The sequence below is a fragment of the Leguminivora glycinivorella genome, chromosome 26, assembly GCF_023078275.1.
Source record: "Leguminivora glycinivorella isolate SPB_JAAS2020 chromosome 26, LegGlyc_1.1, whole genome shotgun sequence".
Classification (NCBI taxonomy): domain Eukaryota; kingdom Metazoa; phylum Arthropoda; class Insecta; order Lepidoptera; family Tortricidae; genus Leguminivora; species Leguminivora glycinivorella.
The window spans coordinates 11,504,046-11,557,297 of record NC_062996.1 but is presented as its reverse complement, the minus strand read 5'-3'; the positions used below and the strand labels follow the sequence as shown (position 1 = coordinate 11,557,297).

Sequence of the window (53,252 nt, the reverse complement as noted above, 5' to 3'; positions counted from 1 at the left end):
ACTAAATAAAGGAAGACATGTAACTCAGTACATCGCTTTATATGTTTGACTCGTAAAACAATAGATGGCATTACTATACTCTCGCGACAAATGGTATTGTTCAATTCACGAAATAATTTCATTTAAATGACCCAAGTCGTAATATTTAAAAATTTGGAACTTGATCATACAACATTATCATTATATAACACCGAAATTTACAAAAACAATTAAGTATTTTTTTACCAATCGGGATTTTTCGTACAGTTCGCATCAGAGTAAAGGACCTCCCCTAGGAAATGATATGTGTAAGCGTTACATTTTTTCGTCAGCATCGGTAAGAGGATAGTTAGTGTAGCGGCTACTCCGTCTGATTCGCAAACGTGAGGTCCCCGGTTCCAATTCCAAGAATGACATATCTTTTTGTATTTTTTCTTGTTTTACTCTGATATTTTTTTGACGTGATAACGTCTAATAACTCGTTACTACGGGCAGCATGCACGAAAAAGATGACGTCATTGTCCCGTTTCGCAATATAGTTTTTGCGCCATCTATTGGCGCGCGTTGGAACTAAGCGGCTGATCGATGCGCTCGGTATGGTTATAGCGTATGGCCTGAGTAAAGCACCACAGCTGGGACAGATGGCGCGCCCGTGTGTTGTTCTCGTTAAGCTGAGTTTAGACCAGCAAGTTATTGCTGCAAGTTTTGAGACGCAACTATAGGTAAGAGTGAGTGGCAAATATCTGCATCTCTTTCTAGCATATACTTCTGTCTCAAAACTTGCAGCAGCGCCGCAGAGATGGGCAAATCGTAATCGATTCCGGATTACACGATTACTTGATTTTACTTTGTAATCCACTACTGGGTGTCAGATTACTTGTAATGTAATCAAGTGAAACGGTAAATTACCATTACATATAAAGGAATCACTAATCATCTATACAATAATTACTATTACCAATAATTCGGAATCATAGTCGATTCAAAATAACTGAAATTATTGACTTGATTACTTTCAGATTACAAATATGTAGTACCTCAGATTGCTGACTGTCACTTTGACACAAAAGTCATCATGGGTGTCGTAAAATAGGTTTTAGGGGGTGCTGATTCCAAAATTAATGACCAATTTGGAATCTGACATTGCTGACTGTCACTTTGACACAAAAGTCGTCATGGGTGTCGTAAAATAGGTTTTAGGGGGTGCTGATTCCAAAATGAATGACCAATGTGGAATCTGACATTGCTGACTGTCACTTTGACACAAAAGTCGTCATGGGTGTCGTAAAATAGGTTTTAGGGAGTGCTGATTCCAAAATTAATGAACAATGTGGAATCTGACATTGCTGACTGTCACTTTGACACAAAAGTCGTCATGGGTGTCGTAAAATAGGTTTTAGGGGGTGCTGATTCCAAAATTAATGACCAATTTGGAATCTGACATTGCTGACTGTCACCTTGACACAAAAGTCGTCATGGGTATCGTAAAATAGGTTTTAGGGGTAGCTGATTCCAAAATGAATGACCAATGTGGAATCTGACATTGCTGACTGTCACTTTGACACAAAAGTCGTCATGGGTGTCGTAAAATAGGTTTTAGGGAGTGCTGATTCCAAAATTAATGAACAATGTGGAATCTGACATTGCTGACTGTCACTTTGACACAAAAGTCGTCATGAGTGTCGTAAAATAGGTTTTAGGGGGTGCTGATTCCAAAATTAATGACCAATTTGGAATCTGACATTGCTGACTGTCACTTTGACACAAAAGTCGTCATGGGTATCGTAATATTAGGTTTTAGGGGGTGCTGATTCCAAAATGAATGACCAATGTGGAATCTGACATTGCTGACTGTCACTTTGACACAAAAGTCGTCATGGGTGTCGTAAAATAGGTTTTAGGGAGTGCTGATTCCAAAATTAATGAACAATGTGGAATCTGACATTGCTGACTGTCACTTTGACACAAAAGTCGTCATGGGTGTCGTAAAATAGGTTTTAGGGGGTGCTGATTACAAAATTAATGACCAATGTGGAATCTGACATTGCTGACTGTCACTTTGACACAAAAGTCGTCATGGGTGTCGTAAAATAGGTTTTAGGGAGTGCTGATTCCAAAATTAATGAACAATGTGGAATCTGACATTGTTGACTGTCACTTTGACACAAAAGTCGTCATGGGTGTCGTAAAATAGGTTTTAGGGGGTGCTGATTCCAAAATTAATAACCAATTTGGAATCTGACATTGCTGACTGTCACTTTGACACAAAAGTCGTCACGGGTGTCGTAAAATGGGTTTTAGAGGGTGCTGATTCCAAAATTAATGAACAATGCGGAATCTGACATTTCTGACTGTCACTTTGACGCAAAAGTCATCATGGGTTTGTTATATAAACTTTTTCTTCTCCATTAATATTTACTGAGATATTAGGGTTCTAAGATTAGTAAATGGCACTAGCACTTTAATAAAATTAACGCGTGTCTCGCAAACGGTATAGGATACAAAATGACGACTTTTATATAGGTATAAGTTAGGTTCGTTAGGTATTTTCAAACGGCCGAAGGCTCCTATTCTGTGCAGTTTCTGTAATAAGCGGGGCTCCGTCGATATCGCTTTCTGTCTCTGGCGCCTTAGTAATGCTACGGGAAAATTTTGCAACTTTGCACCACTCTAACTCCTAAATTAGTAGGTTTTAAAAAAACTTTAATTTATAAAAGATGCTTATTTTAATGCATTCTTTCTAATAAGAACAAAACACTATGCTAGAAAGAGTGCAGAGGAAGTTCTGTAGGCACATTTACAAACGACTGTACGGATATTACCCATATATGTATCCATCTCTATTCTTAACAGGAATGGTTGGTCTTCAAACTCTAGAAACCAGACGGAAACTGCTGCATATTATGCATTACCGCCAACTGTTTCATCATAGAGTAGATGACGCATCCGTGCTTGAGAGAATGGGGCTGCAAGTGCCAAGAGCGAATGTGGTGGTTGGCATGCCGGGCGCAGTGCCGGCGCGGCGGCGGCGGCGCCTGTTCGCGGCGGCCGGCGCACCGCTCGAGCCCGAGCTGCTCTTAACCGCATCATGTTGGAGACAGACGATATTGACATATTTGCTGATAGTGTTGGTGTGTTTTACAGAAAACTCTTAAGGTTCATAGACTCTACACTCCTTAGGTGATTAATGTAATAACCATAGTTTAACTTTTAAGTGTGTTTGCTTTTATTTATGTCAATTTAACATGTACATAATTATATTACCACATAAGTGCTTTGGTGAAATACTGTTAACTTTTGTGTATTTTTAATAAATAAATAAAAAAACGTGAAAAAAGTCCCAGAATCGGGCCCCTTTTGCTATACTCTGACCGCCCCTGTCTATACTACTGTAATGTTTGACGTTATCACGTTAAACTACCGTCCGTAAACCGACTTTACAGACAAACAATTTTTTTATTATAATATTTATAATTAAGAAAAGTAACAAATTTTTATTATAATATTTATAATAAAGAAATCTTTGCTTAAATGAACATGAGGTATACAGAAAAAGAAAGGCACTTTGCTAAAAATAAAATTATTTATTTACTTAAACATAAATTTTCGTAACGTTTATTAATAAACTTCAAAATAATAACACGAGCTTTTTTATAGTCATACTTGTTATGGAGAATTTCTGGCCAAAAGCTGCACTTTTGGATGGAAGCAAGCCGCTTTGCATGGTGATATTAGACATCATAGTAAACGATTTTTTCCGAAAATATTGAAATTTCATCCCTTAGGAAACCGAGCGTAGCGAGGTGTTTTATGAAAATGAAAAAAATTCTATCTTTTTATTGTATCGTCCGATTTTGACAAAACGTATCTCAAATGAAAGGTATTGCTTTATGTAATTAAAAAAAAAATATTATAAAAAAAAGTAAGAAAAAACTTTAAAAAAGTAAATTTACGTCTCACACAGCTCACACTGAATAGCTTCAAAGAATGACAGACAAAATGTACAATGTCGATATATGAGTTTTTTTATATCAAAGACAAATAAATTCATAGTTGAAAACTAAAGACCGCATCGAAATCGGATTAGCGTTTTTTAAGATACAAGTTGCCAAAGTTGGGAAAATTTGCTTTATATGGCCACTTTGAAATTCCTTTGCCAGAAAGTCAGAAATAGTATATTTTTCTTACACCGAAAAGTACATAGTGACAGTACAACTCAAAATTAAATAAAAAATTCCGAGGATATCATAATTTCATGCCTTAGGTTAGGACGACGAGCGTAGCGAAAAAAAATCTTATTTTTTTGTACGTCGTCCGATTTTGACAAAACATATTTCAATTGAAAGGTATTGTTTTATGTAACTGTATATGTGTGTAGTGTGTATGATGTCTATTACAAATGCATACTTATAACTGTAAGAAAAATATAATGTTTCTGACTTTCTAGCTAAGGAATTTATAAGCGACCATATAAACAAACTAAGCCAACTTTGACAACTCGCATCTTAAAAACTACTGATCCGATTTCGATTCGATTTTTAGTGCTGATTATAATCATGAATCTATTTTTCTTTAATTAAAAAAAAACATATATCGATATTATACATCGTGTCTACCGTTTTTTGTGATACGAAAATTTAAGTTTTTTTTAATCTTACATTTTTTCCAATTTTTTTCAATATTTTTTTTTTGAGTTACATAAAGCAATACCTTTCAATTGAAATATGTTTTGTCAAAATCGGACGACGTACAAATTTTGTTTTTCGGTTTTCTTAACAGACTTCGCTACGCTCGTCGTCCTAAGAGATGAAATTATGATAATTATCCTCGGAATTTTTAATTTTATTTTGAGTTGTACTGTCACTATGTACTTTTTTGTGTAAGAAAAATATATTATTTCTGACTTTCTGGCAAAGGGATTTCAAAGTGGCCATATAAAGCAAATTTTCCCAACTTTGGCAACTTGTATCTTAAAAAATGCTAATCCGATTTCGATGCGGTCTTTAGTTTTCAACTATGAATTTATCTGTCTTTGATATAAAAAAACTCATATATCGACATTGTACATTTTGTCTGTCATTCTTTGAAATTATTCAGTGCGAGACGTAAATTTACTTTTTTTATACATTTTTTTTTTCAATTTTTTTTTCAATTAAATAAAGCAATACCTTTTTATTTGAGATACGTTTTGTCAAAATCGGACGATACAATAAAAAGATAGAATTTTTTTCATTTTCATAAAACACCTCACTACTAGGGAATGCAGAACCGGTACCAGTCCCAGAACCGTGACTGAGATTTCCGGTACTGGGAAAGAACCGGTAAATCCCGGTTCTTCCGTACTTTTTGGTACTGAGGGTTTACTAGTACATTTGTTGAGGTTACATACCTACAATTTAATGTTCCTACTATACAACTCATGATTTAAATAATTCATATGACCTATTATTTTATTCCGTCCTCTTGACTTCGGCGGCAAGTGATTAGAGAGTCGAGTAGGTATAGGACCTATACCTATGGTTTTTATAAACAGACAACAAGTAGGCGCGAACAATACTTAATTTTCTATGATTCAACTTCAAATCATACTTATTTTTCTAATATTCAATTATATATAAAAAAAAGTAAAAAACAACAATATAACTGTTTTTCAAACATATTAAAAAAAATCCGGACCTGGGTCTCGAACTCGGGATCATAGACGTGCAAGTCAAATACACTAACCCCTAAGCCAAAAAACAAGGAGCCGCCCGGCTCAAAATATTGAATCATATTCAGATTGGTTACTCGGCAATATAATTAATTATTATCTCACTAGACGGCACTTTTAAACATTGAAAATAGCGCCATCCAAGGACGTATATAAGGGGGGGGTTCAGGGGGTTCAAACCCCCCCCTTAGGCAGGGCCGGATTAAGGGTAGAGCGAGTGGAGCGGCCGCTCTAGGCGCCACATGGTAAGGGGGCGCCAAAATCGAGAATGTGGAAAAATCCATACAAAAAATTATACGTTGCGTGGGCGCGCACATATCACAAAATGGCGAGAGGATTCGGAAATTAATCCACCTATTGAAAATCTAGATTTGTAGGTGATTCAGATTAAGTGGAAAGTTGCACCATAAGGGCGCTGTTGCTAGGGCGCCGTAAAAGGAGGATTCTAGCCCTTGACGAACCACATTGTGCGGCGAACGGCAAAGTTACGTCGCTATCCAAATGCAAAAATATGACTCTACCCGATAGTCCAAAGCGGAGTTCCTCATAAAGCCAAAGGCGCAAAACGTCTCAGAGAGGCGCAATTTTGTGAGTCGCAGCATATGGTGAGCGAATTTCAAAGCACTCAGATACTTAGTGGCAAAATACCGAAATGGGCGTCCCGACGGTGACGATCGAGTACGTAGTTAATCTCTTAAGTCTCTTAATTAACTCTAAAGCATTATTATAAAAATAATAGTGATGGCGAAATATGAGGCCTAAAAGTCAGGAAAATAGACGCCCTGTGAAGTCAAAAAATACCCCAAAATATGTCAAAGACCGCAGCTCTGCAGAGTGCAGACGATAAAAGCTTGAAAGTTCGCGGATTCCTTCCGGATTCGGTACATGATATTCACGTTCAGCCACACGTAACTATACTAGGGTGCGGCTACGAAAGTTCAACCATTTGTCCCTTTCGCACTCTGTCTGATGAAATCCATAAATTTTGTATTGCGTTAATCTTCAAATTACGGCATTACTATGAAAAAAATTTCGCGCTCGCTACGCTCGCGATTTATTTTCCTACGTAGTGAAACTTCTTCAAAAGGGCGCCGAAAATTTATGCCCTGACGGTGAACTAGTGGCACCTCGTACAACTGGTCGCCAAACCCATCGCAATAATGTTCTTGGGGAAACTGCGGAGATATACTACCGGCGAAACGTATATTATCCTTTCTTGGAACATTTGATATCCGAGTTAGACGCCCGATTCCAACCTCATGAATACACAGTTGGCACATTACAAAAGGTCTTGCCAACGAAGACTAATAATGTTGACAACGCCACAAAAACGGAACTACTGAAAGCTGCTAAACTTTTTCTTGGGTTAACAGAAGCAGAAGACCACAAATTCAAATCTGAATATGAACTCTGGCATAATCATTGGTCAACCCTGGAGCCTGAAAAAAAACCTAGAACTGCTATTGGGGCCATCGACCAGTGTGATCCAAATTTCTTTCTTTCTTTCGATCAGAAAGTTGTTATTGATACTGGCCACTTGGCCAGTATCAACAGCAACTGCTGAAAGAAGTTTTTCAACCTTAAAAAGGTTAAAAACATTTTTGCGTAATAGGACGGGACAAGAGCGCCTCACGGGGCTAGCCTTTATGTCTATCCATAGGGAAATAGCTGCCGTAATAGACGCTAATGATATTGTCAATCAAATCAACTAATTTTAAGAAGAAAACGATTAAATATAGTTTTATAAGGAAGTAGTGTCTTTTAATTTGCATCATTATTAATTAAATGTTCGAGACCGCTTTTTATCCGGTTGAGTTTATGACCCGGACCCCCCCCTTAGACTTTCTATATATACGTGCTTGGCGCCATCTGTAAATAACTCGAAAACTAAGAGGTACCAGCGACGATAACTCGCGTTAAGTAGGCCGTGTAGCGATGTACTGAGTTACATGTCTTCCTTTATTTAGTTTAGTCTATGTTAATAGTAACTTCTTATTGAGAACCAAATTTTAGTATTATCCTTTCGCGTTTTTGTCAGGGTTAGCTCAATCTTAAAGTAACAACTATAGTTTGTCAAATAAAGTTGAAATTAAAAAGTGGCAATATTCTAGACATTCTAGTGTTATCTTGTTTTCTTAATTTTTTTTTTAAGAGGGCTTTCGTGTTAAAAATAGTGTAATCGCAACCGAGCGCTTGATCATACTGTGTGTGGTATCAAATTAAAGGGCTTTGCGAGTAGTTTACAAATATATATCACATTATAGGACTTTTTCTACTTGGTCTAACAAAATATGAGAAAATGTCCAAAAGTGGTAATAATTGTACCGGTGAAGGCTCGTTTTCAAAACATTGGCAAAAATCAATAATAGCAATTTATAATGACTAAGGCATAACAGCAATTTAAGTAAACGTTGCAGATTAATTTAGTACAAAACTTACTTCGATGTGATGTAGATTTTCAAAGAAATTGTCACTTAATCTTAGGTAATTTCTGAAAAAAATTGAATTCGCCTTAGGCTAGTTTACTCTTTTTCAAAAACTTAAAATAAAAATCTAGTCTGAAATGATTGTGGTACAGGATATACGAATTATAAATTTACCCGTTTTAATTTTCAAAATTGTCCAAATTTTACAAATAAGATCGACTGATTCAGCTCTATACGTGCGTTTTTCTAAACGTGCATTAGGGAAAAATTCATAATTAATTTAGTGAGTTAGTTTTCAAAAATCCAGTCTTATAAAAATCAAGATAATAAGATGCTCTAACTGGAACTTGAATTAAATAAATCTATTGGATAACGGAAAGTGTAGTATTTCACCGACTAAAACTATCAATTTTACATTCTTTTGACGTTTTTTTTGAAAGCAGCCTTAATTATATTGGTTTGAAAAAGACTAACATGGTAGTGATGTTGACATTTTAAGACCGCATATGGATTCTTTAAATAATAAAGATTAATTAAACATGTAAAATCGGGTAACTCACGTAAAATAGTCGAAGATCCTCGTTACGGAGCGAAACATGTCGAGTGATCTTCGACAATTTTACGTGAGTTACCCGATTTTACATGTTCAATGTGTCAGTGTCTCACGGTCGTTTTATTATTCAAATAAAGATCAACCTCCGTTCACACAATATATTTCTCATATCAAAATTCAACATAATAAATGTACGAATAAATACAATTCCAACAGAATACAAACTGTTTACATTTCCATCCGTAGTCTAGTGTCTAACGACACACTGTGTTGTCACAAGAGGTACATTCTACACCGTGTTTTTTTTGTTTTCCGTTAAATTCGTCATCAAAAATCAGCCTTTATATCGCTTTTCACTAAATTCGTTTTTTTTCTTTGATAAATAAATTAGTATGAGAGGATTTGGACACAATTTGGACTTCTTTCAACCCCTTTTTGCCAAGAGTGGCACTGAAACTTAGTAGTTCATGTGCTCTGCCTACCCCATTATGGGATACAGGCGTGATTATATGTATGTATGTATGAGAGGACCTTAATCATAACATTAAAGCAAAGACATATGTAACTCCGTACAGTACAGACAGATAAAGTCTAAGAAAAAAACGCACCCTGGAACCATAGAGAAAAAGGTACGGCGGCCTAGATGGCGATACACCTTTGGGGGACTTTCGGCTAGATGGCTCTAATAATGATATTTGATATTTTAACACATATCAAGCTAACAATATGGGCCAAATTGTCAAAACTGAGGTTCAAAAGAACAAAAGTTTTAAGCTTGTGTCGAGAGATGGCAGTCTATGCACTGTGACTACACATTATTCTTTGGCAGTAACTCTCTAGAAATTCGATCCTCTTCGATTAAATTCAGTGTCAAGTTTCTGACAGCACATGTCAAAACAAATAATATAAGGAAGCGGTAAGGAGCTCCACACACGTATTCAGTAATTCAATTTATTTTTTTAATAATTCGATTACCGTGAGTTAGGACGCTATAGTTTCTTAGAGAAATTAATTGTATTGTACCTAAAGAACCTTCCCTTAAAGTTAACGGAATTAAAAAAAACACGGTGTAGTTCAATATATTTTGACACTATTACAAAACGTTTGATCCATCTACTGTAGCTGGATGGATGGACAGAGGCAGTTGTAGATAAATTGGGCGCGAATTTGATAGCATACCCCGTGCGAGTGTTAGAGCGTTTTCACATTATACTATCCGATGTGGGAAGAATATCAAAGGCAAATGTCAAAGATGGCGCTTACATCCGATATCAGATCGGATAATGACAAAACGCACTTACTCCAAACTGTTAACCCTTAAATGCATAGTGATGTATATACATTTTTGACTCTATTGACAGCATGTCAAAATTCAAATTTGAATAAATCTTTGTCAAGGTCATGCATTTACGGGTTAACCACTTAACGTTTGTTTCTACTCATTCGATTTTGAACTGTAATTCTTATTGTAGATGCGTTTTTGTTTCAAGTATGACGGAAAGTATGTTCAACCCCCGACGCAAAAACGGTGGGGTGTTATAAGTTTGACGTGTCTGTCTGTCTGTAGTGTTTGTCAGTGACATCGTAGCTCCCGAACGAATAAACAGATTTAGATTTAGTTTTTATTTGAAAGCTGAGTTATTCGGGAGTTACTTGACTTATTGACTATTCTGTAATTTTATCTTTTGCTACACCTCAAGGGGTTTCATTTGCTGTACTGTATATTATAATATAGACTGTATAGTGTGTGAATGCTAATAAAGAAATGAAAATGAAGAGTTCTTAGCCATGTTTCATGAAAATCGATCCACCATGTCGGGGGTTTTTCAAACTTTTCATTTTGTGGTTATGCCGCTACTGATTAAAGGGTTATCTTCATACCTCTATGAAATAATGACATTTTTAACTTTCATACTCTGTGTAATCAAAATCGCTACCGACGTAGCTTAAACTGACTCTTATACTTACATTTGTCAAGCAACCACCCTCTCTCTCACACTTAATGTGAAAAGCAGAGTGTGTGACAGGGTCGCAAAATTATTTCCTGGCGTGTACACTGGAACCCCTCACTATGCTCAGGATTCTATACAAACTTTCGCTGGAAAGCCTCATTTTGCTCCCGTGGGACACAACCTACTAATACATTCTCATACATTTTTTTTTTATCAGTTCAATGGTTTACTTACTTTTGTAGTTATAGTAATGTTAGTGTTAGTAAGGTATTTAAAATCAGTCTTGTGGTCATAGATCAAATTTTGCGCTTAAGTTTATAAACTAAGTTCTATAAGTTATGTAATAGTTAGTTATGTGAGTCAGTATGTTCAGGCCGTATCTACTGGTTTTGGCGAATTTTATAAAATCTATTATTGCGACTACATAATAATGCGCAGATTTTTTAACAGGTTTCATGATTTGATAAGTGATTAATTGTAGAATCTTTCGACGATTTTCTTCTGAGATCTAGAGACGTACAGGATCCTTACGGTAATGGTCGGGTCTCGGTTGCTCAGTTGGCAGAGCATGGGCTAGTGATTCACTGTCGCGAGTTCAAGTCTCGCCCATGACAGTGGTTTATTGCAGTGTGTCTGTTTGTGTGTGTGTATGTTACAAGGTGAGGAAATCGTCTTCTGGCCTCTTGTTCTTCAGATATTTGAACACTTTCCTGCAACAACAATAACAAAATGAATACTTGTTATAAAAAAACGTTATGTGAGCGACACTTCAGTCGATCGGATTGCTGGTCGGTGTACATTCAGTTCTTCAGGCCACAGAGTGGAAAGTAATAGGGGGCGCCACCGTCTATGCAAACCGTTTAGCATGTGGCGAGTATTGAGTCACTTTCGTATGAGAACAGTTCGTGTTGCTCACATAATTATAGTTAAGCCAGAATGAGTAGTTAGGTCAGAAGGTGTGTCCACATGAGAGGGCACTGTGTGGGCCGGTGTCCCTCTCGCACTTACTGACAATGTCAACATTATTCAGTGACGTCATCACTGTCACACATGGGTGATACCAGTCAATTTTCAAAGTTACTACCAAATCAACTAATACCTAATTGAAGGTATTTTTTCTATTATACAAATCTTTGATTTATTGGCATCAAAATAATTATAGGTACATTATATTTTTTTGCCAATTCTTTAAAATATATCGAAACCCTAGTTTGAATATAACACTAAAATAATATAAGAAGTTATAAAGTCCGCGCCGGGCCCGGCTCCGACAGCACACTACACACTCACCACACGGTGCGCGGCACGTGGCCCCAGTCGGCGGGCACGGCGGCGGCGAGGGCGTGCAGCTCGGAGTGCGCAGGCGCCCAGGCGGCCACGACGGGCGTGACGGTGAGGTCGCACGCGCGCGGGTGCGGCGCGCCGGGCCCGGCTCCGACAGCACACTACACACTCACCACACGGTGCGCGGCACGTGGCCCCAGTCGGCGGGCACGGCGGCGGCGAGGGCGTGCAGCTCGGAGTGCGCAGGCGCCCAGGCGGCCACGACGGGCGTGACGGTGAGGTCGCACGCGCGCGGGTGCGGCGCGCCGGGCCCGGCTCCGACAGCACACTACACACTCACCACACGGTGCGCGGCACGTGGCCCCAGTCGGCGGGCACGGCGGCGGCGAGGGCGTGCAGCTCGGAGTGCGCAGGCGCCCAGGCGGCCACGACGGGCGTGACGGTGAGGTCGCACGCGCGCGGGTGCGGCGCGCCGGGCCCGGCTCCGACAGCACACTACACACTCACCACACGGTGCGCGGCACGTGGCCCCAGTCGGCGGGCACGGCGGCGGCGAGGGCGTGCAGCTCGGAGTGCGCAGGCGCCCAGGCGGCCACGACGGGCGTGACGGTGAGGTCGCACGCGCGCGGGTGCGGCGCGCCGGGCCCGGCTCCGACAGCACACTACACACTCACCACACGGTGCGCGGCACGTGGCCCCAGTCGGCGGGCACGGCGGCGGCGAGGGCGTGCAGCTCGGAGTGCGCAGGCGCCCAGGCGGCCACGACGGGCGTGACGGTGAGGTCGCACGCGCGCGGGTGCGGCGCGCCGGGCCCGGCTCCGACAGCACACTACACACTCACCACACGGTGCGCGGCACGTGGCCCCAGTCGGCGGGCACGGCGGCGGCGAGGGCGTGCAGCTCGGAGTGCGCAGGCGCCCAGGCGGCCACGACGGGCGTGACGGTGAGGTCGCACGCGCGCGGGTGCGGCGCGCCGGGCCCGGCTCCGACAGCACACTACACACTCACCACACGGTGCGCGGCACGTGGCCCCAGTCGGCGGGCACGGCGGCGGCGAGGGCGTGCAGCTCGGAGTGCGCAGGCGCCCAGGCGGCCACGACGGGCGTGACGGTGAGGTCGCACGCGCGCGGGTGCGGCGCGCCGGGCCCGGCTCCGACAGCACACTACACACTCACCACACGGTGCGCGGCACGTGGCCCCAGTCGGCGGGCACGGCGGCGGCGAGGGCGTGCAGCTCGGAGTGCGCAGGCGCCCAGGCGGCCACGACGGGCGTGACGGTGAGGTCGCACGCGCGCGGGTGCGGCGCGCCGGGCCCGGCTCCGACAGCACACTACACACTCACCACACGGTGCGCGGCACGTGGCCCCAGTCGGCGGGCACGGCGGCGGCGAGGGCGTGCAGCTCGGAGTGCGCAGGCGCCCAGGCGGCCACGACGGGCGTGACGGTGAGGTCGCACGCGCGCGGGTGCGGCGCGCCGGGCCCGGCTCCGACAGCACACTACACACTCACCACACGGTGCGCGGCACGTGGCCCCAGTCGGCGGGCACGGCGGCGGCGAGGGCGTGCAGCTCGGAGTGCGCAGGCGCCCAGGCGGCCACGACGGGCGTGACGGTGAGGTCGCACGCGCGCGGGTGCGGCGCGCCGGGCCCGGCTCCGACAGCACACTACACACTCACCACACGGTGCGCGGCACGTGGCCCCAGTCGGCGGGCACGGCGGCGGCGAGGGCGTGCAGCTCGGAGTGCGCAGGCGCCCAGGCGGCCACGACGGGCGTGACGGTGAGGTCGCACGCGCGCGGGTGCGGCGCGCCGGGCCCGGCTCCGACAGCACACTACACACTCACCACACGGTGCGCGGCACGTGGCCCCAGTCGGCGGGCACGGCGGCGGCGAGGGCGTGCAGCTCGGAGTGCGCAGGCGCCCAGGCGGCCACGACGGGCGTGACGGTGAGGTCGCACGCGCGCGGGTGCGGCGCGCCGGGCCCGGCTCCGACAGCACACTACACACTCACCACACGGTGCGCGGCACGTGGCCCCAGTCGGCGGGCACGGCGGCGGCGAGGGCGTGCAGCTCGGAGTGCGCAGGCGCCCAGGCGGCCACGACGGGCGTGACGGTGAGGTCGCACGCGCGCGGGTGCGGCGCGCCGGGCCCGGCTCCGACAGCACACTACACACTCACCACACGGTGCGCGGCACGTGGCCCCAGTCGGCGGGCACGGCGGCGGCGAGGGCGTGCAGCTCGGAGTGCGCAGGCGCCCAGGCGGCCACGACGGGCGTGACGGTGAGGTCGCACGCGCGCGGGTGCGGCGCGCCGGGCCCGGCTCCGACAGCACACTACACACTCACCACACGGTGCGCGGCACGTGGCCCCAGTCGGCGGGCACGGCGGCGGCGAGGGCGTGCAGCTCGGAGTGCGCAGGCGCCCAGGCGGCCACGACGGGCGTGACGGTGAGGTCGCACGCGCGCGGGTGCGGCGCGCCGGGCCCGGCTCCGACAGCACACTACACACTCACCACACGGTGCGCGGCACGTGGCCCCAGTCGGCGGGCACGGCGGCGGCGAGGGCGTGCAGCTCGGAGTGCGCAGGCGCCCAGGCGGCCACGACGGGCGTGACGGTGAGGTCGCACGCGCGCGGGTGCGGCGCGCCGGGCCCGGCTCCGACAGCACACTACACACTCACCACACGGTGCGCGGCACGTGGCCCCAGTCGGCGGGCACGGCGGCGGCGAGGGCGTGCAGCTCGGAGTGCGCAGGCGCCCAGGCGGCCACGACGGGCGTGACGGTGAGGTCGCACGCGCGCGGGTGCGGCGCGCCGGGCCCGGCTCCGACAGCACACTACACACTCACCACACGGTGCGCGGCACGTGGCCCCAGTCGGCGGGCACGGCGGCGGCGAGGGCGTGCAGCTCGGAGTGCGCAGGCGCCCAGGCGGCCACGACGGGCGTGACGGTGAGGTCGCACGCGCGCGGGTGCGGCGCCCCCGCCCCACACTCCGCCAGCTCGATGCGCAGCGTCACCTCCCAGATCGAGCGCAGCGGGATGTTCGCCACCTGCGATATATCATTTCAATACGTAAGTTAAAAAATAAATTTGCCAAATAGAGCGCAGCGTTCTAGCCGTTAAAAAGATATGCGCCCGACCCGAACGCTACGCCCGCTCCGAAACTCGCATCGCTGACGGTGGCAAAACAACCGCCAGGCTTAAATGGGGCCCGCGATCACATATCGCATGCGTCCGGGCGGATGCGCTCGGCCACCGACAAGATTGGAAGGGCGAAGATGGCGGGATGAGACCTTTACCATCCTGTATAATTGGCCGGAGGAGCGGAGTCATGAAGAACCAGGGGAGAGGCCTTTGCCCGACAGTGAGACACGCACTAAGTCAAGTAAAATAAAATGGCCGCGTCCTTATGAACGAACGAATACAAATTATATTTGAATTTTGAGGCAAATTTAAGAAGTCGTCCGAATCATTCCGCTAGATAGCGTTCAGGTTGGCTCTATCCCATCTATGACACTTGGGGCCACTTGCACCACGCGCTTAACTCAAGGTTAGTGGGCTGTCAACTGTCAAATTCCATATAAAGTGGTGGGTTACACTCGGGTTAACCCTTCATTTTCGGTGGTGCAAGTGACCCTTAATGCGTTCTCAGAATACTCGACTCGATCCGATATTTGATGACCGGCATCCTATAAATTAATTTTTTCCACAACACAAAAAAAAAAACAAATTAAAAGAACAAACGTAAACATTGTGAGCGAAACAGTGGTGAATGGATAAGTGTACCTTGAGAGAGAGACGGCCGTCTTCTGAGAGCGAGAAGGCGAGCGTGGCGCTCGCCTGCCGCATGCAGCGGCCCCAGTGCAGCGCCACCTGCACCATTCAATACAATTTTAATTCGTCGTCTTTAATCTGTCAATTAGGACACCACAGACTAAACTGTACGTAGTGTACGTGCTGACTTTTCAGTGTTGGATAGCCTTTGGCACTTAGTCAACTATAAAATTTCATTACACTTCACTTTAGTTAACTAAAAAATTTTAAAAATAGAGCTTCATATAAGTTCTATACTAATTTGCGATACCTGGCAAATTTTTCCGCACCTGAAACACATTTTTTTTATCTATCGCGTTATCGACCAATCAGAGACGGTTATTACAAACAATTGGTTGCTAGGTAATTCTAAATTAAGAAAAAGTATTGTATACAATAGTGATATAATTAAGCTTTTCACTCTTATTATTCAGGACATGGTACTCGACTGAAATGCTTTGTATTATATCACGATTGTATAAAATACTATTTCTCCACACTCGCACACTACCTAAATGTTTCGAGTTATAGAAAAATCGTTCATCCAAAGGAATGATGAAAAATCTACTACCGTATCTAACTTTTTATAACGTGTTTTTTTTTATTTAATAAAAAGTCTGATGAAAAAACATAGTACCTATATAAGTAGGAGCGTAAAAACGAGAACTCCAGCAAATCGTGTGCGTGTGTGTGTGTACCAGTGGCGGAGCGTCGATACAACTCGATTCCCAACGGGTTCCCTAAAATTATCTAGTATCTGTAGAAGTCCATAAAAAACAGATTCCAAAAACCCCTCCGGCTTTACCAACGAAAATTTTCACGCCCCGCCACTGGTGTGTACTCACCCTGGCGACGGCGGCGGCGCCACGTGTGTGTGTGTGTGCGTGTGTGTACTCACCCTGGCGATGGCGGCGCAGCGGCGCAGCAGGGCGGGCACGGCGCCGGCGCGCGCGACGCCGCGCGAGCAGATGCGCTGGATGGCCTCCGCGGCGAGGCACAGGCACAGCGCCGCCACTGGCTCTGTGTGCTCTGCAACACATTACTACATCAACAACCAGGGACACATCGTCATCAACAATCAGGGATGCGGGAACGCACCCGCGAAGGAGGGTAGATCGCGCGCTGTCTGCGCAACTTTGACATATATCCGCCTTCTTCAGTTTCTAATGATCATGATGCATGCAACTGCGTCAAAATATCGGGAGCTCGACGAAATCAAAAAGGTAATCACGGTCTATATCCCGGTCAATATTAGTCTAATGAAAATATTACTTAGTTTACTCTCTAAATCTAAGTTACTTTAACAATCTAAAAACAAATTAAATTATTGAGTATAAACCTAAGTGTTGCCTTGCCAACGACAATTATGAAAAAATGCTAGACTAATGCTAGGAATATGCCAATTTTTGAAGTGAGAACTTGTCCGTTTTGCATGAGTTTGATTTTTTCAATAATTTGAGCAATTAGCAATGTAAAATATTTAAAACTGTAACAAGACAAATTATAACCGCGCGCGACCTTGAGCGCGTCACAGCAACGAGCCGCCGAGCGCGCCCGAAGATCTGCGCGAGCCGAACGAATCAAATAAAAGGCCGCGTCCGCGCCGCATCAAATGAGTTAGCGAGCGGCCGCCTTAGCGATAGGTTCACAGACTGTCCTTTGGCGAGTCACATTGGGCTGGGAGTTCGATAGCCCACATGCAGTCTTCTCCCAGGCTCGTTAGGTCCCTTGGCGACAGGTTCAAAGACTGTCCCTTGGTTTTCTACATCATGAGTTGACAAGCTCAATTTTGTCAACTACCCACTCTTGTAAAGAAGAAGTTGCATCTACCCTACATTATTTTTCTAAAGTACTCTACACATAAAATGGGACTACGCGAAATAAATAAGGAGGCAAACGACGTATCAACTACAAAGAGGGTAGTAACAAAATACTGTGAAGACGTCAGCAAAGGATTTCACAGTGACATCAATGCAGTTGTTCTCAATGTACTACTGAACCACCTTCACTCCAGGGGGAGGGTTGATGAACACCCTCTCATATCGACGAAATTGGTGAAGATCTCAGACATCGTGACACAGATCCTAATATCCTGGTATACTCACGGGACGTCATCGAGCACCAGAGGTAGAGAATGTAACACTATGGATCCTGGTACTCTCACGGGACGTCATCGAGCACCAGAGGGGGAGAATGTAACACTATGGATTCTGGTACTCTTACGGGACGTTACCGAGTACCAGAGGGGGAGAATGTAACAAGACAAATTATAACCGCGCGCGACCTTGAGCGCGTCACAGCAACGAGCCGCCGAGCGCGCCCGAAGATCTGCTACTGGGGACGCTATTGCTATGTCTTGTATGGGAACCCTGCATTTTATGATTAAGCACTGAGACTTGGCACAGTTGTTCATTGGGTGGCCCTGAGTAGATAAAGATCGGGAGGCATCGAGAGCCCCCCTTAATTTAGGAGGGAGGAGGGGGGGAAGGCTGGCGCCTCCGCGCTTCCTTTGAAACCATATTTCTCTAAAACTATACAAAATAGGGCATGCAATATATCATTTTCGGATAAATGAAGGACGAGGAATTCATTTTTGGAACAAAAAAAATGTATTTTAGAACAAAAATACAAAATAAAATGGGAAAATCTGAAAACGAGATTTTTTTTTATACATATTATTGCACATTTTATGAAAACTGTAATGGTTTTTTCTAAATAAAAAATATTATTTAATAGCAACATTTATCTAGTTTTAGAAAATGTTTAATTTGTTATAGAAATATATTATAGGATGAGTGATAAAAAATAATTTACATCGCCCGATAGGGTGATTTGAATGCTCATTTCAATAAGTTTTGTCAATGATTTCAGGTATGATCACTATTTTTAACACACGAAAGCCGTAATCATTGTAGTTTATGGCTATTTTAGTGATTAATGTACTTAAAATAAAAAAAAATACAAAAATTTTAAAAAATATTAAAAATGTGATAATTTTTTTTAACATTATCCTATTTTGTTCTTTCTACACAATATATATCTAAAAGCAATAAATATCAATAAAAAGCCACATTTATACAGTTTATAAAAATATATAGTTTGTTATATAAATATATTACGAAACGCGAGATAAAAAATAATGAAAGTGACGTGGCAGGGCGATCTTGATGTACGGTACGGGTCAGCTTGTATGATTCGATGAGGTGAGGTAAAGGTACTCAAAGCTCTCAAAAAGTGTAGTTATTTAGAGTACTTCAAATTAAACAACATACTCCTATATAGTCTGAATTTAACTATTTATATTACATGAAATGATCGATTGATATGATAGGTCAGATATATACATCTGATCCTAATACATACATCTTGTGAAATAGTAGTTATCTATATGATTTGCATAATTTATGGATAATTCTTACTTGACATATTTATTATTCCAGATCTGCGTCCTGTACTTTGGTTAACGAGTGCCGAAAATAGTTATTAACCAAAAAAGACCGCCAAATTAACAGCATTTCACCGACAAAAGCTGCCTTGCACCATTTTTGTAAGGGTTATAGGTATATCAAGGTGTCCATGTATGGGGTCAACTAAACCCAATTCAAAATTTGCCATTATTTTCTACTTGTGGCTGGACGAAAGTCTGTAACAATTGGGATTTGGGAGCCTACTTGCCCGCAACGTTGCCTGTTGCTGCAGAAACATGCCTCGAAATTGTCGGATGCAGGTGTAATAAAAAACAGTGCCGCGTAAGGTGCAACCGTAAAAAAATACTTTTTTCCCCTCACTAGCTCGGAAACACGTGTTTTTACCAGCGTGTTTACACTTTAATACCAGCGGGTAAAAACGCATTTTATCCACTAGTGGGTAAAGTAATTTGACCTTGAATAAAGTCAAAATAACTGCTTTAAAAGTGATAAAAGTAGGTGAATCTAGTAATAAAGATGATTTACCACCTGTGGAACTATTAGAAGCAGTGATAAACGCATTTTTTGCGTTGTAGTTTCCTCGCTATAGTGAGGGGAAAAGTTTTGTGTTACACTCGGGTGCAAATGTATTTTACTTCTCGTGTGTTAAAAAACTCGCAAGTTCAGGATTCTATTCTCGAACCACTCGCTTCGCTCGTGGTTCAACTGTAGAATCCTTTCACTTGCTCGTTTTTCACTTCCACACTCGGCGTTAAAATACAACTTTGCCCCCTTGTATAACAAATAACTATTAAATTAAATGTTCGGAGCTGATGTGCTTATGCAGTGGATGTTGTGATATATACATAATTAAATTCAGACTATTCATGTTGTTTTATTTGAATAACTCAAAATAGCTACACTTTTTGAGAGCCTTGAGTACTAGCCCCGATACACATGTTTTCGTCTAGTCAGACCATTTTTTGAGGTTCTCCTTTGTACAAAAGCAATGTCTTAGTTCAAAAATCATTAATGTTTAATGCTAATACGAATCTAGTTTATTTTTTATGGCACTATTGCGCAATAACTAACTATCATTGATACTGAAAGGAAGAATATGACGATTTTTATTTTATCTTTTATGGATGGGTAAAACCGATTTAAGGGGGCCCAAAGGAAGTAACTAAATTCTGCTAGTAAACTAAAAAATCTTCAAGCCTATGCATGCAGAACTGCTTTAGGAGAGGAGAACGTGATTAAGACATTTTTTTGCAATATAAGTCACATGCAATTTTATTTTACAATCAAAATAAACTATATTATAGGACTTTTACAATTTTCTGTACTGGGTCGTGATATACCTACATGTGTAAACGTTATTAGAATAAGTATATTTCTGTATTACTAGACGAACTCCACTGCATAGCGGGTAGTACCTTTACCTCACCTCATCGAATAATGCAACGTAAGATGTACATTAAAATTTTCATTTTCATTATTTTTTATCTCGCGTTTCGTAATATATTTATATAACAAACTATATATTTTTATAAACTGTATAAATGTGGCTTTTTATTGATATTTATTGCTTTTAGATATATATTGTGTAGAAAGAACAAAATAGGATAATGTTAAAAAAAAATATCACATTTTGAATATTTTTTAAAAATTTTGTATTTTTTTTTATTTTAAGTACATTAATCACTAAAATAGCCATAAACTACAATGATTACGGCTTTCGTGTGTTAAAAATAGTGATTATACCTGAAATCATTGACAAAACTTATTGAAATGAGCATTCAAATCACCCTATCGGGCGATGTAAATTATTTTTTATCACTCGTCCTATAATATATTTCTATAACAAATTATACATTTTCTAAAACTAGATAAATGTAGCTATTAAATAATATTTTTTATTTAGAAAAAACCATTACAGTTTTCATAAAATGTGCAATAATATGTATAAAAAAAAATCTCGTTTTCAGATTTTCCCATTTTATTTTGTATTTTTGTTCTAAAATACATTTTTTTTGTTCCAAAAATGAATTCCTCGTCCTTCATTTATCCGAAAATGATATATCGCATGCCCTATTTTGTATAGTTTTAGAGAAATATGGTTTCAAAGGAAGCGCGGCGGCGCCAGCCTTCCCCCCTCTTCCCTCCTAAATTAAGGGGGGCTCTCAATGCCTCCCGATCTTTATCTACTCAGGGCCACCCAAGGAACAACCTGTGCCAAGTCTCAGTGCTTAATCATAAAATGCAGGGTGTTGTGCAATAGCGTCCCCAGTATGCGCGAGCCGAACGAATCAAATAAAAGGCCGCGTCCGCGCCGCATCAAATGAGTTAGCTAGCGACTGCCATAGCGATAGGTTCTCCGACTGTCCTTTGGCGAGTCTCGTTGGCTCGGGAGTTCGATAGCCCACCTGCAGTCTTCTCCCGATCCACCCTAGGTCGTAGCTAGTGCCTTGGCGATAGGTTCACAGACTGTCCCTTGGCTCTTTGCACCTATAGTGGATGAGCTCAACCTTGCCCGCCGCTATAAGGTTTTCCGTAGCTAGGAAGTACCTACCAGTTTGAATGACCTGCTATGTATGCAATGTACCTATACCTAAGTACCTATCTTTAATAAATATACACGTTGACATTGGCGTTGGTCTTACCTCCTGGTCGCCTACCCTACAAAACTGTAAAAATATGGAAGTATAGGTAATTCCACGGAGGTTGAAGTGAATGATAACACACACAGCTAAATGAAGATTAGTACTGATTGCAAAAAAATGAATGAATGAAATGAGTGAGTGAATGTAAAAAAACTATCAATATATTTTTGAAAAATATTATTATTTATTGATAGACTTATCATTAATGGTATTAAAAGCAGTAATGGTATTATCCGGTGAACTTTATAGCTCATATGAAATTTCACTTCCAAATAATTATTCAGCTATCGATATATTTTGTATCGGAAGGATGTCCCTATGTTAATTGACGTATTGCTACTGCGACTTCTATGTCTGCTAATAAGTAATGAAAAAATAGGTAAACACCATTTTAACAGCTACGATGATAAAATAAGGCAATCTAATAAAATATCTTTGATTTCTACGATTAATATTACAATCATAATCTGACAATTAATTAATCACATACGAGATATTTTATTTTCTGCTTTGTTTGAAAATTATTCTATAGACGTAATTCTTAACAAAATAATAGAAACTTTTTGGTCTTTCTTGCAATTCAATCAATCAATCAAATCAATCAAAATATTTATTAATTCACTGTTGAATCTGCAGTCGGTACACGGTAAGAACACTAATTTCAAAATCTCGTTGTCTTTACATGACAGTGTTATAGTGTGCGTGGCCTCAACTGAGTTGAAACTACCTATAACTAAACGCAACGTGAACGTGACAGACACCTGACAGAATGTTTTTAAGGTTATGTTAGAAAGCTTCACTTCTTCCGCGCGCATTATTCTTTTTATATCCATACTAATTTTATAAATGGGAAAGCGTGTCTATATGTTTGTCCGTCTTTCACGGCAGAACGGAGCGACGAATTGACGTGTTTTTTTAAGTGAAGATAGTTGAAGGGATGGAAAGTGACAGGCTATATTTATTTATTTATTTATTTATTTATTATTCTTCGGAGAACCAACAGCTATTAATACAGAAAGGTTAACTTAATTAGGTTACAAAAAGCCAATTACAGGTTCCCACCAATAGTAACATACTGGGAGTTATTAGGTGGTTTACACTATCACATTGCAATACTAAGCAACCTACTTAATCTAACTAGATTTTAAACAAAACAAAACAAAAAATATCATGCTTAAATGACACACTTGCTTTAAAAAACTACAGTCATCGGGTAGGGCAAGCTCACTCAAAGCTATTGTTCACTAGATTACGCCGCACAGATTGGATATTACTGTTAAAAATGTCTATGTCTAAGTTTTTCGTTAACTTATTTAAACTTTTACTCGCACGTATTAAAAAACTGTTTTGCCGGTAGTTGCGCGTACAGATGGGAATAGAAAGGGGAGGAAAGTGTCTCTTGGATCTAGATGGAGTATTGAAAGAAAGTTCAGCTAGCAAATCGGGGCAGTCCACGTTCCCATTGGTTATGTTTAAAATATAAATTATGTCCGCAATGTCACGACGTCTATTTAGAGGAATGAGATGGTGTTTTTTACATATGTTAATATAGTTTTTTAGTTACTCAGTGCTTTGGTTTTTACTGTCATACTGTGTAACATATTTGAAATAAAAATAAAAAAATAAAAATAAAAAATAAATAGTTGGAGGAACTATATGGAGTATTCAATTTAAAACAAAGGAACTTAATAAATTTTCTTTGAATGCGTTCTATTCGGTCGATATACGTATGATAACGAGGGTTCCAAATTTGTGATGCATATTCAAGCTTGCTTCTTACATATGCGCAGTAAAGAATTTTAATAGTTTTAGCTTGGGTGAAGTGTGTAGAACTCCGTATAATGAATCCTAATGTTTTTGAAGATATAATATTTTCAATATGTGAGTCAAATAAAAGTTTTGAATCATGCGTCACCCCCAGATCTCTCATAGATTGGACCCTTTTGAGTGGTTGATTTTTTATTAAGTATGAGGTATGAATTACGTTGCGTTGTCGAGAGAAGGTTAAAGTAAAGCACTTGGATGGGTTGAGTTCCAATTTATTGGATTGGCAGTATGATTCAAGGCGTATAAGGTCATCTTGGATTAAAGCAGAATCGTGAATAGAGTTTACTTTAGCAAATATTTTCATATCGTCTGCAAAACTCAGTAATTTAGAAAAAACAAAGCAGTCACTAATGTCATTGACAAAAATGTTGAATAAAAGGGGCCCTAATAACGAACCTTGAGGGACGCCACTTGGAACAGTAATCCAACTAGATACATAATTATTAATAACAACAGCCTGTGATCTTTTGTCAATATATGAAATAAACCACCGCAACAGGTCTCCATGTATTCCCATGTTATAAAGCTTGAGAATTAACAGTCCATGGTCAATCCTATCGAACGCCTTGCTATAATCCGTGTAGATTACGTCAACTTGACTACCTTTAGTCATCGCCTCAGTAACAAAGTTATTTAGCAGTATCAGATTTGAGACAGTAGATCTTCGTTGAAGGAAGCCATGTTGAGTAGGACTAAAATGGTTCTTGACAGCTCCATAGACCTGACGATAAACTATTTTCTCCAAAACCTTAGAGATAATACACAACTTAGAAATTGGCCGGTAGTTGCATATATCGGTTTTTGAGCCTTTTTGTGGACCGGTGTAATAAAGGCTGATTTCCACAGTGACGGCACAGAGCACTCAGCAAAGGAGCGCTTAAACAACAAGTATATCGGTTCAACGATAGTTTTTGCACAATTTATCAGAATTTGACTTGGCAAATCATCTGGACCCGCCGATTTTGATGGATCAAGTGACTGTAACAGCCGAGTGAGTTCATCACGATTGACAACAATTCGAGATATGTGAGAGGCGGAGTTAAACGCAGACTCGACAGGTGATATTGGGTTGGTACTTGGTGCTGAAAAAGTAGTATGGAAATACTCGGAGAATGCCTCACATATATCTGAACCTGAATTGACCGAACGGTTACCATATTTTAAACAACTAGGTACACCGTGGGAAGTAGAGCGTGACTTCATGAATGTCCAAAATTGTTTAGGGTCCTTGGAAATGTTTTCTTCAACGCGTTGAATATAATTAGAAAAACAGTCAGTCACAAGCTTTTTAACTCTGTCCCTCTGGAAATGAAATGAAATTAAATCAGATTTGTTACCATATATCTTATATTTTTTTAAGTATTTAGTCTTTTCTTTAATAGCTTTTTTAAGCGCCGGCGAATACCACTTTGGAAATGAGTCGTTATGTATTTTCTTACTAGGTATGTATTTATTTCTGAGTTGTTTAATTATAAAATAGAAATACTCAACTGAATCATTTAGCGAGCGCCGTGAGAATTCTTCTTCCCAATTAATAATAGTTAATTCAATATTAATTGAATCGTAGTCACCTTTATTATAAAAATACTTTGTTAGAGGAGCTGGCTTAAGACAGCTAATTACAGCGTATTTAATCGATATTAAAAGTGCTTTATGGTAGGGATCAATAGGTACCAGGGGGTCAAAACATTCTGTTACGCAAACAATATCATTCGACAGAACAAGGTCCAGCAATTTACCGTGGTGGTTGAGTACACCGTTATACTGACTTAAATTGCATGTATTTAACTCGTCTATTAAAGTGCACTCATCATTAGTTTTATAATTTGACGGGGACATTGACGAATCCTGCGCAGTCCATGTGATATTGCTGAGGTTAAAATCACCTATTATTAGAAATTTATCATTGCAGTTACATAAAATTGCATCACTAAGTTTAGTTAAATAATTTGACAACTGTTGGGAAAACGTATATCCATTATTTTGTTTACATAGGTATAGGACACATAAATGAAGTTTAATTAATATATTACGACAGCCTTTAATGGATAACGTAACCCAGAGGTCCTCGGCTGATGAGTGGAAGGTAGGCTGCGGAACGACCGCCAATTCCCTACGAGTCGCAATGATAACGTGTGATACTATACAGCACGACCACGGATGATTTTATTAATTCTGATGCGGTACAAATTCACGAAAAAAAATGTACTTTTTTGTACTGACGTTTAAAAAAAATGTACCCTTATGATTTTGGAGTTTCGACATAGGGCCCGTGGTCGTGCTAGGTAGGTACTCCCTGGCACGACCACACTATATTTAATGAGATTTTAAATTTCTGTTGCAGTACAAATTCACGAAAAAAAATGTACTTTTTTGTACTTACCTTTTAAAAAAAATACCCTCATGGTTTCGGAGTTTTGACATGGAGTGTGGTCGTGCTAGATAGGTGGTACTTCCTGGCACGACCACACTATATTTAATGATTTTTTTAATTTCTGTAGTGGTACAAATTCACGAAAAAAAATGTACTTTTCTGTACTTACCTTTTTATAAAAAGTACCCTCATGGTTTCGGAGTTTCGACATGGGTTGTGGTCGTGCTAGATAGGTACTCCCTGGCACGACCGCACTAAGTTTTTGAAGTAATTTACATAGTACAATTTCAAAACACTTGTTTAGTATTCATTTGACCATCAAATTAAACATAAATATAGTGTGGTCGTGCCAGGAAGTACCACCTATCTAGCACGACCACACCCCATGTCAAAATTCCGAAACCATGAGGGTATTTTTTTTTAAAAGGTAAGTACAAAAAAGTACATTTTTTTTCGTAAATTTGTACTGCAACAGAAATTTAAAATCTCATTAAATATAGTGTGGTCGTGCCAGGGAGTACCTACCTAGCACGACCCCGGGCCCTATGTCGAAACTCCAAAATCATAAGGGTACATTTTTTTTAAACGTCAGTACAAAAAAGTACATTTTTTTTCGTGAATTTGTACCGCATCAGAATTAATAAAATCATCCGTGGTCGTGCTGTATAGTATCACACATGATAACACCGCCACCGCGGTTTTGTCCAGTCAAGGCTGAGTCACGATCCCGCCGCCAAACGACATAACGGTCATCGAACAATTCCGAATCCAACACTCCATCCAGAAGCCAAGTTTCTGTTAAGAAAATTATATCATAATTTGAAGAGATTAAATTGCGATAAAATGTAGATGTTTTAGAACGAAGACCCCTCACATTCTGATAGTAAATAGTGGGGTAAGTGTACCCGGGTTCCTTACCGCTTAAATACATTAACGCGTGTAATAAATAAAATAATCATGGAATAAATACAGAGTAATTAAGAATATGAAATATAGGTAACATTTGATAATTAAGTAAACAGGCAAAGCAATTATTAAATGTAAACGATGTGACCGAGTATAAAAATATGCGGTTGTTACGAGACATAAGTTATTTTGCATAAGTGCGAGAGAGCGAGTAATTAACTGTAGTAGGTATGTGCGATAGACAGAGACAAATATAATTATGTGAGCTTGACCTAAGCGGTGCGAAAAAAATGTAAGTAGCGATAAGACAAGGCGCCCAGCGCCTACAGTAGCAACAGGACCGGTCGACCGGCAAACGATTCCCAAACTTTTCTGTAGATACAATTTTATATTAAGCAATGAAAGCAAACACAATAAAATAAATATAACACATGCTAAGTTAATTTGTTTAAATCATTTTCACTGTTTATAATATAGACTTTCGAATTATCGTCTTTCCGTGCATGGATTTTTGCAAACTTTACCCACACATATTTAAAGTTCTTAGATTTTAAAATTGATTTTGCTTTAGTTAGTAACATTTTGCTTTCCGCCGTTAAGTGGTCATTAACAAAAATCCTCTGTTGGTTATTAGTGTATCCAATGTCATCGGCTAATATGGTCTTTTTCTGCCGCGCGGAAGCAATAAAATCCTCCTTAATATAGCGATTGGTGAAGCTGACGATAATTGCTTTTTCCTTCGAATTGTGAATGGGAATACGTGTTAAGTAATTTATGCTCGTCTTTGGTACCGTGTGTCCCACCACGCAACTAATTTTCTCCAATATTGTGAAAAGATTTTCATTGTTCTTGACCGGAACACCCTTAATTTCGATGTTGTTAAGACGCAACCACTGATCTCGGCTGTTCAGCTCGTTTTGTAAATGACACAGCTGAGACGATAGTGACATGACCTTATCATCGAGTGCGTCGAATTGCGGAATTTTCTTTTCGACGTCTACCAAACGAGAAGTAAACTCTTCGACTTTGGCGTTACTAAATTCGCAAGATTCCTTCACTTCTGCAAGTTCGGTTTTGATAGTCTTTACGTCCTTCACCAGATCAGGAAGGCTCTGCAGGGATTTCTTCATTTCGCGCAGCTCATTCATAATCGTGTCCAGGTCGGTCGGTTTTGTGACTGCCGGCGATGCCGATCGGCTCGAGCCTCCCCCTTTACAGCTCACGCATTTCCATGCCGCCTTTCGACTAGTAGGGAGTTTTCTGTATTCTGTTTCTGTTAAGTTCGCACAGCAGTAACCAATGTCACCCCCACAAGATCCACAGCGAATAGAATCAGTAACACTATCCTGACAAATAGCGCACCGCATGTTGAAAACTTTGAGAGCCACTGGAGGTTACGAATACTGGCTACGGTTACCGAGTGATTGCGTGCGACTTCAACGAGTGCTTGCACCGGACTGATATTTTGTCTCTTTTTTAAAAGATAGTGTAAAATTTTTAAAACAGTAAAAAAATGGAAGAAGCCAAAACGTGACACTCACTTGACAGAATGTTTCACTTCTTCCGCGCGCATTATTTTTTTTTTCATAGAAAATATAACTATCACCTAGCTGATGGTAGTCACGTACCTTGCTCCACGTGCTGCACGGTGACCAGGCGCACGGGCGTGTCGGCGCGCACCAGCACGCGGGTGGTGTTGGTGGCGCGGTGCTCGAGGCGGATCATCAGCCGCACGTACCTTGCTGCACGTGCTGCACGGTCACCAGGCGCACGGGCGTGTCGGCGCGCACCAGCACGCGGGTGGTGTTGGTGGCGCGGTGCTCGAGGCGGATCATCAGCCGCACGTACCTTGCTGCACGTGCTGCACGGTCACCAGGCGCACGGGCGTGTCGGCGCGCACCAGCACGCGGGTGGTGTTGGTGGCGCGGTGCTCGAGGCGGATCATCAGCCGCACGTACCTTGCTGCACGTGCTGCACGGTCACCAGGCGCACGGGCGTGTCGGCGCGCACCAGCACGCGGGTGGTGTTGGTGGCGCGGTGCTCGAGGCGGATCATCAGCCGCACGTACCTTGCTGCACGTGCTGCACGGTCACCAGGCGCACGGGCGTGTCGGCGCGCACCAGCACGCGGGTGGTGTTGGTGGCGCGGTGCTCGAGGCGGATCATCAGCCGCACGTACCTTGCTGCACGTGCTGCACGGTCACCAGGCGCACGGGCGTGTCGGCGCGCACCAGCACGCGGGTGGTGTTGGTGGCGCGGTGCTCGAGGCGGATCATCAGCCGCACGTACCTTGCTGCACGTGCTGCACGGTCACCAGGCGCACGGGCGTGTCGGCGCGCACCAGCACGCGGGTGGTGTTGGTGGCGCGGTGCTCGAGGCGGATCATCAGCCGCACGTACCTTGCTGCACGTGCTGCACGGTCACCAGGCGCACGGGCGTGTCGGCGCGCACCAGCACGCGGGTGGTGTTGGTGGCGCGGTGCTCGAGGCGGATCATCAGCCGCACGTACCTTGCTGCACGTGCTGCACGGTCACCAGGCGCACGGGCGTGTCGGCGCGCACCAGCACGCGGGTGGTGTTGGTGGCGCGGTGCTCGAGGCGGATCATCAGCCGCACGTACCTTGCTGCACGTGCTGCACGGTCACCAGGCGCACGGGCGTGTCGGCGCGCACCAGCACGCGGGTGGTGTTGGTGGCGCGGTGCTCGAGGCGGATCATCAGCCGCACGTACCTTGCTGCACGTGCTGCACGGTCACCAGGCGCACGGGCGTGTCGGCGCGCACCAGCACGCGGGTGGTGTTGGTGGCGCGGTGCTCGAGGCGGATCATCAGCCGCACGTACCTTGCTGCACGTGCTGCACGGTCACCAGGCGCACGGGCGTGTCGGCGCGCACCAGCACGCGGGTGGTGTTGGTGGCGCGGTGCTCGAGGCGGATCATCAGCCGCAGCCGCGCGCGCAGCAGCCGGAATGTCCAGACGTCCGCCGCTCGGGACTCCCACTCGCATTCCGAGGTGCTGCACATTCAAATAAATGCTGTAAGATTAAGAATGAACACGTTCGTAACCAAGAACTCGCTTGGTGGGATCTCGTGAACACGATGGGCGGGTGATCACCATATAAACGGTTATAAATACCGACGGGGTTCAGACGTAATGCGCCATTCTATATCTGTGTTAAAGCGTTCGGTAGGATTTGATTGTGGGGGAAGTTTATAACTAAAAGTAAAAGTATATAACTTCTTGTAACTGTGAGTAAACTGTGGTCGATCTAACTGGCCTTTAGTAGGCCATGCTAAGTTGGTAACTATTAATGAATTGAATTGATTACAGAGATTGTAAAAACAACATAGTTTCACAGAATGGATGTATTAATATTATGATAGGCAAACCTTAGTATCTACACGTGTAGCGATAATAAGATGTTAGATACTAAGATAGCGATAGATCACCTCCGAACCACAATTCACTCAACCGGCACGTAGATTAATTATAATACATATAATTAAATGTAAACTAGTATCGGGGGAATCGTTCGGAGAATAGTACGAGATTACACATAACCCGCAACGCCGCAACCACTGTCTCCGTGTTTCCATCAACCTCCTTCCCGGCGCTACCCATACTACATGGCGACCGTGACAGTACGTACTATTCAATTTCAAGTACTATTCAATTTCAAAAAAGTAATGGTAAAATTCACAGGTCATCAAAATCACAGTCAATCTTAGATTTAGTACTTTTTCCCGCTATACTTTTTACACAGAATATCACCATGTAAAATGAGACTGCCAGAGACCGCAGTGCCTGACTTACCCCATGAAAGGCAGTACGTCGATCTTAGCCACTACGTTGACGCCGGACTCCTGCTCGGCGACTAAGTTCTTGGAACTCGCTTCGTGAAGCAACTCGGGACGCCAATCTAGTGGTGACAGCAGTATTACAAATATACATAAATACAATCAATCAAGCAATCGCACCAGTGTAAGTCAACATTTTATTGCACCACCAAGGCAAACCATTAATACAGAAAAATAAAAAGTCAGAAACGGAAGTCTTTTTTCAACTTATAATCTTAAACTCGTTCATTAGAATCATTAGACACGAATAGACAGCGAACAGCGACTGCTACTTGTAACTTGTAGCTTCGAGAAATGGGTTACTGGTACACATTGAGAGGTGCACCGTGGTCCGTGCCACACTTCGGACACTGGCGATCAAATATATGAAAGACGCGCGTTCCTAGCACACAGTCTAAGCTCGTGTAGGTGAACGAGTACACATGCTTGTGTGAGTGAAATATGACAGGTCGACTGTTCGCGTTTGTGACAGGTGGTAACTGTGCAGTAACTGAGAGGGGGTGGGCGGCACTTTCAGCGGGGAGCGGGAGTGGCCATACTGGAGCGGGAGTGCGGTACGTGTACGGAGTATGGTATGGATGAAGTCCGTTCTCCGGGCTCACCTTTGCTGCAGCGCGAGTCGGTGGCCGAGGCGGAGGTGACGCTGCGCGCGCACGCGTACAGCTGCGCCACCGTCACCGACGACCCTGCCGGGGACAACATTCACAATCATTACGGCGTCACAATTACACTCTAAAAAAAACTGTTTATTTCTTCAATTTTTTAACCCCCGACGCAAAAACGACGGGGAATTTGACGTGTCTGTCTGTATGTCTCTGTGTGTGTGTGTGTGTGTGTGTGTGTGTGTGTCTGTTTGTGGCATCGTAGCTCCCAAACAGATGAACCGATTTAGATCACCTCTGCTGGGCGGCGCGATCTCCTTGTCCTTGCCGGCGGGCGACTGGCTGCGCGGGCGCCGCGACACCTGCATGTTGTTCGACACCTTCTGCACCTTGATCGCCGGTTTCGGCGTCACCTGCACACAAATATACCCATTCATTAACCCTTTGACCACCGAGAACGCATAAGGCGTCGTGTGCTGTCGCAAAGCGTTAAAAAGCCGTTTTAGGGCTCCGCACCAAAAAGGTACAAAAAGAACCCTTATGGTGCGACTATATCCGTCTGCCTGTCTGTTTTCTTAAGTCTCTCTCGCAGGCTTCTATGAATTTTACAAATAATATGGTCTTATTATATTTTCAGATATTTCTCTGTATTCGTGATGACGATATTATTCGCGTCAAAATGTGATGTGCCCTACACGCCAATACCTCTATTAGTCAATTTAAATAACGAAAATAAACCTATTATTTTCCTAATTTCGTAGTATCTATTTGTTTTGGTTATTTTTGAGAATGCAGAAATGTACGTTTTTGTGACTTAACGATAACGGCTGCAAATTTGTTTTTTTCACAGTTTCGATGGATTCCAGAGCCGAGTATGAGTATTTTGTTTTATTTTCCATTCTAGTGTGACTTTACCTATACCTACACGCGTCCGCGAGGATCTTCGCAGACAGACAAAGTTAGTGTTCCTATAGGTTTAGGGATTCCATTTTTCTCTTTTGATATGAAAACTAATATAAGGAAATACATTCCTATTTACCTTTTGCCTAACCTAATGGGTCCACTACCTTAAAATAAAAAAGCAAATCGGTCTTATAAAAATATCTTTATTGTCAAATATAAATAAAAAACATTTAATCCATATAATCTGACCTAACAATTGTCTGTTACAATAAAAACAAATCGTCATCTTCTAACTTTTATTCTGAATCATCGCTAGTTCCAGAAACATTAATTTAAGATTCCGACTCGTCAGTGGCACGTTTTAACAAAACCGATATCAGAATCGCAGTGTTTTAAGTACTCTTCTTCAATTTCTTCCACGCGCTGACACGTATCGCGCCAAACGTCCACAGTTACTTTATCAAACGCTTCGTTCAGGATAGGTATCATGCATGAATAGCTCTCATTCACAATGCGATTAGCCACATCGTCCTTTATGATCCTCCAAATGTTTTCCAAAGGATTCAAATCCGGATGATGCGGAGGCAGCTTTACCATTGAGTTCTCTATTAGTAAATCATCAATCTTATTCTTGTGTAATCTTTCTTTATTTTTCAAAATTAGGTCGTATAACTCAACTTTTCTAAAACACCGGTCGTAATTTATGTGGTTCTCGCGCAAACACGCCTTTATTACAGATCTCTTAGAGTTAGATGTAGGAACCTTTTCAGAGATTGAATGATAGCAGGCTGCATCTATGACGACGACTGAATTTTCGGGGATATTCGGTAAAAGCTTCTCTTTCAACCACTTGAGATATTTTTCCGTATTGATATAGTCATAGTTAGTTTTGATTTCTGTCCTGTATGTTGCCAGCGCGTTTGGGATGAACCCTTCTGCGCTCCCGGCATGTATAATGCGTACTCCTTTTATTTTCTTCGTGGTACAACATTTTATTAGTACGTTGACGTTAATATAAGCCTCAAAAGTGTACACTATGGGTCGGTCTTGATCACGGAGAAACTTGATCTGTTTTAAATATGTTAATCTCAGAATCTGAATGTCGAGTCTCTCTATAAGGATCTTCCTGTTATTTTCTACTTTCCATCGATACCCGAGCTTGCGCAACACTCTGCTGAGCGTCGACATACATCCGTCAAATTGTGCACGTCTTTGTAAAACTTTCTGTATCTGCTCTAAAGTTGCAATTTGTCTATTTTCTAAACGAGAATGAATAGTTCTGCGAAGGGCGCCGAGATCTACCCCAACTAACAAAAATTAGTCTTATAGTGGCTTATAATGCCAAAAATAGTACTCTTATAATAACCTTGTAAACCCTTTACAAGAGGGCATTTGGGCACACCTTATAAGGCCAAAAACCTTATATCCCCCTTGTAGTTGCTATATTATTAGCTTTCTTATCTTGTACGTGTTTTATTATGGCATGCAATAAGAAAGTTAACCTTATAATGGCAAGAAAAGTGCTTTTAAAAGGCTAATGTACTAATAAGAATCATATTTAAAGCTTTAATAAAGGCAATTATACTTGTAAGAATCATATTCAAAGCTTTAATAAGGGCAATAGCTCTTGTACACGTTTTGTGATCATCAGATATAAGGGAGTAAAACTCATAACGGCGAAACAGGATACTGTTTTAAAAGTTTATTGTGCTTTTCGTAGTGATTTATGTGTACATCATCATCAAGTCATCCATTTTGCAAGTTAGTAAACGGTAAGTTAACATTTACATATTACAATTATTTGCTTATTTATTATGAAAACTGTGTGGGAATCCAATTTCATGGTGAAATGTGATATAAAATGTGTTGTATTATTAATGCGCGCTTGTATTTCAACGGTTTTGTACTAAAAATGCGGTTAATTAATTTTGACATGTCTTGAGCAAGGCTGTTATAAGAGTAAAAGCAGTAAGCACATCATTTACAAATACTCTATAAGAGTAAAAACTTTATAATAGCCACCGGTGTTACTTATGATTCGCCATTTTATATATCTTTAGGGTTCCTTCTCACAATTAGTGAAATCCCGAACCTTACCATCTAGTTAAATATTTGTAACGGATAGCAGTTAAAAATTCATAACGTTATCGTTAGAGAGCAGATTTCAGGTAGCGATTTAAATATTAATATGAATAAGTATGACTCGCATACAATATTTATTATTTTTTCTACACACGAAAAAATGTATGGGAACATAAAAGTAAAACCCTTTTTGGATGCTTTTGTGAATATTGGGCAAAAATTATAATGATAATAAATAAAAATAAAAAAAATATTTCTTCTGCGCATTGCACAGTAAAAACTTCTATTATGGCTCAAAGAATATAAAAATGAAAATAATTCGCTTCTTATATATATTTAAATTGAAAGTCCATTATTTAGAATAAAATACTTTAATTTATAAAATAAAAAATAACATTAATTTAATCTAATTATTCAGTGAAGTTTGTGGTGTGCGATGTAGGTAATAATAATAGATTATAAACCACATGACATTTATTTAAAAAATTACACTAGTCATATCCATATTAATATTTAAATCGCTACCTGAAATCCGCTGTCTAGTTATCATGTACTTGGCGCAAAACTTTGAAATTGCATTTTTGTTCAAAAGACCGTTCTTTTTAAACCGGTATTTTGGGGAACGCTTTGATAAAGGTTTGGTTCGATTAACCGGCATAGAACAAAATAAAACCGTGTAGTCCGCAGCATGTCAGGTAATACTGATATTTTCAATATTTCATTAGGAAGATATACCTAGAATTTTCAATTTAAAACAAACTTGTGCTTCGGAATATTTAATCTTCTGGTGCCTTATTTTATTACTTCCTATTGATTTATTGTAAATGCTGAGTCAAATACTCTATTTGATATTTATTATTATGGTTATTGTTACAGAATCTGTGGATGAGATACATAGTCAGCCGTTTTAGTGACGTGAAGATGACAAACTCTTCTCCTCCTCTTAGTAAGTAAGTGCTATTGAAAACCACAGACGATTTCAGTACCGCCATCACAATGGACTTTGTGTCGATAACTATAAACAGCCTAGCCTAAGACTTCAAATAAATATTTTTTTTATATTACAGATGAACTACAAAACGGCACATATTCTGATGGAGAAAATCAGCCACAATCATTACTTACACCCAAAAATAAGCCAGGAGTGGTGGATCAAAAAACATGCAAAATGGAAGAGGACGCAGGAAATAGTTTAGGTTGTAAGAAAATCACACCAAGCAAAGATGGCGCTGATAATTCAAAACAAGAAAACGAAAATCAATATATCTTTTGTGAATTTGATGAAGACCTCGATAAAAGAAACTACTTATTATTTTGGAAATTTACTGATAGGTTAATTACAATTTCTACCACCGTGTAGGCGCTCTGAAGAATATATTAATATTTTGAAGTATGTAGACTCATTGAAACAGCAACATCGTGAGCAATAGAACTGAAAATATTAATCTTATAAAGTTACTTGTATCGGTTTTGTTTCGTTGCACATAAATAAATATCTTAAAAACAGTGAGTTTGTCTTTATTTGTCCTCAATTTTAATCTGTCTTAGTCCCAAAAGGACTACATATAAAATCGGTTTCTTCTTAAAATAGCCGAACATTGTATTCACTTATTCAGATCGTCCAACATTCACAATGATAACCCGCAATAAAAGATTTTTTTATTTCAGACCAAAGTCCATAAAGTAAGGAATACACTTTTGGAACTTATTCTAATAAAGTTAATCTTAAAAATTAATATTAGTAGGTACTGATGGATAAAAAAACTGAGTGCCTTGGTAATAGTCTCTTATACGCTCAGTTATGTATAATTGGCCACCTCCGAGTGCATGCTAGTCTGGTATAACCGGTGGACAATCTATTTAATAATGTAAACATTGTAAAACATGGAAACAATGGACCAGTTACATTTGCCCTCCAGTCGAGATCTGCCCCGCGGCCCCGCTGTATATACCTTAACATTTTTCACCGCAGAGCTACAGACACCTTAAATAAGAACAAAAAATATAATTATTAAGCTAAATCCAAACTCAATTCATCATTTAACGATATACCTGTATTACTGTCACTGCTGCTTGCCTGCATATTCTTATAATTATTCCATAATGGTATCCTCTACGGAACCACTAATCGATAAGTTGGGATCAGATTGTTCACATTCGCTGGATTTTCAAAATGACGAATCAAGTTTTATAAAAACTTTTAATACGACACTTTCAAGAATAATGCCTTTATAATTATTGTATAAGAGAAAATGTATTGCTTTAATTCTTTAAAACACTTTATAAAATGCTATAATTTGTTTGCTGGATAGACGTTTTATTATATGCTCCTATGAGGCATAAAGCATCATAGTTATCTTATGCATTACTTTTATAAGAATAATTGGCCATAACAAAAGCTTTTATAGTGCTTTGAATATTATACAGCGAAAAGGCATTTTAAATGGCTTCTATAAGAATACATATTTTGAAACCCTTATTGCAGTCATATAAATTGGACTTATTAACGTGTACATGGCCAAGTTATAAGAGTAAATGTACTATTGGCCAAATCCTCTTATAATGAGCTACTATAAGAGTAAATATTTTTAAACCCTTATTGCAGTCATATAAATTGGACTTATTAACGTGTACATGGCCAAGTTATAAGAGTAAATGTACTATTGGCCAAATCCTCTTATAATGAGCTACTATAAGAGTAAATATTTTTAAACCCTTATTGCAGTCATATAAATTTGACTTATTAACGTGTACATGGCCAAATTATAAGAGTAAATGTACTATTAGGCCAAATTCTCTTATAATGAGCCGCTATAAGGAACTCTGGCATAATGAATGCTATTTTAAAACTACTATGAGTGTTTAGCCCTTATAGATTGATTTTATAAGGATATTTTGTTTGTTGGGACTTCGTCTACATGTTGTCTCGGCGGAACAGTTGTCTTTTTCCTACGTGAAGTAAATATGGAAGCGCAGTTGGTGATGAAACTGGAATTTAGCGTAGTTGGCTCTTTTTGAGACAAATTTTTATTTATACGTGAATCTTTTGTTTCTAGCATGGATTCTGTCGAATCTATAGTTGATGCGGATGTAGTTTTACTCACTGCAAGTCTGTTTCTTTCGTGTATAATTCTATTTATAGTATTTTCTGAGAGCCCGACGGCTTGAGCGGTTCTGCAAAGAGCGTCCGTGGGGTTTGTTGCGTGGTTGCTATTCGCTTCTCTTTTCATAAAATCGTATACTTTTGAAATTATTCTTGCCTTAAAAATAAGAACAATAAATTGGATCACATCTTTTCTAAATGAATCATATAACGTAGTAATTTTTTAATAAGCCATTATCTACCAGTTATTCCTTAAAAAAAATTAAACTACAATGAGTTTAAGCAAATGCTCTTACTTGTGATATTTGGTTTAACGTTTCGAATGTAACTTTATGTTCTTCGTTACAGCAGAGTGTTGAATAGAAATAGAAATCATTTACATTTTTATATTAAAGGAAAAAATGGAAAAATTTACGCTTCCGGCGGGACTTGAACCCGCATCATTTGCAATCCGTGCAAGACTCTGTCTTCGAATGTTTAGAATCGTTAGCAGACGTTTCTGCTTGTTAAAAATAAATTTAGAAATCATTTATTCGTGACAAGTGACAACAGAAATTATTTACACAATAATTGTATCGTTTCAACATAGTATAATCTTATTATACTTTCACACCCCACCGTCCACTCAATAAAAAAAGAAGAGCGTTTTCGTGGATGCCACGACCATCCCTACTCTAAACGTAAAGTGCCTCAGAGTTCCCCAGGGACGCAATCTAGATCTAGATTCTAGACCCCTGTACGTACCTCGAATTATATTAGTTAATCTACTCATATAAAATTAAACACGTTAGTGACGTATAAAACTCTCGTGAGACTCAAACATATTTACAATATTTTAAGCGCGTTACTCAAGTTTTAATCAAATCGAAATAACGCAGTACGCGCAGAGCATTCGGCGAGTGAAGATTTTCGGAAATCGATCGAAACATGTCGAGCGTTATTTCGACTTGCTTAAAATATTGTAAATACATTAGTGACTTGTTTATTATTTTATATGACTCATTGTTTTCTGTCCCGCATATGCTCCGGGCCTCACGAATTCGTCAAACTTGTACCTCAAGCCAGCGCCGGCCCGTGCACTCGATCAGGGTAGAGCGAGTTTGAGTTTCGGCGCCCCTTGGTAAGGGTTCACTACATAGGAAAATAAATCGCGAGCGTAGCGAGCGCGAAATTTTTTTCATAGTAATGCCGTAATTTGAAGATTGACGTAATACAGAATTTATGGATTTCATCATACAGATACAGAGTACGAAAGGGACAAATGGTTGAACTTTCGTAGTCGCACCCTAGCAGTAGCATAGTTACGTGTGGCTGAACGTGGATATCATGTAAATATATAAAATAACTAACAAAATGGAGCCACTATAGTATAGTGGCAAAGTCAGGAAAGCACATTCGAATTTTTTCCTAAATAACTAAAAGAGAACATATAAATAGTAAGCGCGAGCGAAGCGAGCGCGATTTTTTTACTCGATTTATGAAGACTCAACCCGCCAGCGCGGAATCCGCGAACTTTCAAGCTTTTATGTTCTGCAGAGGTGCGGTCTTTGACATATTTTGGGTCATTTTGACTTCACTGGGCGCCTATGTTCCCGACTTTTAGGCCTTATATTTCCCCATCACTATTATTTTTATAATACTAAGAGTTAATTAAGAGATTAACTGCGGACTCGATCATCACCGTCGGGATACCCATTTCGTTATTTTGCCACTAAGTAATCTTAGTGCTTTGAAGTTCGCTCACCATCTGCTGGGACTCACAAAATTGCGCCTTTCTGAAACGTTTTGCGCCTTTGGCTTTATGAGGAACTCCGCTTTGGACTGTCGGGTAGACTCATATTTTTGCATTTGGATAGCGACGTAACTTTGTCGTTCGCCGCACAACAATGTGGTTCGTCAAGGGCTAGAATCCTCCTTTTACAGCGCCCTTATGAATGTTGGTATATGTTGGCAATGCGGTGGAACTTTCCACTTAATCTGAAATACAAATCTAGATTTTTCAATAGCGGATTCATTCCCGACTCCTCTCGCCATTTTGTCATATGTGCGCGCCCGCGCAACGTATAATTTTTTTGTATGGATTTTTCCACATTCTCGATTTTGGCGCCCCCTTGCCATGTGGCGCCTAGAGTGGCCGCTCCACTCGCTCTACCCTTAATCCGGCCCTGCCTCAAGCCCCGAGCAGGGTATTGTCCTCGCTTCCGGCCGGTGTCGGGTGAGTCTTGTACAGACGACAGCGTTGCCTAGCATGACAGAAGAGTATAGGTCTGATAGTTTGAAGATGACGCGCACACATCAGCCACTCACCTCCGCGCCTCTAGCCGGCGCGTGTCCCCGCTTGCGGCCGGTGTCGGGCGCGTCCTGTACAGACGACAGGTGTGTCTAGCATGGCCGACAGCCCACTCACCTCTGCTCCTCTAGCCGGCGCGTGTCCCCGCTTGCGGCCGGTGTCGGGCGCGTCCTGTACAGACGACAGGTGTGTCTAGCATGGCCGACAGCCCACTCACCTCCGCGCCTCTAGCCGGCGCGTGTCCCCGCTTGCGGCCGGTGTCGGGCGCGTCCTGTACAGACGACAGGTGTGTCTAGCATGGCCGACAGCCCACTCACCTCCGCGCCTCTAGCCGGCGCGTGTCCCCGCTTGCGGCCGGTGTCGGGCGCGTCCTGTACAGACGACAGGTGTGTCTAGCATGGCCGACAGCCCACTCACCTCTGCTCCTCTAGCCGGCGCGTGTCCCCGCTTGCGGCCGGTGTCGGGCGCGTCCTGTACAGACGACAGGTGTGTCTAGCATGGCCGACAGCCCACTCACCTCCGCGCCTCTAGCCGGCGCGTGTCCCCGCTTGCGGCCGGTGTCGGGCGCGTCCTGTACAGACGACAGGTGTGTCTAGCATGGCCGACAGCGCACTCACCTCCGCGCCTCTAGCCGGCGCGTGTCCCCGCTTGCGGCCGGTGTCGGGCGCGTCCTGTACAGACGACAGGTGTGTCTAGCATGGCTGACAGCCCACTCACCTCTGCTCCTCTAGCCGGCGCGTGTCCCCGCTTGCGGCCGGTGTCGGGCGCGTCCTGTACAGACGACAGGTGTGTCTAGCATGGCCAACAGCCCACTCACCTCCGCGCCTCTAGCCGGCGCGTGTCCCCGCTTGCGGCCGGTGTCGGGCGCGTCCTGTACAGACGACAGGTGTGTCTAGCATGGCCGACAGCCCACTCACCTCCGCGCCTCTAGCCGGCGCGTGTCCCCGCTTGCGGCAGGTGTCGGGCGCGTCCTGTACAGACGACAGGTGTGTCTAGCATGGCCGACAGCCCACTCACCTCTGCTCCTCTAGCCGGCGCGTGTCCCCGCTTGCGGCCGGTGTCGGGCGCGTCCTGTACAGACGACAGGTGTGTCTAGCATGGTCGACAGCGCACTCACCTCCGCGCCTCTAGCCGGCGCGTGTCCCCGCTTGCGGCCGGTGTCGGGCGCGTCCTGTACAGACGACAGGTGTGTCTAGCATGGCCGACAGCCCACTCACCTCCGCGCCTCTAGCCGGCGCGTGTCCCCGCTTGCGGCCGGTGTCGGGCGCGTCCTGTACAGACGACAGGTGTGTCTAGCATGGCCGACAGCCCACTCACCTCCGCGCCTCTAGCCGGCGCGTGTCCCCGCTTGCGGCCGGTGTCGGGCGCGTCCTGTACAGAAGACAGGTGTGTCTAGCATGGCCGACAGCCCACTCACCTCTGCTCCTCTAGCCGGCGCGTGTCCCCGCTTGCGGCCGGTGTCGGGCGCGTCCTGTACAGACGACAGGTGTGTCTAGCATGGCCGACAGCCCACTCACCTCTGCTCCTCTAGCCGGCGCGTGTCCCCGCTTGCGGCCGGTGTCGGGCGCGTCCTGTACAGACGACAGGTGTGTCTAGCATGGCCGACAGCCCACTCACCTCTGCTCCTCTAGCCGGCGCGTGTCCCCGCTTGCGGCCGGTGTCGGGCGCGTCCTGTACAGACGACAGGTGTGTCTAGCATGGCCGACAGCGCACTCACCTCCGCGCCTCTAGCCGGCGCGTGTCCCCGCTTGCGGCCGGTGTCGGGCGCGTCCTGCACAGACGACAGGTCGGAGTCCAACATGACGGAGGAGTAGGGCTCCTCCAGCTTGAAGATGACGCGCACGGGCGAGCGCGGGAGCACGTCATCCACCAGCGTCAGCGACGAGTCCTGCGCCAGGATCTCGCGGTTGCCTGCAATATACGAATCATTTGTAGAAAAAATATATTATCTAAAGGTAAAGTATTTCATTTCTTGTGGCGTAGGTGGGCCATTTTTTTTTTCAAAGTTGTCAACACCACTTTTTTTTGGATTTGGAAATTTTTATATGATTTACACTTAGAATCGCGAGCTCTTTCAATCCTAATAGGAGAAATAAGGTATAAAACGTTTTTTTCCCACTCTGTTACCAGTTTTTCATACATTTTGTATGACGGTAATGGAAATCTTGGTACATTTTTTTCTCCTATCAGGGTCGAAAGACCTCGCGATTCGCGATGAATCGCGTAAAAAATACCCATATTACAAAAAAGTGGGGGACAACTTTGAAAGAAATGGCCCAGGTGTTCTTGTGTGTGTCGAAGTTTAAAGGTAGAATTTAGATTTTTTTTATATAATTTTACCTACAAAATTTCTACTATTATGTGTATTTTTAAATCACACAAATTTTTGTGTTAACTGTGTTATTTGTTACCGAATATTAAAGTACTCGGGGCGGAAAGTTGCAGCACAACGAATTGAGACGAACTTTTCCAGCGATTTTGGTGCAGCAAGGTCGCGTTGAAGAAATACGTATGTCTGAAGACTTTCAAGTCAGCTGGGATAGTTAACCCATACTGACACGAGTTTTTTAGGACTCGGATTTGGAAAAAAATCAAGTTTCGAAGGAATTGTAGTTCATTTGAAGCTTTATCATATGTTTACTTGTCCATACAAAATTGGGTATAATGGGTAAATAGCAGTAAAATGAGTGTCCACTGTTCATCTACCTATAAAACATGTATGAGTTCCCGATTTCCACCGCGCTGCATCGAAATTGCCGAAAAAGTTACGATGTCAAATGATAATTACCTTTCATAACAATAGAGGTGTTGACTTCGCAGTCCTTGAGCGTGTTGACAGTGGTGGTCGCCACCGCTCGGTCGATCAAGCAGCTGCCGAGCTTGAGGCCGACGGCCACGCCGCGGTCCACGGTGGCGCGCGCCAGCGCCAGCCCCACCACCGCCGCCCCCGCGCCCGCCCCCGCCACCGCTACCGCCTCCGCCTCCGTCTGGCAGCACGCGCTCTCCAGGCTCGGGATACTCGGCGTCAGGCTGTGCTCCGACCCCACCGGGTTATACTTGTGAACGACGGCCCGATCCAACGGCGGCAGCACCACGTTATTCAGCGGATTCAAATGGTCGAACACTATGACGGGCCCCGGCTCCGCTTTCTTATTAACCTTCGACTCCATCTCTGCGTCGACGTGCATCTCCGAGCGGGCCACCGAGTGAGCCACCTCCTGCTCGTTCTTTCTCAAACAGGAGCGAGGAGACACGAGCAGAGGCTTAGCGGGAATCAAGTCGATCTGGCTGGAATCTAGCTCGTTGGCCTGCGAGCTTCGACAAGGGTCGAGGAACAGAGGTTGGTCCACGTCCGCCAGCGGCTTTATGAGGTCCTTCATCAGCTCCTTCACCGGATCGCTGATCTCGTACGCCGGGATGACGGACGACGTCCGGTAGGGGGGAGAGTCGCATGACACAGGTTTCTGAAGGAGTTTAGACTCTAGTATGGACTCGTCGTCTTCGAAACGTAGAGTCTTAACCACCTCCCCGCTGAGCCGCGGGGGACTCTCCTGCTCGTCGGAGCTGCCCTGCGTGTCGTCCAGATCTAACTCCGTCTGGGCCGTTTCAGTTTTCATGAGCACCTGCGCCATGGAGATTTCCCGGAGCAGATCCTCTCTGGACATAACGATGGATTTCCTATCGGGAGCGATGCTTTGTCTAATCTTATCCGGGTTTGGTGGTCCGAAGTCTCCGGAGCGTCTGGTGTCAGTAAAGTCTGAAAGAGCGTCTAAAATCGCTTTAGTATCATTGGCTTGGCCTTTAGTTTCATTCGCTTCGTCTTTTTCCTCGGTGAGGGACATATCTACTTGCATCTGATCGTCGACTTGACACTCTACCTCTTCCTTGTCATCGGAAATTTCGGACGCCAAGTCAATCTTCACAGACTTATTCTTCTCCTGTGTATGTATAGAGCTTGGAGACTTCAAGGCCGGTTTAGGCAACTTCTTATCACTATCGCTGTTCATTTTAGAGCTATCCAAGTTTGGAGTGTTGCACGGATCTTGAATTTCAGTCTTAATTTTTTCCTTTTTAGGAGATTTAGGTTTGATGTGAAGCGTGTCTTTTAGCTCGCTGAGCCTCCGCTGAAGTTTGCAAACTATGCCATGCTTTTGTTTCTTATACTCTATGGCTAGAGTTTGGTTGTCTATTGTCTCCGGTTCCCCATCCTTCACCATGATGAAGCTTTCGGTAGTGACAGCACTGTCTGTGTCAGTAACAATGCTGACAATGTCCGTGGCAGTGCTGAGGAGTTCTGTTCCGGTGCTGACTAGTTCAGTCACCGTGCTGACGGGTCTAGTTAATGTTGTACTCTGAGGTTTGCTGTAGAGTTCTTCTCCGGAAGCCTGAGACATATCTAGTAACACATCAAGGATAGATTCTTTTGGTGGAGTGACGGCTGCTGCTTCTAGCCGAGACCGGGCCAGCTGCTCCGCGGAGGATTTTGATAAGGCCAGTGAGCCTTTTGGAGATACTTGGCTATCATTGTGTTCTACTTTGACATCACCAACTATTTGTGCAATCTCATTACTCTCATCAGTCTTAGCTTCAAGTTCAGTTGTGGCCCCGTACACTAAAACATTACTAGTTAGGATTTTGTTCATGGATATTGAATGGGCAGCCAAAGATCTGTTGAATGTTTGGTCTTGACCGGATGATGATTTATTTGTGATGTCTTGGTTGGCCAAAGATTTGTTCAATGTAGCTGAATGCTTTTCTTCTATATTTGTTACATCGGTTGAAGACTTATTGAATGTGGTGGAAAGGGGAGCAACTACAGATTTGTTGAAAGTTTGCTCCCGGTGAGCCACAGACTTTTCTAAAGTGGCAAAAACTTGTTCAGCCTGAGACTTGTCTATGGTAGCTGAGAATGGAACGCCAGGTTTATCAAACGTTTGGTCGGCTGGGTTATCTATGCCGGAAAGTAACTGGTCGGCCAAAGATTTGTTGGCTGCAGTCCTATCTTGATTAGCTGATTTGTTAAATGTGGTTGAACCAAGATTCTTTAGCGACTGTGGTTCATCTTGCGTCATAGATATATCTTCTTCTTCAAAAGATTCTATTAGTTTTGGTATCGTAACTGCGTCTATCATTTCAATCTTATCATCCTCCTCATCATCGAAAACATCAATTTTATTATTATGAGTTTGAGCCCCTTCAATAAAACTTGTAGGTGTCTCTGGTACTTCAATGTTAGTACTTTCTGGCACTATATTTGGAACTGAATCAGTCATGAACACGTCGTTAACCTCGAAATCGACGGTTGTTCTGCTTTCAAATGACGCTTGTATAGATTGTTCTTCTTCAACGTTATTAGAAATAACTTCTGTAACAGACATATTTCCATCATCATCATCTTCAAAAACAACGGTGTTTCTGCTATCCGTATTGGAAGGTTGAATGATTTCAACATCACCATCTTCTTTATCAAGCAGGCCTGCTGCAGCCACAGTACTGCCTTCATTGTCATAAACAACACTTTTTTGATTACTTTCAGACGGTGGTATAACATTTTCTTCACCAATTATATTTGTTGGTATAATGCCAGTCTTAGATACATCTCCATCTTCATTTTCAAATACAATAGTTTTTCTACATTCATCATTTACTGATTGGCCAATGTTAGCTTCTTGAATGATGTTAGCCGGAACTCTTCCAGTTATAGACACATTGTTATCATCATCACCAAAAACAACAGTTTTTCTGCGTTCCGTGCACGGCTCAGCCGCTTGTTCGTCGAGATGTTCATTGGCATCCTCAAACAACTCTGATGCTGCTACAGTTAGAGGTACATTTCTATCATCATTTGCATATACTTCAGTTTCTTTATTATCTGTAGTTTGTTTATTTACCCCATCAAGTATATTAATTGGTGTAACGCCAGTCATGGATAACTCTCCATCCTCCCTGTCGTAAACTATTGTTTTTCTCCGTTCTGGATTTACAAGTAGCACCTTTACATCATCTACTGTGTCTCTACGATCAGCATGCATTTGTCTCGCTTCAACTATATTGACTGGGACTACTCCAGTTACAGAAATATCACCATCTTCATTGTCATAAACTATGGTTTTTCTGCGTTCCCCTTTAGGTTCCGTTTCCTTTGCTACATCAATTATGTAGGCTGGCACTACTCCAGTGACAGAAATATTTCCGTCATTATCATTATAGACTATTGTTTTTCTCCGATCTGCCTCAGGCTCTTTAGTTACTGCGTCAAGTATATTAACAAGTACAACCCCAGTAACGGAAACATCATCACCATTTTCATAGACTATTGTTTTTCTGCGACCTTCGTTAGGCTCTTTGGCTCCATCAACTATATTAATTGGTGCTACACCAGTCATAGATAGATTTCCATCATCATTTCCAAAAACTACAGTTTTTCTGCGATCCATTTGTTGAACTTCGTCAATTACATTTGCTGGTACAGCCCCGGTCATAGACAAGTTCCCATCATCATTATCGTAAACTATGGTCTTTCTGCGTTCAGTTGTCTGTTGTACATTTGTTTCATCGATAATATTTGCTGGAAGAACCCCAGTCATGGACACATTTCCATCATCATCATTGTATACAATAGTTCTTCTTCTTTCTGCACTTGGTTTTTGAGTAACTTTGGCTCCATCAAGTATACTCGCTGTCGCTACTCCAGTCATCGATAAGTCATTATCGTTGTTACCAAAAACTACCGTTCTTGACCTAAAATCTGCATTTTGTTTTTTCGCTTCATTAATTATATTAGTAGGCACAACGCCTGTCACAGACACATCGCCATTATTATCATCGTACACAATAGTCTTTCTCCTATCTATGTTTGGTGGAACGTTTACTTCATCAATGACATTGCCTGTTAGAACTCCAGTCATAGACACATGTCCATCTTTATCATCAAACACTATAGTTTTTCTTTGATCCTTCATTTTAGCTTCATCAATGATATTAGCTGGCAATACGCCAGTTATTGAAACATTACCATCGTCATTGCCATAGACAATAGTTTTTCTCCTATCTTCCTGTATATTTCCGGGGACCACGCCAGTCATGGAGACATCGGCGTTGTCATAGACGATGGTTCTTCTTCTGTCCTTCGGTTCTGGAGCGAGGGGTTCCGGCGCCGCGAGCAGGCGGGCGGGGAGGGCCTCCGTCATGGAGATGTGTGCGTCGTCTTCGTATAAAATGGTTTTGGGCTGAGGTGCGGTTTGGATTATGTCTGCTGGTAGTGCCTATGAAAAAAAGTAACATACAAATAAAATAATAAATAAAAAAACCAAGTCATTTTAGTTTCTCACACAAAAGCTTTTAGTGATCAATCAACTAGTAAGACTGAGGCTGCGTTTCCAACAGAGGTATTAAAATTCATAAAATTAAGCTCATCAAGGAAAGGTAAATGAATAACATCTCATCCTTGGCTACCGTCGCACATGTCTGCTAGAAAAGCAACCTAAATATTATTCAAACAAAATAATGAACAAAATAACTTAATAAAAGGCTTAACCCCTTACTTGTGTAACTGACATGTCCGCCATATCATTGAAATACATAGTCTTCTGATTCTCCTTATCCTGTGCAGCATTTGAAGCGATAACATTATTAGCCACCGCCTGAGTCATGGATATATCACCGTCGTCACCAAACACCACCGTTAATCTCCGATCTGTACTCATTTCACTTTTATTTATATTTGCTTGTAATATCTGCACAGGCATCACTTGTGTTTCAGTCATATCAAGAACTGTCTTCGGTGGATTCTCTGCATGAAGATCCAATTTCGATTGAAACTTGCATTTCTTCCCATCAAAGACTAATATATCTTCATCTTCGAATTCAGCAGGCGGGGGAGCTATGTACGGATTAACAACTATATTCTCTTTATCAGCCGTCCAGTCGGGTTTTGTCTTCTGAGTGGCAGCGACAGCGGGGCTCCGGATAGTGTCAGTGATGGACATGTCATCATCGTCGGCTTTGAGGCTGAAGTGTGTAGCATTGAAGTCAACATCGATGCTGATCTCGGAGATGTTGTCCCGCTGGGGCTCGCGCTCCAGGTCCTGGCGCAGCAGCTCCAGGTCGTCGGGCAGCGGCGCCATGGCGGAGAAGTCCACCTGCAGGTTGTCGGTCAGCTCGCGGAGGCCCGGGTTCGCGTCTAGCCCAAACAGCTGGAAATATACAAATATGGTTATAGCAGCGAACGAAAGATGGACCTCAAGAGTGACAGCCTGGACCAGGAGGAAAAAGAAAAAGAAGACACCCACTGGCACGAGAATCGTCCTGGAAGTGCGGCCGAGGATGTCGCGCCTGCAGTACTATACGTAGAGTGTTGGTGTTAGTAGCTAGCTCATCGAGGCGAGCGGTGGGCGGAGCGCAGGGCTCCGTGGTGTCGATGACGTCGGCCTCGTCGTCCTGGAAGTGCGCCCGCGGTGGCCCGCGCGCGGGGCCTCGCGCCTGCAGTACTATACCTGTAGAGTGTTGGTGTTAGTAGCTAGCTCATCGAGGCGAGCGGTGGGCGGAGCGGAGGGCTCCGTGGTGTCGATGACGTCGGCCTCGTCGTCCTGGAAGTGCGCCCGCGGTGGCCCGCGCGCGGGGCCTCGCGCCTGCAGTACTATACCTGTAGAGTGTTGGTGTTAGTAGCTAGCTCATCGAGGCGAGCGGTGGGCGGAGCGGAGGGCTCCGTGGTGTCGATGACGTCGGCCTCGTCGTCCTGGAAGTGCGCCCGCGGTGGCCCGCGCGCGGGTCCTCGCGCCTGCAGTACTATACCTGTAGAGTGTTGGTGTTAGTAGCTAGCTCATCGAGGCGAGCGGTGGGCGGAGCGGAGGGCTCCGTGGTGTCGATGACGTCGGCCTCGTCGTCCTGGAAGTGCGCCCGCGGTGGCCCGCGCGCGGGGCCTCGCGCCTGCAGTACTATACCTGTAGAGTGTTGGTGTTAGTAGCTAGCTCATCGAGGCGAGCGGTGGGCGGAGCGGAGGGCTCCGTGGTGTCGATGACGTCGGCCTCGTCGTCCTGGAAGTGCGCCCGCGGTGGCCCGCGCGCGGGGCCTCGCGCCTGCAGTACTATACCTGTAGAGTGTTGGTGTTAGTAGCTAGCTCATCGAGGCGAGCGGTGGGCGGAGCGGAGGGCTCCGTGGTGTCGATGACGTCGGCCTCGTCGTCCTGGAAGTGCGCCCGCGGTGGCCCGCGCGCGGGGCCTCGCGCCTGCAGTACTATACCTGTAGAGTGTTGGTGTTAGTAGCTAGCTCATCGAGGCGAGCGGTGGGCGGAGCGGAGGGCTCCGTGGTGTCGATGACGTCGGCCTCGTCGTCCTGGAAGTGCGCCCGCGGTGGCCCGCGCGCGGGGCCTCGCGCCTGCAGTACTATACCTGTAGAGTGTTGGTGTTAGTAGCTAGCTCATCGAGGCGAGCGGTGGGCGGAGCGGAGGGCTCCGTGGTGTCGATGACGTCGGCCTCGTCGTCCTGGAAGTGCGCCCGCGGTGGCCCGCGCGCGGGTCCTCGCGCCTGCAGTACTATACCTGTAGAGTGTTGGTGTTAGTAGCTAGCTCATCGAGGCGAGCGGTGGGCGGAGCGGAGGGCTCCGTGGTGTCGATGACGTCGGCCTCGTCTTCCTGGAAGTGCGACGCGCGCGCCCCGAGGTGGCCCACGCGACGCGGCGCCGCCTGCAATAGTATGAAATGTTAAGAAACGCGTAAAAAAAATCTTTCTTATACTAGGACGGTGGCAAACAAGCATAAGGTGTCGCGACGTTTCGCGAGTTACCTGGCAACACTGCCACTTGAGTGGACCAACTTCCGTTTAAAGGGTTCCGGTATTAATCTATGGTTAGAACTTGAAAAGTTCTGCTAGCTATGGTTTTGGCGTGTTTAATTGTAACAACTTAAATTAATATTCGAATAAGTGCTCATCAAGGGGAGCCGAGTCACCAAAGAAAGCTAAGTGGTGTTTTATCTCTATGATAAAAGAGGAGTTATTCTCCCAAAACTTTCTCGTTCATTTAACCTAAAACTAACTTTTCATGATTGAATATTATTGCTATGCATTATTACAAAGTTTATGATGATGGTGTTTCTGTTGTTGATAATATGTTGAATTGGAGTTTATTCCATGTTTATTCATATTAAGAACATTTGTAGACGTAACAATTGTTGCACCATGAGATGGAGTCTGCCGAGGCAGAGTTATAAAATGCAATGGTGATTGTTATGAAATACTAGCTTTTACCCGCGGCTTCGCCCGCGTAATAAAAGTATTCATTAAGATTTTCATTTGGATCCTTAGGTTTCTCTGGTATATTTATCTGCGATTATTTCGATTGCACATAATACTTTTGCTTGCAATAATTGTAGAAATATTACACATCGACCACAGCGTAGGTAATTCTATATACGCTGGGGAAACCTTTATAAACATCCCACATAGCCCGTATTTCGACACTATATGATCGGTAGGTAAAAAGTACTTTTTTCTATTATCCCTTACAATTTTTTACATTTTGCTTATACTTATCGCAAACGTAATCTTCAAGCAAGCAAACAACGATCGTCTTAGAGCACTTTGATTGTAAGAGACCGCCGACCGATTATCCGTATCCCTCTAACGATACCCATATTATCCGTATCCGTATCCGTTTCCGTATCCGTATCCCTATCTCTATCCCTATCGCTATCGCTATCGCTATCGCTAACGCTATGGCTATGGCTATCCCTATCGCTATCGCTATCCCTATCGCTATCGCTATCCCTATCGCTATCCCTATCCCTTATCAAGATAACACTAAGTTCTCGCGCTTTGTACACATATTTAAAGTCACATACAGGTCGAACGCGATTAATTAACATTATTTTTACCTTTTTTCCCAACGTTTCGGCCAGGTTGCACTGGCCGTGGTCGCGGAAGACTGACGTCCCAGCAAAATGTCACCGGAGATGTAAACAACACAAAACTACCCGATATTAATTTATATAAATGTTCGGGGTAGACAAATAAATATAATCTACCCGCTTTTAGTTATGTTTATTTCCCGCCGCGTGACACACAAAAAAAAAGGTAAAAATAATGTTAATTAATCGCGTTCGACCTTATCAAGATGTTTAATGATTTCTTATCAAGTGCTAAAATATAAAGTTTCATGGTTTTATCTTTTAAAATTAAGAAATCCCATACAAACTTTCAACCTCTTTTTCAACCCCTTCATCCCTTTTTTTCGAAATAAAAAGTAGCCTATGTTCTGTCTCAGGGTCTAAAGATTGTCTGTTCCAAATTTCATCAAAATCGGTTGCGTGGTTTAAGCGGGAAAGCGTAACAGACAGACAGACAGAGTTACTTTCGCATTTATAATATTACTAGCTTTTACCCGCGGCTTCGCCCGCGTAATAAAAGTATTCATTAAGATTTTCATTTGGATCCTTAGGTTTCTCTGGTATATTTATCTGCGATTATTTCGATTGCACATAATACTTTTGCTTGCAATAATTGTAGAAATATTACACATCGACCACAGCGTAGGTAATTCTATATACGCTGGGGAAACCTTTATAAACATCCCACATAGCCCGTATTTCGACACTATATGATCGGTAGGTAAAAAGTACTTTTTTCTATTATCCCTTACAATTTTTTACATTTTGCTTATACTTATCGCAAACGTAATCTTCAAGCAAGCAAACAACGATCGTCTTAGAGCACTTTGATTGTAAGAGACCGCCGACCGATTATCCGTATCCCTCTAACGATACCCATATTATCCGTATCCGTATCCGTTTCCGTATCCGTATCCCTATCTCTATCCCTATCGCTATCGCTATCGCTATCGCTAACGCTATGGCTATGGCTATCCCTATCGCTATCGCTATCCCTATCGCTATCGCTATCCCTATCGCTATCCCTATCCCTTATCAAGATAACACTAAGTTCTCGCGCTTTGTACACATATTTAAAGTCACATACAGGTCGAACGCGATTAATTAACATTATTTTTACCTTTTTTCCCAACGTTTCGGCCAGGTTGCACTGGCCGTGGTCGCGGAAGACTGACGTCCCAGCAAAATGTCACCGGAGATGTAAACAACACAAAACTACCCGATATTAATTTATATAAATGTTCGGGGTAGACAAATAAATATAATCTACCCGCTTTTAGTTATGTTTATTTCCCGCCGCGTGACACACAAAAAAAAAAGGTAAAAATAATGTTAATTAATCGCGTTCGACCTTATCAAGATGTTTAATGATTTCTTATCAAGTGCTAAAATATAAAGTTTCATGGTTTTATCTTTTAAAATTAAGAAATCCCATACAAACTTTCAACCTCTTTTTCAACCCCTTCATCCCTTTTTTTCGAAATAAAAAGTAGCCTATGTTCTGTCTCAGGGTCTAAAGATTGTCTGTTCCAAATTTCATCAAAATCGGTTGCGTGGTTTAAGCGGGAAAGCGTAACAGACAGACAGACAGAGTTACTTTCGCATTTATAATATTAGTATGGATAGTATATAGTATATAGTATATATAGTATATATATATAGTATATTATAGTATATAGTATATAGTATAAAGTATATATATAGTATAGTATAGTATAGTATAAATAGTATATATAGTATATATAGTATATATAGTATATAGTATAATAGTATGGAGATAACTATTATGTCTGTTTAGACTAAGTTAAGAATTATGATTTTGCGTCTGGAGAGACGGCAATACGAAAAGAGCATGATTGCAACACAATGGCGTATGGAGGGCGTCAAAAGGCAATGATGGCTGTTATTAAGTCAGCGCGGCCCCAAATAGTTTGGGACCAGGCATCGGGTAACTCTGATGCTGGTACGACCGCAACCAGAGGCTGGGGGTGTGGTCCAGCCTTGGTAATTGTGCTATCTATTTAATATGAGGAAAGTTATGAGTTTGGCTGGGGTTGGAGTCGCCCCCGGCCTTGGTAAGCGCCGGATGAGTTTGTTAGACCCGGCCGCTGACGCCTGAAGGCCATGGGTTCACGCATCCTCTGGGAGGACCCCCCAAGATGGTGAACACTGTAAGGGCAGTCAGGCATGTGTACAAGATTAGCGCTTTTCTGGGAGGTTGACGAACCTTCGTACACAGTTTGGGTCCATAAAAGTATTTGTCAAGCGCTGGCCATTGATGTGGGGCGTTGTGACGCTATGTAAGTGTATAGCCTTAAGTCTGTAATGTATATATGAGTGGCATTGATAATGTGGTTACCACAGAGAGGTTCTGTGGTATATGAAAGATAAAAGTGGCTATGATAATGTGGTTTATGAAACATCTATGATTTACCTAAAAGTGGCTATGATAATGTGGTTTATGAAACATCTATGATTTACCAAAAGGTGGCTTTGATAATGTGTGTACTACAGAGGTGTTCTGTTGTTTATGAAATATATCTAATAATCTGTAATGTGTTCTATGTGTGGTGTTAATGTACTTGTCATAGTTGTGTATATGAGTGGTGTTGATACTTGCAAGGTTTATGATGATATTATACTGA

General features: G+C 43.0%; 2 protein-coding genes across 2 annotated transcripts; both read right to left on the bottom strand.

Moving 5' to 3' along the window:
- Positions 1-9,370: 9,370 nt before the first annotated feature.
- Positions 9,371-28,840, bottom strand: LOC125239789. Its single transcript, XM_048147475.1, has 5 exons — positions 28,631-28,840; positions 16,614-16,744; positions 15,689-15,775; positions 14,750-14,952; positions 9,371-11,330 (listed from the first exon to the last, which is right to left on the bottom strand). Exons 1-5 carry the CDS (start codon positions 28,725-28,727, stop codon positions 11,273-11,275), a joined length of 576 nt encoding a protein of 191 aa, XP_048003432.1. The 5' UTR covers positions 28,728-28,840; the 3' UTR covers positions 9,371-11,272.
- Positions 28,841-29,603: 763 nt separating this feature from the next.
- LOC125239788 lies at positions 29,604-46,774 on the bottom strand. Its single transcript, XM_048147473.1, has 6 exons — positions 42,514-46,774; positions 41,443-41,636; positions 31,643-31,760; positions 31,348-31,431; positions 30,702-30,807; positions 29,604-29,903 (listed from the first exon to the last, which is right to left on the bottom strand). Exons 1-6 carry the CDS (start codon positions 46,685-46,687, stop codon positions 29,717-29,719), a joined length of 4,863 nt encoding a protein of 1,620 aa, XP_048003430.1. The 5' UTR covers positions 46,688-46,774; the 3' UTR covers positions 29,604-29,716.
- Positions 46,775-53,252: the final 6,478 nt, after the last annotated feature.

Bases quoted from the DNA above. Each gene is read 5' to 3' on its own strand.
- LOC125239789 (XM_048147475.1), bottom strand. From the start codon at position 28,727: ATGATCCGCCTCGAGCACCGCGCCACCAACACCACCCGCGTGCTGGTG. The intron at 14,953-15,688 runs GTACACTTATCC...GATATATCGCAG, and splicing joins ACGGCCGTCTCTCTCTCAAG to GTGGCGAACATCCCGCTGCG. The intron at 11,331-14,749 runs GTGAGTGTGTAG...TTGTTGTTGCAG, and splicing joins CACGTGCCGCGCACCGTGTG to GAAAGTGTTCAAATATCTGA.
- LOC125239788 (XM_048147473.1), bottom strand. From the start codon at position 46,687: ATGAAGGATCAAAGAAAAACTATAGTGTTTGATGATAAAGATGGACAT. The intron at 31,761-41,442 runs GTGAGTGCGCTG...ATTTGTGTGCAG, and splicing joins CGCCGGCTAGAGGCGCGGAG to GTGACGCCGAAACCGGCGAT. The intron at 31,432-31,642 runs GTGATCTAAATC...TGTCCCCGGCAG, and splicing joins GATCGCGCCGCCCAGCAGAG to GGTCGTCGGTGACGGTGGCG.